At 38.2% G+C, this 72,089-nt stretch overlaps 1 long non-coding RNA gene across 1 annotated transcript; it reads right to left on the bottom strand.

The window, feature by feature from the left end:
• Positions 1-39,117: 39,117 nt before the first annotated feature.
• Positions 39,118-42,892, bottom strand: LOC119509102. The gene is made up of 3 exons (XR_005211625.1): positions 42,708-42,892; positions 42,074-42,263; positions 39,118-39,515 (listed from the first exon to the last, which is right to left on the bottom strand). It is a non-coding gene; the product is annotated as an uncharacterized LOC119509102 (long non-coding RNA).
• Between the last annotated feature and the right edge of the window lie 29,197 nt (positions 42,893-72,089).

Here is a 72,089-nt window from a genome sequence, read left to right as displayed (position 1 = left end):
ATACGACACTGTATAAGCTTAGACAGGAATTGCTGGGAACATCTTTATGGAGTTCTTGGAAGAAGGGTAGGATCTGGGTAAGTGTGGAGCAGTGTGTTCTAAAGTGTCACTTCTTTTAAAGAGTTGCTTGTTTAAAATGCTGCTTCCTGCCACTCTCCCTCACCTTGCTGCTTCTCTACTGAATTAGACTCTTTAGAGTGGGCCCTAGGAAAAATGCATTTTTAACAAACTCGCCAGGAAACGTTTCTAAACTAAATTTAAGAATCACTGATGCAAATGAAAAGGGAATGTAGTCAAGACAGGGAAAGTGTGCATTTCGAAGCCCTCACCAGGGGAGCTTGCTATGTTGTTTCCCAGAGCCCTGTCCTTGTTTAAGTTCTCATCATTTCTCACCAGTCTCCATTCTAATTTATCCTTCTTACTGTTGCCAACGAGAACTCCATATAAAACAAATCCGATCGTATCTCTTACCAATTTTAAAGCTTTACTGTTGCCAAAGATAGCCTCTTAATGAGTATATGAGGCCCTTTATATGCTTTATATGCTGGCCCTGCCTTGCTCTTGAAACTCATCTCCCACCATTTCACCCCTATGAATATCAAATCCAGACAAACTAAACTTCTCACCATACCTGGAACCCAGCGGGCCTTTTCAGGCTGAGAACGTTTCCTTGTAATGCCCTTCTAGTCTTTCTCTGTCTAGCAAACTCCTCATCCTGCATCCTCAATAGCACTTCTGGCAGAGATGAAAATAAACTCTCTCTTTGCAGAGCTGTTTGCTCTCCATATTCTAAGGTTGGCAAGTAAATTCAGCTTTGGGGAATGTGGTGCTTCTCTTTGGGGGGAGCAATTTAATGGGCTTTTTGATTGTGCAAAGCCCAGGCATAATCTGAATGGGAGAATTGGAACAAACAGGAGTGAAAGTGATCTTTATAACAAAGTATAAGGGATTCTTCTTTGAGAGAAGAGATTGTTATAATGTTACCTTTTTGTTTGTTTACATGCTAATTTGTCAGTTTCCTCTCTGGGGAAGGAGAAGCCAGTGAAATGGGTCATGAGGAGATGGGAGTGGAGAATATCCTGACCTCCCAGGGTGGCAAGCTAGGGATAAAAACAGAACCAGCTGGGATTCCCTGTGACAGGCCCGGATGGCGTCTTCAGTGATAATCCAATAGCTAGTTTTAAGTTTGTTTTTTTCTGAATTGCAGTTCATGTGTACTATCATCAAGTATTCAGTTAAATTGTTCACTATTACTGCCCCCACTTGGTCTTATGTTAGCACCACCTTGGGGAATAAAAAGACCAGCTGTCTCCATATTTTGGAACTGCAGCAACATAAAGAGAGAGGGTGAGAATTGGCAGCCTTAATAGAGGAAAAACTCCGAGCATTGGTCCAGAGGCAGAGAAGATAAAGGGAGTAACAGAGCAGATATACACTTGGAAAGAAACTTCAAAATCATTCATTCATTCATTCATTCATTCTTTATTTACTTAGCACTTACTATGTGTCTGGAACGGATCACCTGTCTTCTTTACTTCACTGAGGTCTGTGGAGAAAATAACATAACTCTTCCAGTTGTTGTCCTACCTGGGAATTGATACTCAGATAATCTTATAGTCATTTCTGAGTGGCTTGATATCTCAGTCCCACAAAGCAGTGAAAAATATTTCATTCTCATTAAGCTACCTATCCCCTCAATCCTTGCCTTGTATTTCCCCCCAAAATAGAGATAAATTTCCTCAAATTCCTATCCTTCTGCACCATTTTTTTTTTTTAATTTTATTTCTTTTACCTCCTTTAGTCCTTCTTTCTCAGGGGAAAGGTGTCTGAGGTCTTTTGAGTTAATATTGCTACAATCGATGAGAAAGGACAAACAGCCCAACAGGAAAGTGGGCAAAAAGATGAGCAAGCATTTCTCCTAAGGGGAAACAAACATGACCAACAAATATATGAAGAGTTGTGCAAAGCTCACACCCTCACTTTGCCTGGAATCTCAGCCCCCTCTGTCTCTTCGGGGTCCTTGTTCCCATCTCCTGTTATTTCTGCATTTGCAATCTCTCCCACTCCGGTGCCTCCTTCAACTCAAGTCTTTATTATCCCCCAAATCAGCAGATGTCCACTGTTTCCCTGGAAGCTGTTAATTTTTCTCTTTCCCTTCACTACCACAACTCTTGAAAGCCCAGATGCATTCATTATCTATTTCCTTACCATGTTTATTATCCCCATGCCCTTGCAACCTGGCTTCTATCTCTACCACTTCACTGAATCTTCCCTGTCCAAGGTTACTTCCAAATCCAAAATCCTTTTTAAATCCCCATACAACTGGATCTTGACCTTTAGCAACTGTTGATCATCTGGTCCCCCCTTCTTGAAGTTTTCTCCTCTTGGTTTTCTGACTACCGCTCTGATTTATTTTTTTTTTCCTCAACCTTTTTCATTACCTTCTAACTCTCCATGCTGCTGTGCCTCAAGAACCATCCTTGGTCCTCTGCTTTTTACCTCTCTTTATCCCCTGCCAAATACTTTCCTTGAGCAAGTTTATCTACCCTCCAGGCTTTGACTACCACTGTATATATTTGGTTCTTGAAACTCTAGCTTTGCAACTGTTGTTCCATCTAGGTTGTATTTTTAGCTGCAACTAAAAGAGTTGTAGATAGCAATAATAAAAATACCTGCAACTTAGGGCTATTGTTGGGATAAACTGGGATAGTGACTGTAAAAAGCTTAGCACAGTGACTGGCATATTGTAAGCCCTTCATATTGTTAGCTGTTTTATCCTACAAAAAAATAGAAGGATGACAAAAGTCAATATCAACACTGATGGCTACAAAAGGAAGGCATAGCACTGTAAGGCCAGTTTCAGGTAGGTGAAAACTGGGTGCATTGTGGCTTAGAAACAAAATGTGAAGAACCATCAGGAAGGTCTTTTTAGTACTAATACAATAAATTCCCTTTACTGAATATGTCCAAAACTCTGCCTTCTGGGCATATGGTAGGATTGTATTTCCTGCTTCATGGGGTTGGCAGAGCTCTGCGACCAGCCCTGGCCAATGATTTCTGAGTAGAAGTGATGGCATCACTTCCAGGACAAGCTTTAATTGCTGGTGCAAGACTCTAGAGCACTCCCTGTGAAAAAATTCCAGATAATGGTTGCTCGGTCCATCTGGGTCCTTGACTCTTAGGGACAAATGATACGCAGGCTCACAGCCTTTCACTTTTATGACAAGGTGAGTTATAAAGAGTTGCTAGATTGGGTATACAAGGATTAATACAAACACCTCCCAAGGGTTGAGAGGGGCAATTCACTCTTCCAATGGAAAAGTGTTCCCACTATGCAAGCTCATATCCAGCTAATCGGAATGCTGGAAATTTAGAAAGAATCCTCTATCATCAGTGTTGACTGAATTGGTTGTTGCTTTCAGTTGTTGTGATTCTCATTTTTTTTTTACTGATCAGTTATTATTAACTTGGTTTCTTCATTTTAATTTAATTTACATAACAATTTAAAACAATCTGATTGCTTTATCATAGAGTGTGTAGGATGCATGTTTGTTTCAGCAGTGTTTCTGGTCTATAATTTTCAAATCACATTAAGACATATTGGTGTTATAGTTCAAATGCAAATAATCTATACGTTTTTCCTTAAGAAAATACATACATGCTCCATCCAAAATTTGCTTGCTCAGTAACACTTCACTGGTGATATGCTCCCTATAAATTTGTGCTACTTTGAAAGCTTAAAATATAAGTTAAATAATTACAAGGGAAAGAAGATGACTGGGCTACTTTTAATTTATAAAGCATTTAAAATATACTTAACCTTATTTAATTTTCATAATGATTTTGAAAGTTAAGAATTCCCATTTTACAGAAATGAAATTAACACTCAGAAACAGAGGTGGTGGAAAATTTTTGAATGAGATCATATTTTCCTCTACGGAATGAACAATGAGCAGTTAAATTATGCTACTAGTGATAAGTTTATTGCAACTTTTAAATTTTATTTTATGTCATTATTTTTTATTATTAAGCTCTGGAAAGTGGAAAGGGGTTGGTTACATGGGTCACATGCTCTTTAGTCCTGAGCTAGGGGGCTGGAATAAAAACATTTGAGAGTCACTGTCAAAAGACCTCTTTAGCAGCCTGGAGAAGGGCTAAATCTTTGGCTCAATCTTATTCAAAATGCCATCAGGTTTTCCGAGTTTGAAGGGCTACAAAAGGAGAAGAATTAGATTGAACTTATGTGACCCCAGAGAAAGGTTGTAAACTCGTGTGTATGATCAAATAGTAGCGTCAAAGATAGTGTGGGGTTCTGGGGATTGTGGGAGTGTATGACTCATTTAGAAACATTAAAAAACAAACACACAACCCTAAACACAACAAAGCAGAACTGCAGGCTGAATTCATTGCATGGCTTCCAGCTAACACTCTCTTCTCTAGAGGCAGGAGCAGCTCCATGATAGGGAGAGAACATTACAGAGAGGGAGACTTGGGTTCAACATTAAGACTCACTTTCTAGTACCTGGTACTGCATGAAATTGAAAAAGGCTGCATGTTACCTTGCTGGAGATGGATGCCAAGATTTACTCAACCTTTTCCCCTAGTCTCTAGAATCTACGTTTAATATTTCTGGTGAGGCAGGACTCACCGTTGTACACTTATTTGGAATTTGGGGAAAACAATTGCCTTACTCTGCCTTTTTTCTAATTCTGATTTCTCATGAATTACTGGCAGTGATTCTACAATTCCATCATCAAGTTATTGGGGATGAAATATATCCAGAATTAGGGGTTTTATTTTAAAGTAGCTATATATATATAGATATAGATTCTCTTAATTTATACTTGCTATGGGCTCCATAATACTTTGCAGTTTGAAGATTTTTTTTGGAGGGAAAAATACATAAGCAAAATGGGAGATGAGTAATTCTATCTTTTCTCTGTCATCATGTCAACATTATGTCACCTACTCTAAGCAGTGAGTCAATCTTTTCCATGTATTTCTTGCTCCCATAGACATTTAAAAATGTTTTTGTTGTTCTTGGCATGTTCCTTAAGGCTCAGCTTGTTCCACTCTAAGCCAAGCAGACACTAATCCTTCCAGTTTGTGCTGTCCCTTCACATTTGATGACTTATACATTTTTTTTTTTTTTTTTTAATACGCTAGGGGATCAGCATCTCAAAGTTTAGAGATAGGCCTTACAATTCAGGGATAGAGTTAACTGCTGTAAGAGCTTACTATCTAGGGACTATTACAATTATTGTGTCCACGTTAGGCTATGTTCTAAGATTCAATTCTGAGTTTACACATTGTAGTTAGTCCATATTGGTGAGGCATCATCCCTCTCACCATGTTTTCTCCAACACTTTTACTCCTATATATATATTTTCCTACAGTTTTATAGAGTTATATTCACATACCATACATTTATCCACAGTGTACAATCAGTTGTTCATGGTATCATCATAAAGTTGTACATTTATCACCACAATCAGCACTTGAACATACTGATTACTACAAGAAAAATTGTTTTTTTTTTTAGCAGTAAGAAAAAATGATAAAAAGAAAAATAACATGTCATACAATACAATATACTACTAAGGACAGCAAATAACACCACTACCAAGAATCCCATATTACTCCCCTATATCCCCTTCTCATATACATTTAGCATTGGCGTATTGCCTTTGTTACATTTAATGGAGGTATATTACAATGTTACTGTTGACCATAGACTCCAGTTTGCTTTGATTATGTTTTTTCCTGAATACCATCCCTTTTTCAAATTTCTACATGGTTGACATTCATTTGCTTTCCCACATGCAAAAACATTTTTATATTTGTATATTTAGTAACAGTCATTGGCCACTCCAGTTTTTGCCACGTTATACAGTCCCAGTCTTTATCATCTATCTTTACCTCTGGTGTCATACATTCTCCTATCCCACCTCTTTCAGCTTTACTCACAGACATCTTTGTTCAGTGTACTTACAATACCGTGCTACCATCACACAGTATTATGCTATCTATTTCTGGATCTATGCAATCAATCCTAAACATTCTGTAGTCCTTCAGCATCAAATGGCTGATCTCTGCCCTCTTTCTATCTCCTGGTCGCCTGTGTTGTCAGCTTTTAACTCCCAAAGTTTGTCCATTAATGTCTGTTCATATTAGTGAGACCATACAGAATCTGTCCTTTTGTTTCTGGCTAACTTCACTCAACATAACATCCTCAAGGTTCATCCACATTATTACATGATCCATGTCTTTGTTCTGTCTTACAGCTGCATAATATTCCATCATGTGTATATACCACAGTTTGTTTATCTACTCGTCCTTTGATGGACATTTGGGCTGTTTCCATCTCTTGGCAATTGTGAATAATGCTTCAATAAACATTGGTTTACAAATGTCTGTTTGTGTCTTAAGTTTCAGTTCCTCTGAGTATATACCCATCAATGGAATAGCTGGGTCATATGGCAAATCTATATTTAGCTTCTTGAGGAACCTCCATACTGTCTTCCAGAGTGGTTGCACCATTCTACATTCCCACCAACAATGAATAGGTGTGCAATGACTTATACATTTTGATCAAGATCTTTTAGAATCCTACTTTGGCAAGGAACTCTCTTTTTAGCTACATCTGCTTCTTTGGTTACCTTTCTTCTTCTGTTTCCCCCATGACCTTATTTATCTTGACAGAAATTTGTTGATAGCTTCCTATCCATTGAGTCTAATGTCTGTGGTCACATCCCACCAGTCCCCCTGGAACATTTTGAAATCTGCTCACCTAAAATCAAAAATGCCTTTATGATTATGCCTTTAGTTCTTTTTATTACAGTTCAAACTAATTGTTGACACAGTGACTTTCAGTGTTATTGATGCTTCCATATTACCAACAAGTTCTCCAGAATTATGTCCATACCCAGTGGGAGAAATGGTGGAAATAGCAATGCCCTGCCTCTAACGAGCTTATTAACCACTCTAAGCCTCAGTGATGTTTCTCCTCTGCAAAATATAGACAATATCTACCTTGCAGGTTTACTATAACAATATATAACATAGTATATAACTATGATATATATACTGTAAAAAGGCAACCAGTATCTTTTTTTAAGATGTAAAATTTTCAGCAAAGTCCAGAATTTACCAGGTGTTTCACTTTTAGCAGGAGAAGCAACTTCCATTATCTAATTATGAAGATAATGACGGTGATGATGATGATGACTCTAGCTACTATTTTTTGGAGCACTTACTATGTGCCAGACTTAACATGCATTATCCTACTTAACCATTATGGCAGCCCTGTAAAACTAGCATCATTATAATTCCCATTTTACAGTTGGGGAAAATGAGGCTTAGAGAGCAACATGCTCAAAGTTATAGACCTGGAATAGGCAGAGCCCAGATCTCAAATAATATGTCCTTGACTTTGACATTTGTGCCCTAGGTGTTTGATGACCCCTCACCTGTCTGCATGGACCACCTGGAAGGTGTGTGTTACAGACCACAGTGACCCTTCTTCCCTGCCTCCCTCTCTTAGCCCGACCTAGTTTTCCCCATGGGGTTCTTACTGTCTCTTCTTTCTATATGCACACAACTGGATGCCTCTGAAATCTCAGAATCTGACAAGGGAAATGATTTTGTTTGTTTCAATGGGGTTACCATTTTGCTGTGTTGAACTCCTCTTCCCTGTTTTGTTCTTGTCTCAATGACATCTTGGTCCAATTCCACAAATTTCTAGTCCCCTTTGATGATTAACACAGTTTCATTTTAGTAGTTAAGATTCTGTCATGCTGATTTCAAAGCTTCAATCTTTGATTTGATTCAAAGCTCTTCTCTCTCAGGGCTGGGAGGAGTTCCCAGCATGGGTCTAGAGCACTGTTGTGGGGGTTGTCTTCTCTCTTGTTCTCCCTTTCCTCTTCTCTGCACTGAGGCTTTTGAGGTTGGGATAGGAAGGAGGAAGAGGAAAGCAGACTGTCAGTGGTGAGGAACCTCTCCCCTATTTATGTGTCAGGTAATTATCGATTACAGTAGATAATAATAATCCCCCAAATGGGGTGCATACACCTAGAGGAGGAGCCTGATGATCCACGGGTGCTGCAATAAATATTAGAACTTCCACCAACAGTTTGTTTTTTTTTTTTTTTTTAATCCAACAGAAAAGTAAAAACAAAAATATCTTTTGGGTGCACTAATATTTAATATGCAGCCCCCTCCCTGGATCCATATATCAGGTGGTCACAGATGATGTGCAGGACTTAAACATTCTGGGGCAAAAGTGGGAGGAGGTTGTTTCACAAAGCAAAGGGTTTGTCAGTGGTGCTTTCTCACATTCACCCACTTTAGTGTATTCAGACACTTTGCAATTTACCTGTGGAGGGTTAAATGTATCGATGGATAATATTATCTAATTTTAGCCAAGCTAACCTCCTCACAATGGAAAATGGTTTTAGAAGATCTTTGCAAAGAATGCACAGGTTGAAATGAATGCTAATAATGCAAACACAAATGAACAAAGAAAGTGGTAGAGCAGATGTTTCTCATTCCCCCAGTATAAGTGCTGCTTCACCTCTATTTCAAGGGAAAGACTAATAATTTGAGACACTCCAATCAGATGTGACAGAAAGCCAAAATTCTTTCTAATTATCAAGAAGACTATTAGAAATATGGATTCTCATTCATATCTTACCTCAAATTTGATTTACTGCATGGTCCCATTCTGTATGCTCTGAGACAAGTAGTTGAAACATAGCATCTCTCCTGACTGAATTCTGTTCCCTGCTTCCTTTATTCTTTGATATAATATAAACATGAAAAAGGGGAAGACTCCAAGACAACTGCAAAATTTCAATGCTGAGTGACTGGGTGAATTGGTGAGTTGTGCTGTGGGAACTTGGAAGCTAAAGTGTAGATGGTGTTGGTTTTGCATAAGTAAGTGTGAGGTCAGAAGAAGACATTTAAGAAAAGCCTAAATGATACACATACACATGCAAGTACCTATATACAATAGTGTATATTGAGATACATACTTAAAGAAAAAGTTCTATATCAAAGAACTTGAAACAATGGCTTTGTAAATTCACATTTCTATAAATGGAAGTGTATTGCCATAGTGGGCAGAAGCAATCACTATATTGTGCTTTTTAAAAATAAGATAATAAATGTTTGAGTACAATTATAAATAATACATTTTGAGGGGACAGTATCAGTTTCAAAGTGGAGATGCGTAAAAAAAGTATAAGCACCATTCCCTTTTGAATTGTACAGTTTGCAAATAGAATATAGCATTTTTGGGGGAAATGTTTCTTGCTTTATTATGAATTTTACAAATTTGAATGTTTAGAGTGTTTCCTTATTAGAGGTACTTGGACTAGTGAGAATATAAAATTATAATGTCACCATCTTTAAGTGTTGCATTTCATGACCCTGCAAGATCTGAGCATACCCCAAAACAACACCTGGATGCTACGATCAAGGCTTCTTTTCCTTTATCCTTTGGCCTTTCCATGCTCCTTGCCTTTCCCCTGCCAAGACCGCCTTCCTCCAAACGCATACTCCTATTGTCTGGTGCAGTGAGACACCAAGGAAATAAAAATGTGTTTGTGTCCATTTGAGTTGAGGGCTTTTGGCACCGTGAAAGCTAACTCACTTGAGTTCATCTTACTCATTTACATTGGTAAAAATTTTGCAAAGGTCATATAGGTGCAATAGGAGTCCAGTGTCCTGTGTAGCATATGTGTATACCCTGAAAGCATTGATTGTGCAGCTCTAGTTCTTTAAAAGAAAAAAAAGAAAAAAGAATCCCGAAATCACAGTTATATGAGACAAAATATCTGATTCCAGAGTCTAAAACTGCTTTGTGTATGTAGTTTTTGAAAAGAAAAAAAATTACAAGCCAGCAGCAATGAAGTGCTTAGTGCAAGATTTCAGTTTTCAACCTTGCAGCTATTACATTTCAATCTGAGGCAGCAGGAAGATTCTGCTGATCCTAAGCTAACGAATGTCAAGAAGAAAATGGCTTTCTTTCTTCTGTTAGCAGGTGGTTATTGTTTTAAAAATGAAGAGCCTAAAACCTGGCTAGAATCCAAGGCATGTCACATAATCCTGATCTAGAGATATGGAGTGAGAATCCCCAGCCCCCAAATATTTGATTAGAGCGTATGTAAATCGTCCTGTGTTCTTGGCATGGCTGAATCAGGAATGACAATGTGGATTATGATGTTCTTATACAATCAAAGGTTATTATTTTTTTTCCCCAAAGGAAGTAAAACTTGTTTAGTCAGGAGAGCTGATGCTTCTTGGTATGGCAGATGATTTCTGCTGATATTGAATGAGGAAATAAACAATGAATGGAACAGTTCATGACATTGTATAAACATAGAGTTCTTAAAAATGTATCTCACACTGTGTCATTCAAAGAGCTATAAGCATTTTATATTGACCCTAATTTCTGAGGGCTATAGTAACTGACCTAAGCCCCAAATCAGAAAATTAGATTTCAGACCCTCAATTACGTATCAAAACCATTTAGAATCTGTATAGCAGCTAAAACATCAAGGAGACCCATTGTCTTGCTGTACAATTAGTTGGCAAGGAATTTCAATGTTTTGCCTACTTTGTGTATGGAACAGCTTCTGGAGAAATAAAAATCATAGTGTTATTAAGGTTCAAGGCTTTGCAGAAAACAGCTCCATCCTGTTTCTAGTGTACCTTGTTTGATGCCATGGATCTGAGTATACAGAGTGGGTACCCGAATCTCATTCCAAATATAGTCAAAATAATGCTAAGAAATGCTTCTCTTATCATAGTGAGAAAGACACACAGAAGACACAAATTTACCAAGAAAATGATGGCACTGTGATTTAATACAACTGATAAATGGAATTTATATGTATTTACTACAACTTCCCAGCTACAGAGAATTACTGTGTGGCTAGAAAGCAAAACCTGAGGGTGTGGGCATTTCATGTATATCTCATGCCAGAGTCCAATAACCAGAAAATGCTCAGATCCCAAAGTTGCCTGTTTTTTAATTTTTTTAAAAAAATGCAGGTGAATTAAAGTATTTTTTACTCAGTAAGGATGAAGAGGGGGAAGAGACAGAAACGGAATGCAGACAAGAAACAGTCTTGCCTGGAGACAGAAATGTATGAGATGCCTCAGAAAGACAATAGAAAACTAATGAGGTAAAAAGTCTGGCATGATTGTAATCTGATTTTCACAGATTAAACTAATGTCAATGAAGAGAAAAGAAGAGTGAATGAGCCTAAATGGCTTTTAGACACCTGCAAATAATCTCATTTCCAGCAATAGATTGTTTGAGCATTGTTTTATATAGCATTTTACAATAGAAAGGAGGGAATGGGGATTTGGAAAGAGGTGGCATTATTTTCTTTAAGCCCCATCCACACCAAATATGATTTCCCCTAAAAGCTCCCATCTCAATGGATGTCTGAGATAGACTCTGCCCACTGATCACTCTGCCTGACTTTTAAAATTCTATGGTTCTGTTGATTAGAAAATAAAATTATTGAAGCTGGAAGCTGTTTCCCAACAGCTTTCTAGTACTAACATTTAACAGCATGTTATCTGTACAGTATATAGGTCGCGATTCTTGGCAGAATTCTAGGGGCTGCTTATGATTTATTCATTTTATTTTCTCTTTGGGCTCTTGATCAGTTATTTCAGGGTGTATATTTTATTCAAAATTCAAGGGAGGTCCTCTTGACTGACAATCCCATGTAGGGTGTGCATTCCCATTCCTTTGGACAAAACCTGTAAAAGTCAAAAACGAATACTCTAAGAGCTAGATTAGAATGGGGGACAGGAAAATCTATATTAATATTCTCAAGACTTGATATCTTTTGCTACCATTTGGAAACAATACAAATGAAATGGTGATCATTGTAAGACAATTACAATATTTGGGTTTTTTGGTAATTAATCACCGATATGGTAGATATATACTGAAAACAGATTAGTTTAATATGCTTCATCTTACCAGAGGATAGTTTGAATTGCCATGGAAATGCAATTGAAGGAAGAATCACAATCTAAGCAGAGTAACAAACTCATGTTGACATTTCTGATTCCACTTTCTTTTGGGGGTGGGCAGCTTTATTGAGCTATAATTTGCTTACAGTAAAATCCCCCCCTTTTGAGTGTATGGTTTGACAGACACATGCAGTCATGGAACCACTACCGTAATCAAGATATAGCACAGTGGCCTCATCTGCAAAATTTTTTTATCCAGTTGTAGTTAATCCCTTCCCACCACCCTCAGTCCCTGGCAATTGCTGGTCTATTTTCTGTCCTATATGCTTGCCTTTACCAGAATGTCATATTAATGCAATCATGCAAGGTATAGCCTTTTGAGTCTGGCTGGCTTCTTTTATTTAATAAAATGTATTTCAGATTCATCTATATTGTTCTGTGAATCATAGTTTTTTCTTCTGTTGCTAAGTATTATTCCATATGACTTCACTTTTTAGGTATGAATAAATCTGTTAGTTGGTCTTTCCATTTGGTTACAGTGGAGTCAGGGGCATGCAGAGCCTCTCTTTCTGGAGGCATTTGGACCTGCCCTGCAAATTCTCCAGTGACATACCCCTGAACAACACCTGTCAGCCTAGGATAATCCAAATCAGAGGGGTAAGATGGTGATATACATGGGCTGTCCTCTATATGTTGGTGCTCAAGCAGAGAATTTAGGGATAATTCTGATGACAGAAGAAGGGCCGGAACTTATGTATATACCATACTAAATTTCCAATGATGATTGGGATAGATGTTTTAATAGCTTTATTTCTGCAGATAACAATTCAACTTTTTTGTTCTTTTTGGAAAAAAAATGAACCATTTTGAGGGTAGGAGAATGTCTTAAAAATTATTAAAATTCTACTTTTCAAAATAATAGTGCCATATATTTATCTAACACTTTCTAATATTTAAAACACTTACCATTCCTGCTATTTCATTTAATTCTCACAGCAGCCCCATCAGGTCAGCAGGGCAGATGTTGTCCATAATTTACTGATGAAGAAATTAAGAGTCAAAGGACACAGTGGTTTGCCCAAGATCAAGCAGTCGGCAGCTGTCAGTGATGGTTCAAAAGCCTGAGACTCCTGACTCCCAAACTAGTGGAAACTGATGGGGCTAAATTCTAGTGAGTTTAAGTATCAGTGAGTATTGTCTGAGTTCAGTATTTAGGACTGTAGTGGCTGAACTCATATGAAAATTCAACCACAAGTCCCTTGTTAATTCATAAAAAAATGGAATTTTTAAAAGAATACAATCTTACCATGTTATTAGGTTAAGCACCTTCTAAAACAAGCAAGCCAACAACAACGTGCTGTAAATTAGACCATTTTGGAATTTGTGCAATTTAAATGGTTGAGTTATTTTATGTTAGGGAAGTGACTGCATAATATTCATTAGCTAATTTTCATGATGTTTTGTTGTTGTTTTTTTTTTTAAACACATTGGGCCAAATTACACTTTCAGAGATGCCTGCAGAATTTTAATTAATGTAGTAGGTTTCATTTCGGTTCTTTATATAGTGTCTTCCTTTTGATTCAGGGAGGTGTTGAGCATTATAATTCTCCCTTTGTAAGGGAAGAAAACCAGCCTTTGTAGGCTAATTTATATACCCACTGCCTGACAATGACGTGACCCATAGGTGTGGGTTTTATGAAAGTGAAGTTTCTGGTGGTAGAATCCATGGCATCCACACTAGTTCCACTGAATAATTTAATTAGGCTATCTTCCCCAGGTTCTGCCCCCAAACCCCCTCCCGTTCTCATTTTGTTTTGTAGAGGTTATAAGGATCATAGAAAAGACAATACAAAGATCTGAATATGTCAAGTGAGGGTAAAATATTCTCTGGGAAACATCATAATAAAAATGAAATGCCATTGTTTATATTTACATGGCAGCAGGTCCCACCAAAGCTTTGCAAAGACCCCTTGTCACCATTCTCCAGGAGGTAAGTAGTAGTAGTATCTCTAAGCCAATGGGTTTACTTAAATTTAGTTTTTCATCTGCATATGATTTTTACTCAGAAAAACTGGGTGATAAAAGCAATACTTCATTAAAAGTAACCAATGTCATTTTCATGTCTGCAAGTTTCAAGGTTTGAGTGTAATGTATGGTATCTCACAAACTGCATTCTAGGGTGAGAAACTCCCAGGGAAATGGAGTTACCTTTAGCATCTTAGAACTATTATCACTTGTCTTGTGGCTCTATGGCTTAAGAAAAAATATATTAGCAGGTGCCAGGGAGCCTTTAGTGCTTAACACAAACAGCTGTTAATTATAAAATGGCAGCCATTTGTACTTTACTAAAAATGTTGATATGGTTCTCAAAGAGTTTTTAGGAAGACATTAAACCCTTTCATCTCTGCATCTGATTTCTGCATTTGCTACCTTTTCCCCACTAAAGAATGCCTATTCCCCCCTCAGAGCCCTATCAAGGCCCATAAACCCAATAAAATATCTTTTTGGAGGAAGCCAAAATGTATTTGAAGGAATTAGGGTTGATTTGGGAGATGCAGTTCTGGCATACAGCAAATTAGTTCTGTTAAATGTGAGTAAGATGAATGTTCTGCAATAAAATATATAGCCATGTGTATGAATATATAGATTCAGTACACTTGTGTAGAAAGCTGCTTACAAGTATCTGCTTGCAGCAAAGCTGCTACAAAAATAAAAGATTGGTCAAGGACAATAGATTTTTCTGTAGAAGCTGCAGTTAGTACAGTATAAGATATATTTCTTGTGTTCAAGCCTGTATTTTATTTTGTTTACACAACAGAATTATTATGCTAATTACATAGTAATATGTTGCCCCTGAGGACTTTCTTCGTTGATAGCATCTACTTGGGGATGCAGATTTGGAGCCAATGTGTGATTATTACTGTTTCAAAATGTTTTTATCAGAATAACAGTTTCGCCTTCCAAGGGAGTCCTCTCTGGGCTCTTTACGCTGGGTGGGGAGTTTAACAATGAATAGTAGTAAAAATTCAGGAGGGATTGGTTTTTCTTTTTGGGGGGTGGGGGGCGGGGGAGCGCACCTTGTTTTAAAGGAATGTTGGGCAGGCAATATTTTGGACTAAAAGTCTAACCTGCCGCGTGTGTGCGTGCGCGCGTGTGTGTGCGTGCGCGCAGTCGGGAGCTCACACTAACGCGCGCTCAACGTCGCTAGGGGGAGCTCTTGGCTGGCTGTTCAGTGACCGACCATTGTCTGTGGGAGACAATTTTTCTTTGTTTGAAAATTCACGAATCATCAATGAAAAATGCCACAGATATGGCAGAAGTTTTGGGGCAAGTCACTGGCTCCCAGTTCGCCTGCCTTCAGGTGGTGTAATGTGATGTGTTCTCCCCCTTAGTCCCCTTGCCCTGCCATTGTTTTTTCCTGTATCCCCCATAATTTAACAGATTTCGGAGCTACTGTAAATATTTTTTTTTTCACCCAGAGATAGGGCTTATCTTTAGTCTGTTCCTTCTGAAAGATTCTCCACTGAAGCTTGATGTTAACAATGAAAAAGTATGCATTTTCAAAAATGCTTTCTTTCACCCTGAACTCAGATTAATTAGTTCAATAATGATAGGGACTTGATTGCTGTCAAAGATATTGCAACGCTGGTTTAAAAACTGGAAACTTTGTCATTATAGATGCACCTGATATGAAGAGTTATTAGGGGGGAAACGATCAGCTGAAGGGACAGAAAAAAATTTGAAAGTCTTTGTAATATAATCGCTTTGGGAAAGACAAGAGACTAGCCCTAAGAGAGGTGACAATGGCTTGGACAATTTTAGGTTTTATTAATCTTATTCTCCAAATGTCTTCTCTTATCCCTCACCAGTATTTTTTTTTGCTTTTTGTTTTTGTTTTTATTTTGTTTTGTTTTGTCTTGTCTTTTTAAATTGGAGGACAAAAAAAAAATAAAGCAAAGTGCTCCTTTCCCTACCATGTTCCTTTCCTTTTTTCTCCACTCTAATGACATTTGGCAGGCTCGGCTGTGTAATGCTTGACTGGTTTTATTGTTGTCTGTTCCCAGTGGGGAATAGTTGACACTGCTCTCTGTTTTCAATTGATATCCATTTTCAACAATATTGCTTTCTATTAGATTCCTGCACAGTTTGTGCCAAGCAAACTGAATATTTACTGGGCTGACCTCAAAGCCTTCAAATCAACAAACACTAGAATAAGCAAAGTATGCATTTTTAAGATCAAATGTTTTCAAATGCTCCTTTCAAGATTATTATTTTTAAATGCAGTGCGAACTGCAGATTGAAGGATATTATATTGCCACTTCTATAGGCCCATTTTTATTTATTTATTTTCACACATTAAATAATAGGATTACACATTGAAAGAATAGTTTAATACACTACCTGGCAAGGTTAAAAGCAATTCAATTTTTCCCTATTTAGCAATCCTTCCTTCTAAGCAATAAAGCATGTTTGCTCATAACTTTTTAATGTAGCTACAGTTAATAATATCACCCTGAGCAGAGCAACTGAGTCTGACAAACCTGATGACAGCCAGCCATTTCAAGACCTTCTCAGTGATCAGGGAGCTCTGAGTTAGAAATGAGGGGTGGCAGATTGAATTTAGCCATAAATAAAAGCCAAACAGCCAGTGAATCACATGAACTTTTCTAACATCTTTCCCTCAAATTGCTAAGCAAAGTTTGCAGAATCTTAATAATACACCCTACCTACATCACAATATATTTGGCTGCAGCTGGCATATAAGAAAGAAAGATGTTTTATTTTTGGAGATAATCAAAGGAAAGAAAAGGAATGATTTTATGATGAGTACCGCATGAACTATTGCAATATAGTCAAATATGTTTAGCTACTTTTAAAAAGGCTTATAATTTTTCCACACAGTTTGAAACAAATCATAATAGAATGCGTCTGCATAAAATTTATTAGTTAGGCTGCGATACCTATTGGTAATTCAAGCAAAGAAGTCTGTGCACTGAGGTTGTTGCTTAAACTAAGGGTAGTGTTAACTGTTATGGCCAAAATATATATTTTCAAAAAAAAAATCTAGAAAACCAAATCCATCAAATTATAGAAGATAAAAACATATTTCAAGACTCCAGTGGATCAGGAAAAGGATAGTGAGCCAAATTTTCCATTTAAAGCATTTTCTCTCTCCCTCACTTCTTTTCTCCTTCCTTCCTTCCTTCCTTATTTCCTTCCTTCCTTCCTTCCTTCATTCCATAAATATTTATTGAGTATCTAGATCTGCAGTTTCATTTCTCTGTTACCCTTGACAGAGCCCCTGCTACCAGCTAGCCACTTGGTGCCAAGCACTTCCCATGCATGCCATTTACCTTTCAGAGCAACCCCATCACCATCTCCAGTGATGGGGCTCAAACCAGGTCTGCCCATTCTTTGAGCCCTTTGTTCTGCTACCTCTCACATTATGTGTGTGTCACAGTTGAAATACACAAGAACCTTTAAGAAAGGTCTACCATTTGAAGCATCTAACTTAGAAAATGTGGTCAAGAAGAGATTGTACAGGCCTGGCAAGCAGTGGCCTGGGTCTGATATGCTGGCTGTTTCTGGGAAAATGCCTTACTCAGCCTCATTTTCACCATCTGTGTCTCAGTTTTTCTATTTGTAAACCAGGCATAATTAAAACTGCCCACTGGACCTTTCACAGGCATATTGGGAGGATTAACAAGAGGCTGCAAACTTTCCTTTGCTCTCTGAAAGAGAGGTGGCTGCAAGAAATTCAAGGCAGGGGCCTTTCATGAGAGGGGTTGGCTGCATTCACATTTAAGCCCCATTTTTCTAAATTAAATATGACATTCTTTGGCTCAGACATGGAACACAATTAATCAAAAATGCAGTTTTCATGGATTCCAGAAATGCCTGGAAGCTCATGGCCAGAAAGGAACAAGCATAATAAGATGATGTGGTAGAGGGTGTTCTAAAAGTCGGTTTCTAATCCAACACCCTCACTAACTGCTGTGTCAACCTTGCCAAGCAACTTGGCCTCCCCCAGTTTCTTCACCTGCAAAAACAATGTATTTCCCTCTTCTTCCAAGGACTGTTGAGGGAATAAAACTAAGGAATGTGTGGAAGTATTTGGAATAATATAAAGCATTATTTATATGTAATTTTTGAAAATGAGATGAGATGGCCCCAAATTATCCTCTTTGACTAATTGTGGATGCATTAAAATATATTACAAATTATTTAAAGAGTAAAGATACCCTGTTCTCCCCATTGTTTCTTATCCGGCATTTTAGAAAATCATTACATCTGAATTGTTATCCTGGTTGAGTATTGAGGCAGCTATACGGCAGCCAATTCTCCTAACACTTTGTTCCTGAAAAGTAGCCTCAGATGGAAGATGCTTTTGACTCTTAAGGAGAAAGTGCTTGACTTGTGATCAGAGTGTTTTCTCTCATGAACCTTGTCTAGGCATCTGCAGAAAAAATATGCAGTGTGCTAGCTGCACAAATGATTTTCTTAGTGTCCCTGGCACCATCTTGACATTCTCACATTTAAGACCAAATTTCCTTAGTGCTATCAGAATTCAGCTTTTCTTTACTTGATTCTTCCCCTTTCCAGATGCAAAAGATTATTTATCAAAGCAGTGGACAGGTGACAAAAAAGAGATTAATTTCATTGATATCTGTTCCTTCGGTGAATATCTCATTTAAATTATATCAGTAAGATGAGACTCCCATTTTCTCTCCATGAATTGCAGACCACCCTTGAAAAGTAGACTTGAATCACAGCTACCTGGAAAGATTGATGTCCCAAGGTATCTGGGATCATCTTGATGATGAATATTGTAGATGCATGACTCTAAGTTATTGTAGGGATGCAAAGGTGAAAGAAAGTTATTAGGCAAGGAAATAAAGGGTAGAATAAATCATACTGTGTTTTTTATTTTAGCAATTTCACTGAGGTATATTCACATACAAGATTATATTAGTCAGGGTCCTCTAGGGAAACAGAACCAATAGGAGATATCTGTAAATATGATATTTTATAGTAGTGTCTCATGCAATTGTGGGGATGCATGAGTCCAAATTCCATAAGGCAGGCTGCATGAGTCCAAATTCTGCAGGGTGGGCCACAAGTTGGCAACTCTGTTGAAGATCCTTGACAAACTCCCCAGGAAAAGTTGGCTGGCTGAAGAAATGAAAGTCCTCTCTTCTCCCTTAAAAGTCTTCAACTGATTGGATTCTCTCGTTGCAGAAGACACTCCTTTAGTTCATCATAGTTGTAATCAGCCACTGATGCGGTCATTGACAGATGATTTAATAAACCAGCCTTCTGGTTTATTAACCAGCAATGAAATGTCCTTTCAGTAACGGTTAGGCCAGTGCTTGCTTGACCAGACAACTGGGCACCATCACCTGGCCAAGTTGACATATGAACCCAACCATCATACAGATAATCATCCAAAGTGTACAATCAGTGGTTCACAGTATCATCATACAGTTGTGTATTCGTCACTCCAATCAATTTTTGAACATTTTCATTTAAATTCTATGCTGCAGTCTTGGCCCTTTCACCCATTCCAGACTGGTGAACGATGTGTGTCCAGTTATGGATGTCCCCCAAACAGTTGTTCCAGATTATTTACTAGTTGTTCATGGCTATTTACTAGCTACTGTAGAGGACTAAGTAAATTCCACACTTCCCTATGCCACAATCTTGCCCCACCTCCCTCACAGTGTGTTCTCTTAATACCATTTATTTAAAATCAGTTTTAAATGACTTCCTCTGTGTTAGAAGGGAGAAAAGAGAAGAAGAAAAAAATGACTCAGATGAACTCATATGCCATGAGCCTCTGTCATTCTTGGTTGTTAACACATAGGGATTAATCCAAGGCATTGAGGCTTATTTGTGTGTCATGCGTTGATGGGGTTTGATGTCCCTAGATCTCCCTTGAAAGTATTCAGGGCAGAAGATCTGGGAAGCTTCCATGGCTGGAGTATGCAAGGATGTAATAGGGGGCTCTGTAATCCAGAGAGGACAGAGTCCAGAGGTGTGAGTATCAAGAAATGGAGGCAGTGGGTGTGGAGTTGGCATTTGGTGGCTCAGGATGAAGACCTGGGCTTTGGTAGTATCAGGGGCTAGAGGACAAGTCAGAAAGTTGTGGAAATTGGCAAAAAAGAGAGTAGCATGAGGCTGGCCTGACCTCATGACTCACTTGGTGGTCATGCTAACTAACCAAATTGAGTAACTAACTCAGCAGGATCTTCATCTCTAAAAGGGGAGCTTAAGAGAAAAAAGGAAGATCTTCAAGAAAATTGAAAGTAACAAATGGGATAGTGTTTGTAAAAGCATTTTGTTTAAATCACCAAACAATGTGCAAACATAAAGCCCACTTAGGATTGAATGTGAAGTTGGTACATTCACAGAAATAGGCAGGGCAGCCTGAAAGGGTCTTCTTAGGTTCAAGTCATGGAAAGCACCTCGCCCCCCTCTCCCCCATCCTTGGTCATCAGGACCATCTGTGGGCAGCTTGCAGTGGGTGGACGGGCTGCTGTGCCCATCCCAGCATCCCCTTAGTAGGCACTGACCCTGCCCTAAGCCCTCGTTTAGTAAGGAGATAGGAACAGTGAGGACCTAACTCATGCAGAAATGACTGCTTGCCATTAGACCTCGAGATTTAACCTTAGAACCTTGGCCTCAGGAAAGTGACCTGGTGGAGGATACCACCATGAAGAGATTTGAGGAGGAAGAGGAGGACTTTAAAATATCTTCATAAAGGGAGAAAATATTACAAGCCCAGAGGAAGATTCTGTAAAGGCATAGTTTATTGTTGGCTGGATTTCATGAAATGAAGAAAATCAGACCGGAGGCCTGTTTGTGGAGTGGAGGTATGATTGTACTTTTAGTTTTCTTAACTAAATAAATCCATTGTCTGACAAAGAGAAGAGTGTAGTGGATTAGACAGAGAAGGTATGATTGAAGACATGAAGGCAGGGTAAACTTGGGAGACACTGATCACAGTCTCATTAGGACTGGAACAGAAACAAAAATGAATTTAAAATGTGGTGATGGGGAGCGGTAGGATAGAAAGGGGACTAAAGGGAAATATCTGTACATTTTCCAACAGTGTGATTCATAACACACGGATGAACTCAGACATTGAGATTCAATTCATCAGTTAAATTCCTGACAGATACAGAGCCAGGGTAAAATGTTTCTATCATCCCATCATCCCATCTCTCTGTCTCTCACAGTAAAGCACCCTGAAATAATTTTCATAGTGTAGAAAAAGGATTCTACTCTTGATAAGTATTTTTATTGTTATAATACTGAAAAATATATTCCAAGTAAAGCCAAATAAAGAAAGGGTGCTTGCAGAGTCAGAATAAAAGAGAAAATGAAACCATTATTACTATTGATAGGTCTTTTCTGACTTAGATTGTAAGAGCATATCTTAGCAATAAAAGGGGTCTATAAAAGAGCTGATTGCATATTTCTTCAAATTGGAAGTGAAACTGATCATAAAATTTAATATTAGGAGGAAGAGAATAATTGGAGAAAAATTAAAGGAACTATTTTTAAACATTTAAATTTAGTCTTCAAGGCCCTTTTTCAGCTGCCCCACTATCCTGTCCCTCTTCAAACTCCATCTCATTATTTTTCACTCACTTGAAAAACTTATTGAACTTACCTTCTTCACACTAATCTTCCCACAGCATCCTTTTCTTTGCTTATGCTATTTCCTTTGCTTGCTTTCTCATTTCTATATCATTCCATTCCCATTACATCATTCAAGAACTGGTGGAAAGCTTTCCTAGGCAGTTCTCCTTGAATAGTCAAACTTCTCTTCTCTACCTGTATTCTTAACCAATTGAAAAATAGACAGAAATAGGATAAATGAAGGCCAAAAATGTCATCTTTTTTTCTGATAAAGGCTGATATTGGAGAATATGGCAAGTGAACTTCATAATCCAGAATTGGAAAGACATCCCTACCTAGTCACAGGCAGAGCTGGCCCACTGCAGGGGTCTGTGCCTATTAAACTTACAGCAAAATATGTGATTCCTATGGGCAGGCTCTCCCCAGCAGGAGGAGGGAGGGACGGAGCTATGCTGAACCACTTCCTCACCCCAAACCATCAACTGATGAGTAAAACTGGGAGTGGAGAGAGACCTGGAAGGTCTCACTAGTGGACTCCCCTATACATGGAAGGAAAGAGCAGGAATAGGGGAAAGTATTACTTCCTCAATATCAACCTCATTGAAAAAATTTCTTTAGGGGCTTGTTCTGTGATGTCATATTTTTGTAGACCTTGATTCAGTTGGGGTTCATTAGGGAAGCAGAGCCACTATGAGTATTATAGGCTCAGGGGTTTACTCTAGGAATCAGATCTTACACAACTGTGGGAGGAGTTGGGGAAATGAATTCTCAACAGGGGAGTGGGAGGATGGGAGAAGAATCACTAGAATCAACCAGACAAAATAATGCCTAAAGATGTTCAAGTATTAACCTATAGCATCCTGATACAGTGCCCAAAGACAGGATCCTGCCTGGAAAATAAATGAGTGTGTATCTAATGAAATGGACTATAACATGATACATGGGAAACCCACAGTTTTAAAGGAAGTTGAATAAGCTTGCACTAAAAAGTACTCAGGTAGTTCTAAATGAAAAGATGACTTTGTGCTGCCTACTTACTTAGAGCTGGAAGCAGGATTTGAAGAGCTATTCAGCTGTAAACAAGAAGTCTTTCTTATGGTAAAGGAGGGAAGCCTTAGAAGGTGGAGTCAACAGTTAGAAGTTGAAGTTAATGATTAGAAGGTGGAGTCAGTGGTCAGAGGGCAGAGCCAAAAGGCATAGAAAACTCCAACTCCCGTGAAAAGAACTGATCCCTATCAATAATTATTCCTTCCCCGCTACTGTGGGAGCACCTGGTAACATGTACATGACTAAATTCCAGAATTGCTATCAACCAAAGATTTCTATGTGTTTCCCATTTCTCTTTATTTTGAATAGAAATGTCCATTATGCTTATGCTGTTGCTATCTCAGCATTGCGTGTTGGGTATGTGGGTGTGGGTAAGATAAACTTTTCTGTTTAGTTTAAAGATTTCTGGATCAAGAAGAGCCACATGCAAGGAGCTACTCCCAAGGAGCCTCATCCACACTTAAACCAGATGCAGTTCATGAGATGCTAGAATTTGAGCTTGATGAAATAATTGCATCCGACTTTTGGGCAGCCTTGGAAGGAGATTGATGTGTTTTGCATGTGGGAGGAATGTAAATAATTCTGGCCAGAGGCATCCTGTGGTAGATTAAAAATGGTCACAAATTCTTTGCAGTTTGTCCCATAAAGAGATGGAATCTGTTTCTCTACCCCCTTGAATCACGGCTATGTGATGACTTGATATGACCAGCAGAATGTGACAGAATTGACAGTGTGCAAGTTCTGAACCTAGGAGAGGCCTTTCAGCTTCTTCAGTTACACTCTTGGAGCTCTGCTACCCTTGTTAACAAGACTGTACTCTTTTTTTTCTGTGGGGAGAATGATCTGGCCATCTCAGACTTGCAAGCTTTTACATTGAAGGCCCCAGATTTAGGAGTGATCTCAACACACTCTGTGTAGGGCAGAGATAAGCTGTCTCAACTGATCTCAAACCAAATTGCCAACCCACAGGATTGTGAGCAAATAAATGATTTTAAGCTATGAAGTTTCAGAGTGGTTTGTTACCTAGCAAACTGCAGTTGAAACACCTGCATTTGCAGTTTCACATATAACTCTTTCTATCTTTCTACTGATATAAAAACCTTGAGAGGAGTGACTATATTTTACAACTCTTGTGACTTCTACAAAACAGCACAGGGCTGGGTATGAAGTGGTACTTTATGAATGCTTTTTAATGTTCTTGAAGCTCTTACTCTTGCATTTGAAAATAGAGTTTGAAAAGTGAAATATTATCAGAAGAAAGAGTTCCAGCTAGCACGGGCATATCAAAGGGTCTACTTCTCCCCAACCCTCTCTTTTCTTCAACTTGTTGGAACATGTGGAAGAGGTGAGGTCTTCGACCACTTGTTCTCAGGATCAGAGGGAATCAGATTTTTCACCTATGTTACTGTTAGACTCTCAACAGTTAGTAAAGCTTAAAGAAGTAAAACTTAAAAAATAAATAAATAAATAAAGACAAGAACCAAAAGTGTTTGGAAGAAAGAGGAGAGTGTTGGTCCCAACTCTGAACCTTTCAGCTGGTGTCTATACCCATTGCTGGGCCTAATAACCAAAGCAGATGAGTCAAGAGCAGGCCTGTGATAGTCAGAACAATTGCCGGAAATCATTTTACTTCCTTTCTGACCTGATTTTGCTTTGCTTCTGTTTCCTCCTGGATCTTGACCTCTGGCCTCACCTCCCATTTGCCACATATTCCTTCCCTTTGAATTTGGCATCGCTATTATGTTTTCTTGGCTTGGCCATTAGCAATCCCTATGAATGTTGGCTTAGACTCACCCTCTAGATCTTTACATTCACAGTTAGCTTAGATAGGATACCCTAATGTAAATTCAGTTCCTCATGGACCACCTGTCCTGGATTTTCCTCAGAGAAGAGGGATTCAGGCTGCCAGTAGTTTTTACAGACCAAACAAAGGACTAATGGTGGTGCTGTGAAGAGGAAATGAGACAGAGCAGGGAAGGATTAGGAAGGCACTCCTCACATCAGTGGCCTCTGACAGGCCATCACCGTACTGACCTGGGACCAGAGCAGTCACCTCATGGGAAAATTCTTAAAGCTGAAATGGTCTATACCAGAAGAGGACCCTTCTTTTTAAATCCACCTTTCAACTCCTTCCCAAGAGCTGTTCTGGTCCTGAAGGAAGGGCCGTCCCCTCCAGGTCTGTCTTATTTATTTTGTGAGGGGACCATCAAGAGATGCTGCAAGAGTGAGCTGAGGGGTTGATGAGTTTGTCACAGGAATTGATTCATGGCTGCTGCTGTATTTCTCATGCTGTCAGAGTCTCGGAGATAGTTAGCACAAGTCAAGCCTGGCTAACCGAATGAAGAGAAATGCTAGCATTTAAAAAATAGTGGCATAATATTTTGCTCATCAAATTATTTACATATATAAGGTATTTTCTCTTGCTGGACTTTGAGAGGTGGTTCTCAGGCAACAGGTGTTTGTAGAGCTGCTGGTGGGTACCTGCCCTATGTCCACCAGATAGCTCTGCTCCAATCTGCTTTAAATGTGGGGTGATGCATAAGATGACCCTGGCATAAGGATTCCTCTAGCCTGGAGTATCCAGTGTCAATCTTAGACATAACTTCATATCATCTTCATTCTTTAATAAGCCTAGCACAAGAGTTCCCTATAAAAACTTGTGCAGTAAATATTTGTTGACCAACTGACTGAACGTCTTCTCACTGTAATAACGATAGAGTTTCTTTAAAGGACACTATATGACTTTTAATTTTGGAATAAAGTCAGAATGTGGTTTGTTCCTTTTATATTTCCTTCAAGAGTCACACATGAATTTCTAAAGTGAAAATTACTACTAATGTGGGTAGGGAGAAGTGAGCAAATGACAACACTGACATTCTGTGTATGAGGCCTCATTAATACTTTAACATTCATCTAAAGAGAGAAGGGTATATGTCCCCTCAATCCACGTGCCTCCCATTATATTTTTGCTTGATTACTGCAGGTGTGCAAAAGTCTTTTCCAGGTGGAACTACACATTTCTGCATAGGAGCTTGGGGTTTGGAAATGCATTTATTAAATGCGTGCCAGCTCCTGCAAAACTTCCCTGAGAAAATTGTAGAACACCTGCATACTAATGGTTTTATTGTTGGAATTATTTTATTGCACAATCAAAAACCTACAGTTGTATCACAGAAACATGTTACATGACTCCAAGTTTAGAAACTGGCTGTGAACTTCACTGCTGACACTTTATTTCTTGCAATTAAACTTTTACTTTTATTTCACCTATTTTATCCCATAAACAGGGAAAGAAAATAAAACATATGGGGGAAACTGCAGGATGATGTGGTTTATTCCATGTTTTGGTATTTTTAACTCTTCCCAATGAACCCACAGTCCTGAAATTTGTACCCGAAATGTATTAAAAAAATTAATTCATTAGTTAAGGAATATTGAAGAACTGGCTCTATGTTTAGTTTGGAATGGAATCTTCTTTATTTCCTTGCCTTGTGGAAAGCAATAGCCCACAATTGCCTGGATTTTCTTTCCTCTTTGAAACTACTTCTGCTTCAAAGACCGTGAACCTGAACTGAAGAAACAACTCTTTCCTGCTGGCATCAGGTAATTCAGTCTCCATGATGTCTTAATCCTGGGCCTCCCTTAATTGACTTCTAACTGTGCTGAACTGTGGCTGCTAGTAGTTGCAATGTGGATCACAATTTACAAGGCACTAGAATTGTTTCTTGTCCTCAAATTAGTCCTGAGCTATATTCCAGGGGGAAGAAAAATCTTCGCTCTCTTAACTATCCTGCCACCTCAAGTGAGACTTTCTTGCCATTTCAAAATGGATGGTTGCCTTTTAAGAATTTACTTAGGGACAGATAGGAAAAAGCATTAGCACCATTATAGCTCGTCAATTTTGTTTTAATAAAGTTGCTTCATGTGGTCTATCTTGTCAAGGGGAATTGGAGACCTCCTGATGCTTTTAGGCTTTCGAGAGGGGGTAATCATTATTTTGAGACCCTGTTCTGTAGGGAATCCAAGGTAGAGCAAGGATCACCTTCTTTTCCTTCTCCATGATATGTATGGTGTATTTTTATTAAGTATTCTAGATCTAAGGAGCAGGGGAAAAATGAAAGAAAGTTTATTTCTTCTATGGCCCCTTATGGCCAATTTCTATTTATATTACCTTAATTTCTTCCTTTCCATCTTGGTACTACAACTTAGAGGGCCATAGTATACACACTCGTACACACCAGTGGTGTAGCACACTGTTAGACTCTTGGGATATATAAGATACAGTTAGAGTCCTTAAGGAATTCATAGTCCAGAAGGGAGACCGACTCATAAATGACAATGATGATACAATTTAGGAAGATCTTTCCTCCATGACTTGCCATTTAATGCTTCACAGGCCTTTGCAAATGTCATTCCTACTTCTAAAATTTTCTGCTACTGTCTTTCATCTGAATACCTTTTACTCACCTTCAAAGGCATCTCATCCTTTGGAAACCTTTCCAAAGTTACCAGACTAATTTATTGCCCTATTTCCATGTTGAGTTTGTATGTACGCTGTTCTTGCAGTTACCACATCAGGAATGTATTTTCTGTTTTTAGGGTCTATTGGCCAATTTGACAGCTTGACCTTTAAGAAACGGAAAGAATTGTGTATGTGTGTGTGTGTATTTATTTCAATGGCTAACATAGTATGTGGCACATATCTTTTTTTTTAATTATTGTGTTAACTGTACACAATGCAAAACTTCCCATTTTAACTACTATCACGTGTACAATTCAGTGATATTAATTATATTCACAAAATTGTGCTACCAACAGTACCATCCATTACCAAAATTTTTCATCATCCCAAACAGAAATTTGTGCCCATTAAGCAATAATCCCATTTGCTTTCCCACCCGTTGCTCTCAGCCCCTGGTAATTTGTAACCCACTCTCTGTCTCTATGTATTTGCTTATTTTAGGTATTTCATATAAGTGAGATCTTATAGTATTTTTCCTTTTGTGCCTGGCTTATTTCCCTTAACCTGATGTCTTCAAGGTTCATCCACATTGCAGCAGGTCTCAGAACTTCATTCCTTTTTTGGAAAATAGCTTTGAATGAATGTTTGTAGATATTTCCCTTGTCCAATGTCAGGCTCAAACTTGTCAGGGATTTATAAATCTCAAGAATAACTCAAAACACCCAGCAATAAAGACCCCTTGAACAAACAAAATATGAGACAATGCTTTAAAAAAAGTAAAAACCATTTACTGCAATATATTTTTATAATGACCACTATTTTCATCTACTTATTTCTTAATTCATTTAGCTAATACTTATCTAGCAAAAAACTATGAGCAAAGCACAGGTAGAATACACAGGGCATATTTAGGAGACTTACCTGGTTAAAGTCCAGATCTTTGGAGGACTAGAAGTTCAGGTATAGTTTTGAGTGTTTTGCTGTCCTCTACATGTTGAGGTTGGAGTGGTGGAAAGCACTAGGCTTCTTAGTAGGAGATCTGGGCTCTGAGATCTGACTTTGAGTACAACACCTCTCTGGGTTTCAGGGTCCCCATCTGTAAAATCCAGGTAGTGATACAAACCTCTGATGTTGTGCAATTAATTCACTGAGAGTACAGGAGCTGATGTTGGTGTAGATGTACCTGGTACGAGGGTTGGCTTCAGGGCATGTGAGCTGTGCAGTTGCACAGGGCCCTGAGATAGAAGGGTTTATCCTTGATTTAATGCTCTGCTGTTGTCATCTTGAAATTCTTAATAATTGTTTAACAAGGGGACTCGTGTTTTCATTTTGCTCTGGTCTTTCTGGGACACGATGCATAATAGTACTCTCAAAAGAATACTAAACTCTCATTAAACAAGAATGAAGTTCTGGTTCATGTGACAACATGGATGAACATTGAAGACATTATGCTGAGTGAAATAAGCCAGACACAAAAGGACAAATATTACATGATCTCACTGATATGAAATAACTAGAATAAGCAAACTCATACAGTTAGAATTTAGAATATAGGTTACCTGGGGATGGATTGGGAGTACAGAATGGGGAGCTAATGCTTAATTTGTACAGAATTTCTATTTGGGTTGATTGTAAAGTTTTGGAAATGGATGGTGGTGATGGTAGTACAATATCACAGTGTAAATAAAAGCACTGAATTATATAGGTGAATATGGGTAACAGAGGGAAATTTTAGGTCATGTATATGTTACTAGAATAAAATTAAAAGATAAAACATATAGGACTGTACAACGTAGTGAACCATAATGTAAGTGATGGACTACAGTTAATAGTACAATTATAAAAATGTTCTTTCATGAATTATAATGAATATCCCACACTAATGCAAGGCATTAATAATAGGGTGGTATATTGGAAAAAATACATTCTATTGGAAACCATGGACTATAGTTAACACTACAATTATAATATTCTTTCACTGATTATAGCAAAGGTACCACATTAATGCACAGTATTAGTAATGGAGGGGTATATGGGAATGCTGTGTTTTGTACATGATTTTTTCTGTAAACCTATAATTTCTCTGATTAAAAAAATTAAAAAAACACTAAACCAAAAAAAAAAAAGACAGAAAACAAACACACCCACAAAAAGAAATATTGCTAAACTCTAAACCTGAGATTAGAAGGGCAGCTTTGGGGTCACCTTAAATGAGTGTCAGGCTCTGATGATGTCTTCATTTTGCTTATCCACAGAAGGTAAGCCGCTGTTCCTTCTTCTATTCCCCAACCTGCTTCCTGTGGAGCGTATAGATTTTCAATTCACCATCCACTTTCTCTCATTTATATCAAAATTCCATACTGTGATCATTCTTTTATCTTAACCACTTTTTATCCCCCACCTGCCCCCTCTCTCTACCTAGATAAACACATTGGCCACCAGCTGTACATAAAATCAAAACACAAATTCTTTTGGATTCCAGTTTTTTAGTGGTGTTAAGATACTTTAAAAAAATTTTTTTTAAAAAAGAAAGAAAACTAAGTCACTGAGACAATTTGATTTGGGTGCCTATTATTTAACTTTAAGATTTTAGTATCTTTTGGCAGTCGTAAATTGACCATGCATTTTGCTCCGATGAAAATTACTTGTGCCAGAAATTTGTACTGGGTTGAAACATTCTGCCACAGTAATCCCTGTGGATTAGAGCATATTGAAGCACAACCAGGGGAAACAGAATGCTTCTTTTAAACCACTGAGCCAACAAATGAGGCCATTTGATGCTGAGAGACTGTGAACATCCGCTAAGGGGCTAGTTTGCCAGCAACATTAAACTGGTTTGGGCCTGACCCATCCCTTAGTTGATGAAGGGAATACCAGGGTTTATTTTTCTGTCAATCTCCTTTGCTTTTTTTTAATCCTTCCAAGTTATAAGACAACAAAATAAAAGGTGGTTGAATACATACATAGCTAAACCTAAGTCAACTTTTTGTACAGACTATTTCCTTTTGAATTTTCTATGCCTCAATGACATATGAATGCTAATGTGTTAGGCATTTTAAATGGGGAAGATTTCAGGTGTCATCTCTAAATGACAATTTGGAAGCATTTACTTTGCATCTCCCTTATGCTTTGAGATGGAAAATTGAATGAAAAGAAAAATGGGACAACAAAACAAGTTGGAATCGTGCCTGACTTGTTTACTTTAGGAAACCTCTTAACACTCATTTTAATCAATTGAAAAGAGATGGTTCATCAGATCATAGAATTTTAGGGCCGAGAGGAGCCTCAGATATGGTCTCATCTGACTCTCTCATTTTATGGATGAGGTAATTGGGACCCAGTGAGGGAAAGAGGTTTTCCTAGTGTTCCATGGCTAATTAGCAGTTGGGCAGAGAATTCAGAACTTCAAATGCCCAGCGTAACTTACATTTCCCTAATGGCTAATGATGGGCATCTTTTCATGTGCTTATTGGCCAATTGTTTGTCTTCTTTGGAGAAAAGTCTACTCAAGTTCTTTCCCCATTTTTAAATTGGGTTGCTTGTCTTTTTATTGTTGATATGGAAAACAGATTGGTGGTTCTTCAGAAAGTTAAGTATAGAATTACCATGTGATCCGGCTATCCCACTTCTAGGAAAAAACACATATGTCTAATATCAAAGAAAGAAAAGATAAAAGCTCAAATAACATGCAATTTCAGATGGCTTTTCCAAAAATAAAAGGAAACCTAAGTGGTGGGGTATTTTCAAATGTTTCCTAATAGGACAGTCATATAATTTATTGTCAAAACTGCAATACATTTGAGAGTAAAAGGGGGCACTATCAATATTTTTTTGAGGTAACAATTTGTATACCTATGGTGATAACAGCATTATTCACAATAATCAAAGGATGGAAGCAACCCAAGTATCCATCAAAAGATGAATGGATAAATAAAAGGTGGTACATACACACAATGGAATATTATTCAGCTCTAACAGTGAATGAGGTTTTGATATATGCTACAGTATAGATGAACTTTGAAGACATCATGCTGTATGAAATAAGACAGACACAAAAGGACAAACATGCATGATTTTACTTATGTGAATTAACTAGAATATGCAGATTCATAGTGACACAAAGTAGATTTCAAGTTACCAGGGACGGTGGGGTAGGTAAACCTTTCAATGAGTTTTATTACAAGAGGTTCAAATGTTATATTAAATGGCAGGAGTGTGGGATCTCACAATTTTTATTTCCTACAATGAAAGGTCCAGAAATCTTTTCTTTTTACATAGGTAGAGAGCAATGAAGGCTTTCTGTGTGTGTCTCCCCTACACCTCTCCCTCCCTTCTGCACACTGCAATTTCTTACACAAGTTCCTCTTTCTAAGACTTCTATGAATGGCCAAATTCAAACTGGATTATTCTGTGTTGAATATTTGTCTGAAAACAGCTTCCTGTTGAAGGTTTCTTTGTTCTGACAAGACAGGTTGCTGCTGAATTTGATTTTCTCACTTTTAGTTGGTTTTATAATGGGGTTGTTGAAAGCAATGAACAGTCTAGAAAAATACCCTTGGTGCTATGAAATAGAGACTATTTCCAAAGCTTGTTCAAAATCTGATTACATTAGCAATTTCTCAAATCCATTGTATTAGCTATGTAATTTTCTTCTGTGACCCATGGAGTCTATTGACCCAGCCAGTGACTTTTTTTTTTTAAGGAAGAGAAAAAAGCTGTCTGTGTTAGGAAATTACAAACTTGGAAGAACTTGGAAACAATGGGTTTTTAGGGGCCCAAAAAGTAAGATTCAAGTCTACCCAATTTCCTTGTCATTGTTTACAAGGTGTCTGTAGGGAGCTGAGAAGTGTGCCTCAGTAGCTCCTTCATTTTCAGACAGTGCTGCAGGTAATTCCCACAAGGCTGTGCTCTGAGAAATTCTTTCTTTCTTGAGGAATGGAGAAACCAAGACATTTGAAAATAGCTAATATATTTATTGAACCTAGAACATGTGCCCAGAGCTTAATACCCAATGCTTTATTTATATATTCCCCTTTCAATCTTCACAAAAATCCTATGTTCATGTAAACCAGAATTCACCACAGTTTACAGGTGAGGAAGCTGAGGTTCAGAAACGTGGCCTCACCAGGAGCTGGCAGAGTTGTGATTTGCAGCCAGTTTTGTCTGGCTCCAGTGCACCCACACTTTGCTCTTAACTGACCATTCTGCTATGCTCTTTTTGAAGACCTTCCTAGATTTATCTCAATATTGAAGGGATTTTCTCCATGGAAAGCCAACCATCCAATTATCAGAACTAGAACATTTCTATGTACTCCTCCATTTCAGCAGGTAGACACTTGCTCCCGGGTAGCCAGCTATACCTTCGGATTCCTTCCCTGATTGTGGATGATGCCAGGTATGGGGCTTGCAGAGACTATGATGAGGCTTGAAGTTCCTGAGACAGAGCAACCAACTGCCCCGTTGCCCAAGCTTCAAGACCCGGTTGGACCCCTGCTACTCTACCATGGACATTGGAGGAGGGGAAGGAAGGTGGCTTGTGGTGGTCTTTATCTACTCTCAAATTCAGACAGCAGTGGTTCCAAGGAGACTCCTTTTAGCCCCTCTCCCACCCCCAGTGCCTTCCAATACTCACACTTGTCACTTTAATTGATGGAAGAATGATCTGTCACAGCTGCTGAATAATGCACACGTTGATGATTTCTTAATAACTTAAAAGCCCTTTGAGGGGGTGAGGAGAAGGAAGTAAAACATGTGCCCTCCCTCCTGTAAAAGGAACAAAAGCCTTCATTGAAATCATCCACCAAAGGAACCCTTGAACTGCCAGAAGAGACCTGACCATCAACTTCTGGGGAAAGTAACCTGATTTTATCAAATTCACCACTGCCTCAAGCACAAGCAGAAGCACAGCACTCCTATGGCTAAGGATAATAAAATGCTCAATAAACCAAAAATTATGATGGCCCAGTCTGGAAACCCTCAAACACCCATGTTTATGGCATATCTGGCAAGTATTTTTACAGTAAAGTATAAAATATGACCTTTTAAATGGCACTGCACACTTAAACCCTTTAAGCTGTAAGCCAGAGTTGGAAGAGTTTATAAACTCCTTATAAACCTTTGCTATCATGTAAAAGTTTAGAATAAAAAAAACTAGTTTGACAAGCTGCAGAGGTCGAAATGAAGCATTTCTATTTCTTTTCTGAAGAAAAGAAAGCTGAAGGATGACCAAGCATTGGTGCTATGAAATTGCTTTGGCCCAGGGGATAAAAGGACTGTAAGGAGAATTTCAGTCAGAGAAATTCCGTCTTCTTTTTGATTTCTGTTTTAGAGTTGAGGACAAACATCGAAAGAAGAACACTTTTGTTAAATCAGTGTTAGATTAGAGGCGATTCCTGTCAGGCTGGCATTTCATCACACCAGTAGGGCTGCGCCATGCAGAGGGCAGCCCGTGGCCTCTGTCTCGGATTGTTTCCTCTTGAATATTTTGTGGGCCTTCCCTGATTCTGGTCTGTCTCACATTCATGCCAACCCACACTGCATTCCATCTTCTGCTGCTCTTTTCCACACCCACCTCCAATTTCTTCATGATATTTCCTGTCAGAATTGGTGACTCCGCTGCGGCATACTGGGCACCGAGCACCTCCCCAAACTCTTCTCTCTGTTCCCTCTGGAATCCTGGTTTTCTCTCTCCAATGGCAAAGTTTATTTTCCTGAAACCCTCTGTCTCAGGCTGGATCCTAGGAAACAGACTCTGAGATGGAGATCAGCAGGCAGGGGGTCCTACTGGGAAGTATGCTCAGGGTGGGGGAGTAAAGGAAGCAGGATTGGGCAGAGGGAAAGGTGACTGTGGTGCAGTCACGACAAAGCCCCCAGCTTCCCACGTGGAACCCTTCAGAATTGTCCCAAATGGAGGCCAGGGGGCTGGTCTTTGTACTCCCACATCAAACGATCAGTAGAGGCGGGCTGCCCTGGGAAGGGTATGAGCTTGCGCAAGGCCACTTCCTTTAGCTAAGGGAGCTTCCCTCCTGGGGAGGAGCTCGTCTGGGACCCTCAGCTACCAGCTACCCCTGCAGGGGAGTGAACGTGTTTGTCCTAAAATGAGGCACCCCTGCATTCTCTACACCTTCATTTTAGGAGAATCCACATTTGAGGAAAGCAAGACCTCAGAGAGAAATGAAGATTGCAAGTGAAGTTGAGAAACCTCATAACTACTTTTTACATTTACTGAAATATAACAACATCAAGTATATCAATGGTATTTTACATACCGTAAATTAGAATTAATTCGTACGCCATTTATTTATCATTTATCTCTTTCAGGATTTCCTTCCTCTAAGTTTTAATAAAACACTTATAAATGTGTTTTTCTTTGTTAGAAATAAGATAGTAAAAGCTACCATTAATTGAGGACCTACTTTATTCTGAATATTTTGCGTATATTTATTATATTCGATCTTCATAAGACTCTATAAGAAGGAATCCATTATCAAGAGAAGGAATGACTTGCCCAATTCACACACAAATAGAAAAAATAGGGTCAAAATCCAGTGACTCTGGAAACTCTGCTTTTTCAAGTCAATGTGTTGCACTTCATCCTAATAAGCATTGTTTTCCTTTTGAGTCTTCTTTTTAAATAGCCATTGCCTCTCTGATTTTTGTTTTCACTGCAAGTTATGGAAATCCATTCCCTAAGTCTGACTATGGTCCCCAAATGAGAGACCTCAGGAAATTGTACTTAAGCTCCTCAGAGTAGCAAGGTGGGTGGTCCTCAGAGAGCCCCTCCTCCATTCGCAGCAGGAGCACCATCCGTGTGCCCTGAGGGTGTCTCCCCTGACTCCTTCCTCCATCCATCGATGCAGGAGAGTCTTGGTTGGCACTCAATGCTTCACGGCAACAACCTCAATCTATATTCAATTTTTCTCTTTGCCTCTCAATCCCCAGGTTCTTTTTTGCTAAAACAGTTTTTTTGAGACGTAATTCACATACCACGTAATTCATCTATTTTAAAGGATACATTTAAATGGTTTTCAGTATAATCAGAGTTTTGCATCCATCACCACAATCGATTTTGGAACATTTTCATTTTCCTAAAAATAAACCCAGCTCCCCTTAGGTGTCACCCAACTCCCATTTTCCCATCTGTACCCCCACCCCATCCACCCTCAACTCCTGGTAACTACTAAGCTACTTTCTGTCTCAATAGATTTGCCTATTCTATACATTTCATATAATGGAAGCATCCAATATGTGGACTTTTGTGTGTCTTCTTTCACTTAACATAATATTTTCAAGGTTCATCCATGTTGTAGCATGTATCGGTACTTCATTCCTTTTTATGGCCAAATAAAATTCCACTGTATGGATAGAATGTTTCAGGGGATGGATGGCATTTGGGTTGCTTCTGCTCTCTTATTTCAGCTATTATGAATAATGCCGCTATGAGCATTTGTGTACCAGTTTTTGCGTGGACATATGTTTCCATTTGTCTTGAGTATATGTCTCAGAGTGGAATTGCCCAGGTTATTTTTTTTCTAATTCTTCTCAACAGAAATGACTAGTGATTTCTACAAATTCAAATCTAAAATTCTCATGGCTATAGAAAGTGAATATATAAATTCCCACATCATGGAATTTCAGGCACAGGAAAGAATGATTTTGAAGGAACATTTATAGTTATTAGAAGAGCCATCTTTTTGAGTTCCTTTACCAGCATGTTTCATCATCTAAAATATGATATAGTCAAGATTAAAAATTCCTAGAGTTTGATGCTTCAGGCAAAAAATTCCCTATTTAATCATTTCAGAAAGGTCAAATTTAAATAGAGCTACTCCCCTCCCCTACCTCTCTGTCACTCTCTCTCAGCTGACTCTATCTCTACTTAAAGTCCAGCAAGTGGGCTTTAGAGAAAAACTCATGATGGAGTTCTTTTTTACATGGGAATGATGAAATTATAATCTGAATTCTTTGGAAATAAAAGGAGAAAAGATTTTCATCTGTCTGAAATAATTTAATATGACTTACCTGGAGGCAGAGGAAGATGGAGCAAATGATTCTTCTAGTCATTTCTAGCTCTGTGATTATATTTTCTGAGGGAGAGAATAAAGATTCCTGCTGCTCTACAGATTATTATACATTTTGAAGAAGATTCAAAGTTTAATATTTGTCATTCAAGTACTTTCCTAATTTTATGTCTAATTAGTCAAGAAATTGAGATTTCAAAAGCATTCATGATTTGCCAAATTCCCAAATGAATTTCCATTCAACAAACATTTATTATATTCCTTCTAGGTGTGTGGCACTTCCTTAGGGACCAAGAGAGTGGGTCTGACTGAGGAGAGGGTGGGCCTTTCTTAACAGGGTTTATAATCCAGTGAGAAAGAAAGAGAATTTCACAAACAACTAGAATGAATTGCTAAGCTACAGGTATGAACATCATTTAATGGAAAGACAGAGGTGGGATCACTGCATTCGGTTGGAAGGTAAAAGGAAGATCAGAAAAACTTTGCAAGGAGCTCATGTTAGAAATAGGTCAAGGATGAGCAAAATCTCACTTGGGGCAGAGGAATGAAGGAAGGAAAGTTCCTCTGAGCTACTTCTACACAGACCTTCACTAGACCTGTCGTGATTTACCTTCATTCATTGCCTCTCCTATGGGGAACCTGAGGGATCAAGTATAAAAGGCATGTGGCTCTGCCAAGATTCCAGTGTCCATCCATTTGCAGCTGTTCATCATTGCTCTCCACCCTGCCCTCTCCTCTCCACACTTCAGATTAGGAGGCATTGGGCCATTCCACACTCCCTAGCGACCTACGTGTTGGGGGGCCAGAGATGGGGGTGCCTGCATATCACAGCTTCATCACACTAGAGTGGTTTCCCAATGAGAATGTTATCTTTCTCCCAAGACTGCCGAAAGAATAGCAATTTCTCTCAAAAAGACTATTCCCATAGAGCTGAATCCATTCTCCCAAATTTGTATTATTTTTCAGAATATTTTTAAAGTATCTGTCCATAAATAACAAACAGAAAAGTGCGGGCATATTTATTTCTCCCTTGCACAAACTTGCATTTCATGGGCATGATAAAGTTGAAAAAGAATAACCCATTGGTGGGGTTTATTGTAAACAGCCTCATGACCACATCCCTGTTCCCAAGGCCACCACAGGACTACATGTGAAGGAAGTGAAGGTGGACTCAGTGCAGTTCACTTTTCTTTGGCTTCCTACCCATCCCCACACTCTCCTGGTGTTCAACCATCCCTCTTGCCCTTGTCATCTAATCCCTTTGAACTGTGAATCCTTGGCCTGAAGATGTTGCCTACTCCACAGAAACAAGTAGTAATGGTGGAATCATAAGGCCTAAAACTGGCCTGAGTCGAAACATTGCAGTGAGGGACTTGCCTGCCACGCAACAAAGGGTCACTGTGACTGTTCTTTCTAATACTTCTAATGGTCGTTTTCAGTCATTCAGTTGATTTCCCTGCAATATTTAACACTGCTGTTCTCACCATTCTTCTTACATTTTCTTTCCCCATTTGGTTTCTTCCTTGGACTCCTTATACCTCTCCTTGATCTCTTTCCAGGTGTCTTGTCTTCTGTAACATCCTTAAATATAGATATTTCCATTAATTTGTCATCAGCCTATTTCTCTTTTTTAGTTCTCCCTGGGCTGTCCCATTTACTCCCATGGCTTAAAATTCGCTTTTATGTTGTTGACACTGAGCCCACGTTTCCCACCTGGACTTCTCTTTTGGGCTCCAGGCAAGAAGATCCAAATGCTAATGAGAATCCATACCACCCAGATGAATCCAAAGACTCCTCAAACTTGCCGCATCCCAAAGTGCATGTCTTCCTCCTACACCACCTCTCTCTCTACTGTATTCCTAGAGAAGGTTCCCAGTTAAACTATTCATTATGGATACTTTTTATTCTCCTGTATTTATTCCCCTCCTTCATCTCACACAGACAATTGAATGACAAATCTCATCAATTGTACCAACCCAAGAACTTCCCTACCCATTTCTTCTTCTACTTCCTTACTATCACTGCCTCCATTCAGGTGCTTAGATTATCTCTGCTGCTTCCTGTTCCCTAATCGTGCCCTTCACTATCCATCCATCATGAACTTTTTAACTTGTGAAGTTGATCATGTCAGTGCTCAATCAGAATTCTTCAAGGCCTCTCATTGCTTAGAGCAGGGAGAATCATGGCCCATGGACCAAATCTGGCCTACCACCTGTTTTTGTAAATAAAGTTTTATTGGATCATAGCCACACTTATTAATTTGTATATTATTTATAGCTGCTTTCATGTGATGGCAGAGTTGAGTGATTACAAAAGATATCATAGGGCCTACATAGCATAAAATATTTACTACCTGGCCCTTTCTAGAAAAAGTTTGCTGGCCCCTGGCTTGGAGAATTAATCATACCTTCTCAGTATGGCCCAAATTTCCTCTAACATGTATCTTCTACCTGTCTGCCCAGATTCATGTCCTTTAATTCTCTAATAGAAAATGACATTGGATTTTTTTTTTTTTGTACAGAGGCTGTATACTATGGTGGTTAAGAGTCAGATGTATACCCAGGATGCTTGAGTTCAATTCCTGGCTCTGCCACTTATTATTTGTGTGATTTCACAAGTGTTTTTTAACCTCTCTGTGGTTCAGTTTCTCCATCTGTAAAATGGAGCACATCAGTGTTCCATTTTGGGGTGCAGTTGTGGGTGATGGAGAAAGTACTGGATAAGGTTTTAGAAGGTCCTAATGCAAATGTTTACTAGTGCAGATAACTCTGGAAACATATTTATTGTCTCAGAGTCTTAATTATTATTTGCCTCTAATGTAGAGCTCTCATAAAAATGCTTATTTGGTGATAGTTCATGATGGTGAAGTAGACCCAAATCCATTCTTCAGAGCAATGTTAAACATATCAAAACAGGTCCACTTAAATCAACTTAAATATGCCCACTTAAAACAAATGATTTATTTGACATTTGGTATGAACAAAAATTCACACACCGTATTTTCTGCATGATCTTTCTGTAAGCCCACAACTTCTCTAATTAAAAAAAATAACTAACAGACAAAAAATCCAAAAACAAAATTTGCACACCAATACAAATAACAAAAAAGTGAGAAAAGGTACATAAAGGTATTTCTGGTGGATTGAATTGTGTACCCCAGTTTGGACATATTCTTGGTCTTGCTTGTGGGTGTGGACTCACTATAAATAAGATCTCTTCAAGATGTTACTTCAGTTAAGGTGTGGCCCAACTGAATCAGAATCGTTCTTAATCCTATTACTTATAGAGAAAACCATGGATAAAGATGCCACAGGGAGCAGCCAGAAACTGGAAGTCAACAGAACCTGGAAGAGAAGGGAGAAGACATCACCATATCTATTGCCATGTGACAGAGCAACCAGGAACCCCAAAGATTGCCAGCCACCAGAAGATACCCACACCCAGAGGAAACAAGCTTTTTTAGCCTCTGAAACTGTGAGTCAATAAATTCCTGCTGTTAAGCTAACCCACTGTATCTATTTTAGCCAATAGGAAACTAAAACAGTATTTGAGAGGAATTTTTAAATTTATTGAAAAAGAGAAATGATACTTCTTTAAAAAACAATCATCCCACACTGGATGTGTTATATGAACTTGAAAGGTCCATGTATATGTAAGTTATTGAGTACAGACTTTTAATGCTCACTCTTATCTGGTTCTCCTCATCTAAATCCATGGGAGAATTATGCCTTCTGGCCCTCTTACTGTTATGTAGGGTCATGTGACATGTTCTGGCCAGTGAGCTTTGTGATATGTTACTTCCTGGTTGAAGCATTAAGTTACTGGTGTGAGACTGGCTAGCACTGTCTCCCCCTGCTGGATGGAACAAGGAGGCCCTCTATTTCAGATGCTGCAACTACAAAATGGTGGCATGTCTTTCAGCCTGGATTTTTGAGTCTCCATGTGGGGCAATGGTACTGTGGAGTTTTCCTGGACCCACCATGGATTCTGTGACTGTGGGCAGTGAGCTTTTGTTGGATTAAATCAGAGATTGGGGTTATTTGTTTTTGCAGCCTAACCCATCCTATCTTGGATTATTATTATGTAAGAGTACAGTGCCATTTCTTCCCCTCATGTTCTTAAGACATTAGAATTAAGTTGATGCACCTGGATGGGCAGAGCAGGCTTCCTAGTCTCAAGCCTGGTGTGGAGCACGGTAAGGACCCTGTACTGCTGTTCTAGGCTGATGAGGAAGGGGTGGTCTTTTGTGCTTGACTCCTGGTTGTTTTTTCCTCTTTTAATTATCAGTTTTTGTTATTGTACTTGTGAGGCAAGGCTTTAGGAGCAAAGGCCACGGCTTTAATGATAAATGCCTCCTCAAACATTTCTAACCTGAAAATAAAATAACATAAAGCCTCACAAATGAAGGTGGTAGCAAGTTGCAAATGTCAATTCTGCCATTGTATGGACTTAAAATCAAATGTAAACAATGTTTGAGGGAACATTGACCTGAATCAAGTGTTTTTTTTTTTTTTTTCACACTTATAATTAGTTCTCCAGCAGCACGCTCTGGCTGAAAGCTCAGTTGGCGCCCCTCTCTCTTAAGAAGCTGAAAAAATTCACACCACAGCCAGTCCAAGAGACAAAGCCCCTGAAGATGGTGTCTGCTGAGGGTGCCACTTTGCCCCCTACTTGTTATGGGCAGCTCTCTTGGCAAATGCTTCCCTACCTTGATTTGCAGGCTGTGGGTAGAAATTCTTTCTCTCTCCAGTCTGGGCAGTAACTAGGGTGCAGAATGTGGATCAAGTAGGAATAATGGAGGCATGACAATGATATGGCTAAAATTTTAGAAATCAGATAGCAGTCTTAACCCATGTTGAGAATATTAGAGCTGGAAGGTTATTTTAAGAAAAATAAAAAACTAAGTGGCCACGCATATACACCTTTTATTTTTTCTCATGTTCTTTGGCAGTGTTGACTATGAAGTTAAGTTTTCTGAGGGTTTCTTATTTTGATTTTTATTCTGCAGCTTCTTCAATAATCAGAACTTTTGATAACTTATTTTCCTGATTGATAAAACAATAGGTAAGAATGGATGGTTTTTAAACTTTGAAATAGAATGTTTATTCCCATGATGAGTCTTGTCGCTTTAGCCCCATAGACAGATATCAAATTGTGTGTGAAAAGTAAAACCCAGTTAATAAATGAGAACTTGAGTCTCTGGAGCTGTTACTTAGAAACTATCTACAAATCCTGAGTTGTCCTTATCAACATCCATGCCACTTCAAAGTTTATTTGAGAGTCTTTGGTCACGAAAACATTCTCAGAACACTGAGATCATCTTCTCTGTTTCTAACTCAAAGAATTAAAAGAAAATAAGACTCTACTCAATGAGGTAGAAAAAGTCATTTAAAAATCAGATAAATATCCAAGACTTTAGTATTAACAATTTATTATTATAGTATTCACAAACCATAGGCAAGCTGGATAGAAATGTTCTCTTAAGTGCTAAGTAGAAAGAATTTAATGATTTCAGTTTAATTCCCTATTGCACTGCAGTCCATTCTGGAAAGAAAAAATAAAAACCATCAACGTACATTATATTAAAGGTCTGAGTCTCAAAAGCACCTCTGATCTTTAACTGGAAAAACAAAGTATGGGAAAATGGGTCCTGAGTCTACTGAAAGAAACTTCATCATGATTGATCAAGGCTACTGTTATCAATAGCCAGTTGCACTGCTATGATAGTAAATTAAAATACTATTCATTGCCTTAACAAGAAAAATGAATAGGAAGAATAAGAAATTTAAATTACTTGGCTGAATCAATTCTTTGGCTTGCTTTTTCATATTTCCTTCCTTTGCTGAGGTGTTAAATCTGATACCTTTAGATAGGCAGGGCAGAGAGGAAAATGGCTTCTTACCTGTCTGCTTCCTTTTTCTTTCTTCTAATCCTTCTGGTCTTTGCTCATCATTTTTTTTTCAGGTCATTACATCCCTTCTGGATTAATTTCTTTAATATCCCATTGGCTGGGCTGCCAAAACTCATTTCTTCATTACTGGTTTTTGCTTAAGGGTGGCAGTTGCTGAATCCTCTGCCACATCCGCTTTGATCTGCCGAGTATTTTATTTTTTATAAGATCTATTTCTTTTTGCCTTCTTTGTTTATCCCAGTGGCAAAAAAGAGGATTAAATATTTCTGTGAATCCAGCACTTCTCTTTCTCTCAAAGTGCTGGCAAACAGCACATTTACCTTAAGAAACTTCATTTCTCTTTTAATTACAATTTTGGACCCTATAAACTTGGCCTTCAGAATCACTGAAAACAGGGTCTCCTTAAGCAGATTCTCTGGGCAGAGCCAGTTTAACAGTTTGTATGTCTAAGTCGAACTCCTAAATCAATCTTCTTGTCTCTAGCCCTGTATGCCTAGACACCCACCCCAAAATACTCTTTCTGAGACACAAATAAGTTCATATCATTCCTTGGTCCAGAATATTTTGTGGGCTCTCAACTGCATTTTGGAAAAGCCCAAACTCTTTAGAAGAACATAAAACTCACCCTGTTTTTTTTTCCTGCTTACTTGTCCAACTTCATCTCTTACCCATTCTTTCCTCATCCATTATCCTGAGGTTTAGTCACACAGAAAGACATGGGGTCCCCAGATTGGGAGCATCTTCTCCCTGTCTGGTCTTTTAAATCTGCTATTCTTTCTCAGGAATGCTATTCCCTCCTTTGTCTCCTTGGCAAACTCCTCACACTTTTCAAGATTCAGCCCGGGTCAACCAATCTGTAAACATTTCCCCATTTGTTGAAGGCTCACAGCTTCACTGTGCCAATAGCATTTTATGCACAAATCTAGTGCTGTGGTCATCACAAGCAATGTCAAGCTTTACTTACCTAGATCATCCACTAGGTTTGAGCTGCTTGAGGACAAAGGCTCTGTCTTTGGGATCTCTACACCCTATTAAAGAAACTAATATATCACACTGGCTTGAAAACACTGAGTGCTTGGGTGAATGAATGAATGGGTAGTAAAGTAATTCAATATTTCTCATTGGTTGTGTGACATTAATTATGAATCACTTTATATATTTTTCCTTTTTGGTAGGCAATAAGAGTATTCCCTGATACAGATACTTAATAGTTGTTACTACCATTATTCTAACTAATTAATTAGTATGCTTTGAATAATGTGAATTATGTATACAGTCTGAATTTAACAGGAATTTGTGATTTTAAAAAAATAATTTTGTAGAACTTCTCATCTTTTCCTTTGATAAGCTGCGTTTCTGTTGGTTTTGTGGAGAGCATTAGGATTTGGACCCTGTTCACTTTAAGAATGTCCTTTTTCATCCTGAGTCCCAAAGAAAAATGCATTAATGATCTCAACTTGTTAAGGAAGTGTTGGATTAAAAATTGGTGTCATACATATACACAATTGTTTTCTTATATTTTTCTGTATTTCATTATATTGTTTTATTATAAGCATTGTACCATGTTATTAAATAGTCTAGGTAAATATGATTATTGGCTGCATAATAATACATCATTTTGCGGTTGTACCCATCATTCATTTCTTCATTCCTCAGTCAACACTTATTGAGGTATTTTTTCATTAAGCTTATGTATGTGCACAAGTATACTTTTATACTATGTCACAATGTAAAATGTGTTTCTTATTATAGATCAGGGTTAATAAAGTTTGAAGGCCACTGACTTACTTATAGGGTAGTTCTGAGACTGCCTATTCCTTACTTAACCCTGTAATTTTTTTTTTTGCAAAAGCAAAATCAGGTTAAGATGAATCTCAAGGAGAGAAACTTTGAAAGGTTTAACAAGTTTAAGGCTTGTAGTGTAGAAGTTAGGATAGTCCTATCACAGAAAAATATATGATAGATAAATGTGCTATAAGATGACTGATTCCTTGTGTGACTTACGTGAAACCATGCTTATTATTTTTTAACTCATGGTCCCAGCTGCATGAAGCCTCCTGAAGTATTCTACATCCCCGAGTCCCTGGGTCATGGAATGTTGTGTTCCTTTCTCTGGGATCTTGATCATGCTTAAAAACTGTCAGTATATGGAAATTCGCATATGTCCAGATGACGATTCCTAAGAGTTAAATGTATCAGCTGAACAAACCCATGAACTTCAGATGTGCTCAGTGTGAAATATGTTGGGCTCTATTTGTATCCAAAGTTTGGTGGTCCCAGCATAAACAAACCCACGAACATGATTCCCTCATGTCATTATTTATCTAGCAAACTTCAATTCTCTGATCTCACATGAAAGCAATTTTTAGACAACATGTGTGGATATGAGCCAAAAACAATATTGTTTTAAGGAGTTATAATACTGCAACTGCCCTTTCAAACTGTGTTGATGGTGTACATAAAATGGAAAGACTGCAGACTTCCCTGGAATTGTTTTGCCAAAAGATTTGAGTGGTCCTAGGGTCTATCTTAAAATGTAAGAGCTTCATGAAAAGTTAGTAACCATCAGGGCCAAATCCTTCATTTTCCAGCTAAGGTCTAGAGTGATGAAATGGATATCCTAATTTTTAGATGTTTGCATGAAAATATAATGCAATTTGGCTAGACTATAATGTACTTCTGGTCTTTTCTATCTTATCTTCTTTCTCTTTGGTTTCTCCCTCATCAATTTCACATGGTTGAGCTTTCTTAATTCATTCTTTCATGCATTCATTTATTACTCAGAGTGAATTGGAAACCTACTTGCACTGTCATAACTAAAATTTCTTTCTTGGAATATGTCCAAGTGGGATAAATGAAGTACTTATCCTGATGTATAGTATTTTCTGGTATTTTCATTATTATATGCCTACTAAATTCTAGCAAATTCATTCCCTCTTATTAATGGTTTCAGGCATTTTCTCCCAGTCTGCAAAATGCAAAAAAAAAGTCTAGCTAAAGTAAGGTTGGGCTTTCTGTACTAATATCTGTTAAATTTAAGGTAACTTCCCTGGCTTCTGGTAGTATAGCAAGGAGATAAAGTACATATGCTCTGAAGTCAGATTGCTTGTGTCCAAATTCTGGCCTTACCACTTTCTGTCTGTATAAGCTTAGGAAAGTCATTTCACTTTTCTATGCCTTGATTTTATGATCTGTAAAGTGGGAATGATGATATCTACTTCATAAGGCTCTTCTGGGTATTCAATGAAAGGCCCCGTAAAGCACTTAGTGCAGCACCTGTAAACCATATTAAGTACTTGATAGAAGTCAATTGTTATTGTTTGTGTTCTATAATGGAAGCAGGTTTTTTATTCCTGGATTGGTTTGCTAGAACATTGGATATTCTTTGCCAGAAATTTTATGTCTCCATTAATATGGTACATGATGCTTGTTTGGATAATCTAGGGCCTCACTAGTTAATTATTCTTAGAGCCCTTAATGCCAGGCTGGGGCCATAGAATTGATGAGGCCATAGAATTTATGGGCCCTACCTCTCACCGGTAAGGACTGGGAGGGGTACATTTTTGTAGCTGTATTTCTAGGAATAGATGTGGTAAAATTTACAGAATAAATCTGGTGAAAATTGCCCTCATATTTTAGTATCAAGGAATATGTTAGTGTTTTTTGCAAACTTAGCTTTGCAGCAGAATCTCCTGGGAGAGTTTTAACAATATAGATTTCTTATTTCCAATTAGAATGCAATGAATTAGGTTTTCATGGGATATCTATTTTTTAAAAATACATTACTTCTAACTTTTATGCAGCTAGCTTGACACCAGCATTTGAGAAGCATTGTCATACACTGTATTTGGTGATTAATGTCTAGATGCCATTATTAGGTAGGTATTTTGGACTGGGTCGAAAGGTTTTTTACCCACTGAATTTGATCTTTGTTGTAGCCATCCTGAGGCTCATATGCACTCACTTTTGGACTGGTGACATTACGGACTGAGAGGAGATGAAAAGTGAGGGGCTTCTGTAATTCTTGTTTTGATCTTTTGTTCTCTGTGGATTTCTTGGAACTTCATCTTTAGAGCTTAGAAGGAGGGGTCTGATCTCTCACCCTTGAGCCATAGTTCCTGGTTTGATATAAAAGAACACCAGCAAATTTGTAGCATATGTTTACGATATGACCACTGGATGGTTAAAAAACTGAAATAAAAGTGGAAAACACCAAGACAAACCACCGTTTTCTCAAGGAAACAGTTTGCCTGAGCATTTTAGACACTACATTTTATATTTCAGAATGGGGCCCTTTTTGTTTTGACTACTAGGTATTACAAAGCCAAGTTTATGGCTCACTTTTCAGAAATACAGTGTAAGATGTTTTGCCATGTATTTTATTTACTTGTCTTGCATTTGGATTTTTAACTGTCCTTTCTCCTGCTCTTTTTTATCCTTTGCCATGATTTTATCATTTATCAGTTATCAATTTTTTATCCTCTTTTACTGTATGTATCATATAAATTACATAAAATCATTCTTGGCACAAGTTGAGATTTGAACATTCAGATAAATAAATGCTAGGCAATTGCCACATAAGATATTATTCTTGTCCTAAAGAGTTCACAATTCAGTAGGCAGAGAGTCATATAAACACATAAAACAAATTGCAGTGCAGTTTGGTAAGTGCTATGGGAGGTGATGTGGACATAGTGCTACAGGGGCACAAAGGAAGAAATATCACCAATTTGTTCAGTAGCACTTATTCTGTGTGTTATGTGCCAACAATTCTTTTATGCCCTAAAGATACACACTCCACTGGCCCAGAGAAACTTAAGTCTGTTGAGAAGACAAATATGTAAGCAAGTAACTCTCCTAATTGTGATTAATTCAAACACTGAGGTATATATAAAATGCCGTGAAATCACAGATGAGGGGCAATTAATTATATTTGGGAAAGGAAGTCTCAAGAAGAGAGAGTTACAGAGAGGTGATGACATTTCAGCTTGATCTTGTGCATAACAAATGACTTCCTATAAAGTATTTTCCACCTGTTTTGAATTAACTAAAATGATTAGGTCTTAGAATTTATAAAGGTCATCTTTACTAGAATGGGAAAAGTGGATATCTCTTGTAAAATAACCATTTAAAAGGCATCAGCCTGATTTTGGATGGCTACCAGAATGAATTAATGCTGATGTTCATAAGAAAGATTTTTGAAACTGAGATAAGGACAAAATTATTAGGGATTTAACAGAAAATAGTGCTAATTATTTTACCAGTTATTATCACACTCTACTAGATAGATAGAACTTCATACTGTGTGTCACCTCAAGTAGTTGGAGAGCTTGGACATCCCTAAGCATGTAACGTTTGTTACTGAACATAACAGCAAAATGTTAAAAGAGAAAGCAATCACAGCTTCTTCCTATCCCACATTGCCTCTTCACTTGCACTTATTTGATTTAGACCTAAGTATAGTGAAAAAATCACTGACTAATGAGATTAACAAAAACGTTGCTAACACTTTGTTGCAGAAATAATGCTTCCTGTTCTTCAAACCCACTTCATTTTTCTTCTGGGTCCACAGCAAAACTCCATTTCCCTTTGAACTTGCTGATGTCTGCCGCTTCCAGAACTGGCCTATAAAAATCTACTGTGCTTGATCTTTTTACTCTTTTGTTTTCCTTTCCATGGGGGCCTTGGAAGCCACCTGTTGAAGATAACAGTGGCAGGAGATGGAAGGAGTTTGGATTCCTGAGGCACAGTTAGAGGAAAGCTCCCTAGGAAAGCTGCCTGACAAGGAACATCTGCATTGGATTTTGTATGAGCATGATATTATCTTATATTGTGCAAAATGAATGAAATTTGGGGTTATTTGTTATAGCAGTTAGTCTACCCTAATACATGCCCCATGAAATAATGTAAACACATATGTTTTTTATATTCTACCTTCTTCAGATCTCCTCCATCCATCCTCATAATCATATAAAACACCCTGGTTGACTCAATAAATGTTTACAGAACCCACAGATTAAGGTAGTCTCTTCAGACATTGAGCAAGGTTGATATTGCAACTTCAGTCTATTGAATATGCATGAAACAGGCCATGAAAACAAGCAGAACACCATTCAAGTTTCGGAGGAGCTACATTACATTGGCCATGGTCATTCATTCTTATAAACAAAATGTAACATGAAGGGAACTTTCTCTGCTGTTGGGGTGAGAAAAGTTTTGGAATAGGGCCTGCGGCATTTAAGGAATGAGTCAGGTCACTTGGTCTTAGTCCTCAGAGGCCTGAATTCATTTGGTAGAGCAATAGGGTTTAAAAAATAGTTGTTTCCATTTGAGTCCTGAAATTATTTCTATGTCATTCCAATGGACCCAAACAATTTATTCAACTGAGAATATATTATATGCACTCCCTATATATCAGGCACTGCTCTAGTTGCTGGGCCTAAAACAGTGAACAAGATAGATTTGATTTCTTGAGACTCTTATTATCTAGTAAGGGAAACAGATATTTAAAATACAGTAATGTTATCATGGACCCATCATAGAGTATGTTGCATTTAGTTGTAGCATTTCCCCCTCTTTCCAAAACAAAAAGATAACGTTATATTTCTTCTGTTCCATAGAGCCAAAGAAACACCAAAAAAGAATTTCTATGTGAAAAGATTAAATTTAATTGTTAAGTTTCTTAAATTTGTTTTTTCTCCTTGGTGATAATGGCACTGGTTTGGGCAGAGGGTAAAGAATTGAGAGTAAGATTTGGGAGTGGAGGGGTTATTTTTGTGTTAAACGTGATGATTTATTTGAAGGCTCTGATGGGACCAGGTATATGCATTTATCTATGAATAGGTAGCCATATATCTTTGTACTGGCAGACATAGATATTGTGAGAATTTTCTTTTTATCGCTATCACTAAGTTGCTTGGTGGCTAAGACCTTATTAATACTTTAGTTAATTCCTTAATAAGGAGTCAAAAATAGTGAATTATTGAACCTACATACATGTCTGATTTTCTTTGCCCTCAAATTCCCATACGTCCAGTACATCACTTGCATTGCTATGAGATTAGTTTCCCTAAGCTCAGCTCATTCTATATATTTATGCTGTTCAGAACACCTTCAGGGGCTCCTATTTCTGATTGAATTACATCCAACTCCATAATAGCATATTCAACCCCCCTTGCCTGCCACCACATAGATTCCTAATCTCTTCAATAGCACTTCCCCCACCCCAGTCCTCCCAACCCACGCTACATGCCAAGAGTCCTGAATGTTCTCTCAGTCCTACCTCAACCTTCAATGCCCTTCCTTACTTGACTTCTTCACAGTATCCCTCAAGGCTCTCCCACAACTCCTCCCTCCATATGCTTCCTGCACTCCAAGACACCCTGCAGAAATGCCCTGTTGTCAGGGGCCGGAAGTGGAAGGTTAGGGTAGCTGAGCTCAGCACCTGTGGACTGGGTCCTGGAGCAGATTGCTGCAGTGAAGCTGTCAGAGGGCTTCTGTGGGAACCTCTTCAACTCCGCCCTGCCTGACCTCTTTCTAGGTGGTCCCTGGTCTGTTACCTTACAGCCACCATCTTTGTTCCACTTTCTTCAGAAGAGTGGGTGTGGAGGGACACAGACTAGCCCAAGGATGCCTAAGGATTCTGGATCTGGTAGTCTAGACTCTTTCCTTATAGCTGCTGTCAGTCACCTGCATTAGCACCATCTGGATATTTATAAAACGCAGGTTTCCAGCCCCACAGCAGACCAACTAAAGCAGAACTTCTGGGAATAGAGGTAGGGCTTAGACATGCACTTTTAACAATTATTCTGTGTAAATGATTCAGATTTATGTCTGATAAATACTGCTCCACAGATGGGCAGAGAGCCTGGGAAAAAAATCCTGGTATCAGTCCTGTTCCTGCTACATATGGTATGTATCTGTAAGGGTTAGTTTTCTCCATTTCTTTGTCTAGTTTGAATTAGTGTTTGGCCTGTCAGTTGCCATGTGAATGGTGGGAAAGCAGAGGCTAAAGCCTGGAGGAGTGAGGGCAAATGAGGAAGACACATCCCTGTGGGTGTAAGTCCTTGACAAGAAAAGGAATACAATATTTTTTTAGAGGGCTAGGCAATTAACTGATATGCTGAATATTCATTCACTATTTTCTTGAGCATTAGGTAGAGCATCTGCAGTCCCTGATGCTTCCCACTTTCTGGTCCCGTTTCTAGCACCTTCATCCTTGACAACATCGCAGTAACCAGTAGTGGGATAGCAGAAGAACACAACAGAACATCCAATAATATTTATCATCTTAATAAATTTAATTTTTGTCTGTTTTATAATGTGTATGATATATAGAACATATGCATTTATAAATGATTTATATATATATACACATACATACATATATATATATTCAGGGTGAATGCTTACTTTTCTTTAGCTTATGGTGTACACATTCAAAAGACTTTAAAGCGCAGCAACCTGAGCCTCTAAGCCTTAGCCAGCTACTAGCTCCTCTTTCCCAATGACTCTTTAAGGCCTGGGAACTATGTTCTTTGGCCTCTCCCAGGGCTTTAATGACATTCCTTTTGATGCTCGTCCAATGGAGCCAGCATTGCTATTTGACATTTTGAATTTCTTATTTCAGTATGTGACCTTGTAGGGTGTTGTTTTGAAGTAACCAAAACACAGATCCCAATCTAGTGAGCTTAACCCATCCTTGTTTCTCTGCCAAGGTCATGGCCAATTAGACACTTTGGTATTCATAAAAAGCACCAGAAAATTAAAGCTCGTCCTCAACTAAAAGTTCATTCTCTTCTACCTATGCCTTGACTCAAATTATTTTCTATGATCTTATGAATCTGAAATGCAAAATGTTTACAATTAAACATATCAGAATACCTAGTAATCATTAAATGTTGAATGGCTATCTATACATAAAAAGTGTATATGTCTATGTACAACCCAGAGTCATTTAATTTTTTTTTTAAGTTGGACTCTTTTTGGCCCAAGAATGATTTTTTTAAAAATAATAGATCTAAATTTATACCAGTTGGTTACTATTTTTCCAGAACAGCCTTGTCACCGACATAAATCATCTCATTTCAGCAGCTACAGTAAATAATTGGGCCCCTGAGACATTGTTTTCCATCTTCTCTGCAGAGAGCTCCCTACAACCTCTGGGTTCTCCCCTGGGTGTGCAGGGTGATGGTGTTATTGCCTCTGGCCTTTTCATTTATTATTTATTTCATTTATTGCAGAACTCAGAACAAATTGGAACTGGCAAAAAATTGGAGAGAGAGGCTGTGAGATGGTAACATCCAAGATTCTCATGCTTATCAGAAACTAAGGGGAGAGCAGAAAGGGAAAAGAGAACAAGAAAATACCGAAATGAAACATTCAAATCAAGACACTTTAAGAAAAAAATTCTTGTAACCTAGTGAATTTTAAGCTCTCAATAACAAAATCTAGTGTAATAAAGTTTTCTGTTTTGTTTTGTGCTTGTAAGGCAACATGGTCAGCCTCCATTGCTAGAAGGCAGAGGGGAGCTCTGGGTGTCTGCCAGGAGCTCTATCAGGAAGTTGATGCAGACTTGCAGTATTGCCTCCCGGGGACAAAGTGTCTCCCCTCTAAGCCTTAGTTTTTTCGGCAGTAAGCACCCACCCGCTGATTGTTCCCAGTCCCGAGGTTGGAAGGGTCAGCTGGCTACTAGGCTATAATAAAGCTTCCCTCTTGGTTTCTGATTGGTGAAATACTTTCCAATTTTTTGAGCAAAGATTAATTTGTCACAATAGAACTTGATTTTAATTCAGTAGCTTTTATTCTACAACTTTCATCTTGGACCAATTCTTCTAAAAGCAGGAGCTTTTAAATTATATGAGCCCAAATGATATCAAGTAAGACATTTTACTCAAAGGCAGCCTAAAATATAGGAAGTACTATCTAGTCCAGTACCCAGCACAGAGAAAGTGCTTAATAAGCAATGTCTCTCCTGTCTTTCATTATATGTATGTATATTCTGTCTTCCAGAATTTTAGAGTTTGAATGGATTCTAGAGGTTTATCTAGTGACTTTATAATGTGACTTTGGGTACAATAATAGGTAGGTATTACTATTATCCATATTCTATGAATGAGAAAACTAAATCTAGAAGGATGGAATAACTTGCCCAGAATCACTCAGCTCAGATTCAAACATAGACCTAACTCCAATAACTCCACTAACCCCATTAAAACTCCATTCCTAACCACTTATGTATACATCCTTTAAGTCTCATTTAAATCTCATGCCATCCATTTGAAATCAATTATATTATTATCTGTGCTGTGTAACAAGTACCCCAAAATTAGTGACTTAAAAGAACAATAATGACCTCTTATCTCTCATGGTGTCTGTGGGTCATCAATTCAGGAGCATCTTGACTGGTCAGTTCCAACTCAGAATTTCTCATGAAATTTCACTCAGATGTTGACTGAGGCTCCTGTCATCTGAAGGCTTGGCTAGTACTGGAAGATGACTTCCAAGGTGGCTTATTTGCATGGTTGGCAAATTGGTGCTGGCTGCAGGTCGGGGCTTCTGCTCCTTCCACACGGATTTCTCCACAGGAATGTTATAGTATCTTTACAGTATGTTTGTTGGCTTCCCCCAGAATGAGCAAGCCAAAGATCAAGGCTGAGACAGCAAAGTGTTTTATGTCCTAGCTTCAGAAATAACCCACCATTACTCCCACAATGTTCTTCAGGTCCCACAGCTGGCTCTGATTCAATGTGTGATGATTATATAAGAGCATGATGACCAGGAAGACACAGATCATTGGGGGCCATCTTGGTGACTGGCTACCATAGCAAACCACTACTTATTCTCTTTCCTCACAATCTTCTTCTAGCCCTAACTTCAAATATCACTTTGGTGTATATTGGCCCATCATAGACCCTCAATAAATATTAACCTAGCCAATGAACTCAACAAATATTTCAATTCAGGAAAGTGAAGAGACCCTTCCAGTTTTTTTGAACTTTTGCTAGAGGAATTACATGATTTGGGTAGTAATCAGTGGCTCACTTTCTCCTTTTGCTTTTTCTTTTCAGCAACCTTCCCCACAAGCCTGTTGTCCAGTGATTGTATGGGAACCCTCACAACCGAGGCTGCTCTATATGGATCCATTGAGAGGCACTGTAGTAGGTTAGGCAGATCAGTGTTTCTCAACTGGTCAGCGTCTTCTCTCCCTGATGACTCCCTTGCAGAGAGCTTCTACTTACCTGTAGTTTTAGAGATGGCTATGAAATAAGTATCTTAGATACTCCATTTCAGAGCCAACAGTGATTCAATTCTGTAACATATAATATCCCCATGCATTGAGGTGGTTGTATATAAAGAAATATAGCATATTGAAAAATGTCTCTTTGGGAAGAAGGCAATTTTATATTCTACCTCTAATTTACTAATATTCTTCGTTATATATATGTATATATAACTTGATCCTATATATTACTCATTGAAGGCAAGCCAGTAAAGCATTAGTTAAGACAGGAACTGTGTCTTTCCAAAAGCAATGTCTGGTGGGATTTTAAAATATGCAATGAGTTTTCAGTCCCTGATCCTTTCTTGTTCCAAGGATGTCATTATCAATATTAATATAAATTTTTCATTGCTTGGGCCATTACAATAGATTTTTCCATTTTTCAAGTTCCACTGAGTATATTAGCAAAATTGTCTGTCAGCAGTCACGTGGAGATGCCAGAAGCATCTCTGATTTTGATTCTAAATCGTTTTATTTTTGCTAGTAGAAAAAAGGCAAACTCTCTTCTCCATTCCTTCCTTCTGCTGATTTCTTCTTACATCTCTGATTCTTGTGTCTGAGTCTTTAAGTAAATAAATACTAAAAGCAATCTAAGAATATCATTTGGGCTTTTAAAAATAATGCTTTGAAGTGCTTTATTTCAGTAGTTGGCTTTATACCCTTATTAGTTAAGGTAGACAATTTTATTGACTCATGCAGAATTTACCACACCTTGGGGGTTACACTCATGAGTAGAACCATATTCTGGCATCCAGTGTAGTGATGATTCTGGACTCATATATAAATGACCTATGGCAATTTGAACTCTAAGTGTCTTTGGTAATCTTCATGAACTGCAAATGGTGCACATGCCACGAGATTGAATTTATATTTCCATATGAGGCAATATGCAAAGAAAATCTTGCATGGTGGGAGGGGCAGATTAGAATATAGCTAGTATTCTTAATTGGAAAGTTGAAGTTTCTCAACCAAGTAATAATATGATAAGGATTCATAAATGGTGGGTTTGGGACATGGCTTAAGGATGTTTTTCTCAAGTTCTCTCATGTTAGAATGGGGAAAGAGAGGGTAAGTGTACATCCTGAGGTCATGCAGCTAAAAGATGGTGGGCAGTCCTCAAGTCAACATCCCTTGGCTTTTGGTCAGGGATTTTTTCCAACAGAATGCATTACCTCAGGACAAAAAGATGAGATTAGTTTTCCATAGAATTTTGATTCTTTTAACTTAGATTACTGAGGCGGAGAGATTCCAGAATAAATTTTGTTGTTGTTTGTTTTATCAGGTTCAAGTAATTAATTGCATAGATTGAGTACAACAAATGGTCCTTTATTGTTGTGTGTTGGTTATAGCGATAGAGCTTGATCTTGCAGCATAATGTCAATAGCACTTCATTAGCATATCCTCAGGTAGACAATTTTACCAAAGGACCTGAGGTCATTAACGTCTGTATTAGTTTCCTAATACTGTTGTAACAAGTTACCACAAACTTAGTGGCCCAAAACACAAGTTTATTATCTTAAAGTTCTGGAGGTCAGAAGTCCAAAATAGGTCTTACAGGGCTAAAGTCAAGGTTTCAGCAGGGCTGCTTCCTTCTGGAGGCTCTAGGGGAGAATCCATTCCTTGCTTTTTCCATCTTGTGGAGGCTGCCTGCGTTCCCTGGCTCGAGGTCCCCTTCCAGCAATAGCATCATTCCGACCTCTGCTTCCATTTTCATGTCTCCTTCTGTGATCCCCTCTCATAAGGACGCTTGTGAGTACATTGGACTCCCTTAGATAATCCAGGGTAATCTCCTCATCTCAAGATTTTACTTGATCATAGCTGCAAAGTCCTTTTTGCCATCTAAGGTAATGTATTCACAGGTTTTGAGAATTGGAATGTGAACATCTTTCAGGGACTGTTATTCTGCCAATCACATGTAAATTCGAAATTCAGTTCCCAAAAATTCAAATATGATGATAAGAGACTGAAGAGGCTGAAGTCTTTGGTTTGTGTCTGAATTACAGCATACCAGCTGGGTGGTCTTGGGAAGCTTACTTCACCTTGCTGAGCCTTAATTTCTGCATCTGCAAACTGGAGAAGATAGAAATAAGTGCCAAAATGTATTACACAGTTAGTATATTCACTCATTCACAATTCTTTATAAATATTATTCTGCTCATCCCTTATTCCAGAAAGGGTGCTGGGTGCCAAGGATACAATGGTGAGCAAACACTGAGACAGGCTATCTTTCAGATGGAGAAGGCTGTCTTTTGTTGCAGTCATAATCCTACAAAGAAGTGTAAGATTTCAAATTGGACAGCCATCTACTGTGGAGGTACTTGTGCTATCAAGGCGTGTGAGGATGGATTTGGCCTACATGGAAGCTTGTGGAAGACTCTCCTGAGGAAGGGGCTACTGAATTGAGATCTGGAGGATATGTAGGAATTAAAGAGGCAGAGGGGTAGGGGGAGCACATTGGCAGGAAGAGGGACCTGTAGGTGCAAAAGTGTCGTGGAGACAGGAAGAGAGTGCAACCAAAGGACCTGAGTAAGGCCATTATTATAATCGGAGCAGAAAGAGTAAAATATGTGCCAAGAGCTTAAAGTCCTGCTACCTGAAGCACATGATGGCAGGAAGTCATTTTCTGTCTCAGTTCCCTCATTGATAAGATGGGACTAACAACAATAGTATCTCTTAGGAAGAGTGCCAATTAAATAAGAAAATGCTTGTAATCACCATGTACTCTAACTGGATCCCAGTGAGTGTTTGATGAGTCTTCTCCATCGTTCTAATCATTCTCTCATTTATCCTTGCAGCAATCTTATGATGTAAGTGTTATCAACCCTATTTCACAGATGAAGAAACTGAGGCAAGGATGTTAAATAACTTGCCCAGGGTCACACTGCACAGAAACAGTGGAGCAAGGATTTGAAATGAATGTTGTTCTCAGTTACTGTGTCATTCTACCCCAGAGGGTTGTTTCAAGAAATAAATGGGATAACACAGCGAGTGTTTTGTAAAGTAAACTTCAATCCATAAATAAAATGTTTAGGATTATTAGTTTTACCCTCTGCACCATTATTTTTTTTTCTAATGTTCGTATCATAACAAAAGGAATGTAAGCTGAAGGTAACCCATTTTATTTCTTCCTTTAATTCATTTTCTCTCTAAATAAATTCTGGAAGGAGCTTATTCATTGACTCTGATGCCTCATTCCTTTTGGCCTGGGTGCCAGAGCTAATTTCTGAGGTAACAGTAAATGAAAGACTAGGGCAGCTTACCTCTGTTACACCCTAATATTCTGAAAATTGAGAGTTTGGGACAACTGATCTGGTAAATTGAGATGACCAAACAGACCATTTGGTGACTACCTAATTTCAAAAGAATAAAAAAAATAATGAACATTCAAACTATGTAAGTATAATTAATCTTCCTTTAATAATTTTGTAGGTGCTTCAGAAACATGCAGTTTCTCAGGATTCCCACCACTATATCAATTACATTTCCCTGACAAAATGCAGAAGTGCTGGCTTAATAAAAAGTTTTAGTTGGTAGAATGCCAGATGATCATCTCTTGCTGGAAGTTGTCATAGATTGAAATTTAAATTCTATTAATTAGTTCTGTAAATTTGAAATAATGCAATAAGGATTTTGTTATAGTCCCCTTTTAATTGCATCATTAATGTGGAACAATGAAAAGGATTAGATCTTAAGTGGATGATGCATGACCCCAAAATGCCTCTCCAACCAAATCAAACAGAGAACAGAAAGAAGAGAGAAAGGGTTTCCATTTTTCAAATGATAGATTGTTTTTATCTTTCATACAGATGTCTGACAGTATCTTTAGCAATTATGATACTGGAAAGGTATTCAAGGACAGACCTGTTTTCACAGACACACATAAAAAGTTTTTTTTTTTTTTTTAAATATTGCTTTGCCTTTAGGAAGAGTCCAACATCAATGGACACTTCTTAATTTGTATGATCCTAGATCTCTAATCCCTCCTACAAATCTAGGGCAAGAATCCAACTAATGAGAAAGTATGACCTGTATCACTATGATAAGGCATATCCTATCATAAATGTATGGGTTTAAGAATCTCTGGTCATTGAATAGCTTGGGTTAAGGACTCAGAGAAGGCACATTTAACTGCTTGGAGTTCAGCTCTCAAAAACTGGAGCCCACAGAGCATCTTATGATATAATGCAGTGAAGCTCCTTTCTCTCTTAACAAGCTCCCTCCAGTTAACAAAATTCCCCTTGCTCTGCTGCAATCCCAATGTAAAAGGAGAACATGTTCAAATATTGAAAAACCATAGGCCATTACCTACTTTATCACTCATATCAAAGACATTGAAAAGATTGCACATGTACAATTGATGGATTATTCTCATCATGAAAGTCTGATGACCCCACTTGGGTTTTCAAACAAGGCATTTAATAACTGCTGCCTTGTTAAAAGGTGGAAAATGATCTGGCTGGTGGCCTGATAGGACGAGGTTTTATTGATTTTACTGAGGCCCTTGACTTCAGAGATCACAGGCTTCTTAAGGGCAAACTTAAAAGGAAGCATTAAGATGGATGAGTAATTACCTACGTGATAGATGCCATTCTGTAAACATCAGGATTGGGTAGCTTTTCCTTTGGGTATCAATTGGTGGAAGAGGGAGAGAACATAGGCAAGTAAGTCTCATTTCAACTACTTTTAGTCCTTTTGCATATTTATGAATTAGCTTAGCTCAGCTAGAAGTATTGGGCATAGATGATTAAAAAGAGAAACCTTTTTTTCATTTAAATGTTAGTATACAAGGAGGAATAGATAGGAATTGTTACAGGTGCTAGGATAGCAAAAATGATATTTCAAATATTACTTTAAAAAAAGGAAACAAAGAAAGAACTTAGTAAATGCCTTTAGCACTCATATTTCTGAATCGACCTGGGAGTGAGGCTCTCTGAAGCCAGGGGCCAGTCTGAGCTTGAGGCAACATCAGAAAAGAGACCATTTGAAGGCCGACTGAAGCAGGAAGTACCAAGTAGGAATCTAAGGAGATTGGAGGCATCATAGGATGCTGGAGAGTGGAGACAATATGTGGTACTCTGAGCAATGAACAGGCATGAGGGACCATACGGAGTCAAGCTCTGGGTGTGTGATATTCTGTGGATTGGAAGATGGCTATCTGAGAGATTGGACAGTAGGGTTGTCAGATACTGGAGTTTATGTGCAAATTAAATAAGAAAATGCCTGTAATCACTGTACGCAGAAGCCACTCACACAGCACTCCAAGAACCTCAGCAATTGTTCCAATCCTTATCTCACTGTGCAGCAACCTTATGATGAGAGCATTATTTAGTCCATTTTATTTAAATGTTGAGCCGTAGCTCTCTTTGATTTGTTGTCACTCCCTCTGACTCAACAGGGATATCTTGAGGGTGGAGAGAGAGTTGAGTTTATGGAAAACCACTGGGCTATTGAACCTGGTAATGCTTAAAATTCCTTCGAGATTATACTATTGAACTGAACAATCCTTTCAATGTAGGGAAAATAATAATTTTTTATTTTCTCTGTGGGATGTAGTGGAAAGGATGGGAGTTTTGTAGTCAGACCAATGGGGTCACCTGATTTCATATCTGTGAGACCTTGGGCTAGTTTTCTTAATTTCTCTAACCTCAATTTTCTCTCATTTATCTCTGTTCACTCACTTATCAAACAAGTGTTGAGCAAATACTATGTATGAAGTGCTAGAGTCATTATGCTATATAATAGAGAAGCAAAGATGATTAAACCATGATTATTCTTCTCAAAGATATTTTGGTTAATGGGGGCAAACATGTACATACATAAATACACTATTATTATATTATAAATTTTCATAGATTGAATTATGTATCTCCCCACCGCCAAACACCTGTTCTTAGTTTTAATCTGTGTTACTGTGGGTGTGAACTCATTGCAAATGGGATCTCTTAAAATGTTGTTTTGGTCAAGGTGTGGCCCAACTGAATGAGGATGGGCCTTAATCTGATTACTGGAGTCCTTAATAAGCAGAAGAATTCAGACAGAGAGAGAGAAAGCAACAAGGAGGAGCCAGAAGTCAGAAGTTAAGGGGATTCCAGAAGAAAGGAGAGGACATCATCATGTGATGGGAAAGCCAGGGAACCCTAGGTATTGTCAGCCTGCCAGAACACCACAGACCCTGGGAGAAAGCAAACCTGAAACTGAGTTTAAGCCAACCCAATAGGTGTATTTGTCATAGCAGCCAGGAAACTAAGACATAGGTGCTGTCATGTACTGGACAGAAAATGTACTGGATTGAGTGGGATCATTAAAAATGGGAGCAACTAGATTTTCTGATCAGGGAGTAGGACTGGAGATGATTCATAGAGGGGGGAATTTTTATGGAGTCCTGGGAGATAACTGGCAGGAAGTGTGGTTGAAGAGGTGGGCAAGTGCCAAGTCATGGAGGGGGCTGGAATCATCAAGGTAGAAAAGGGATACCTAATCTGGGAGTCTATGACTGTGTGGAAGATGAGGGGTCCAAATATAGTTGGTTTCTGGGGAGGGAGAGGGCAGGTACCTGCAAAAAAATTTACCCTGTGTAAAAAGTTATATGAACTTGTTGCAGAGAGTCCTCCTAAGATTTCCAAATTCTATTGGGGAAGAAAATAATGTAGCATTATTTTTAACTTCTTTTCTATTTTATTGATCTGCAGCATCTAAATTTTTGCCTTTTGTGGGGATCATAAACTGATATTTCCCTGGGGTATTTAAATAATGTACTGGGCCTTCTCTGCTAGGAGGAATTACTTGGTTATAGGTAGCACACCCTCCAAAGCCATGAATGAGAGATTATCCTCCATGGTTATGTCTACTGTAGGAGACGCTGAATCCTACTCATTCATACAGACAGAGAGTTTTGTTCTACATGCAGTAGTGATTTTGCTGGCCTCCACTCTATGGGTTAAAGAACCAAGTTTGTACATTATCATATAGCAGGACAAGTCAGCCACCAAAGTGTTCAATGTGATTGTGAATTATTTGTAAAATGTTTTATCGGTTTAGCTGATTTATACTATAGGAAAGCATTACCATAGCACATGTGGGCTTTCGAAGAGAAGAGGAAATCCCTTCTTTATTTCCTACTTGCAGTTTTTTAAAGGTCATATCCAAGAGTGGAATCATGGAGATGAGGTGCTAAAAAATATACTATCATTAAATTCTGTCACTAAGTGAGCTAATCATTTTCATACAAAGAAGAAAAATAAATGGGGCAGTAGTTGGAAGAATAGCCTGGTAAGTGTTATAATGAATATATTCCATTGTATTCCAGGGACATGATATTGTACATTAGAGAAATATATGGGAGATTATATTTCTATGTGAGAAAGTACTCAATGACAAGAATATATTTTTCATTATATGGATTTTTATACTTTTTTGTAAACTGGCTTTTTTCAAGAGGAAAAAAATTAATACCATAAGGTTATTTCGCTGTGTTAGGCCAATCTATAGTGAAGTATTGTTATAAATAATGAATATGTGTGAAGGGTATTTGGATTGTTTTTTTTTTCCCCTCCTTCTCTCTTATAAATGTTATAAATTCTACCACAGGGTAACCTATCTTGGAATAGTAAACCACTAGAAATTTCTTGATATCACACAGAAAAGAACATATCGAAGACCAACTTAGTGTTTTTTTCTTATTTTCGTTATTCCTCTGTATTTTAAGCTCTTTCCTCTTTCCTTGGCTTAAGTTGTTGATTCCAGCATACTCATGGGCTCTTTCCTAACGGGTAATATCTGTGGGTTTGGAGCTGGCCAAAACGTGTACTCTTATGGCTATGACTTAACCAGGAAAATATTCCTCTACAATGGGGTTATTTCATGTTTTGCTGATATAGAAATAGTGCATTCTGTTGAAAGGTAAATTCTAATTTACAAATGTGTTCACAAGTACAAGAGCATTTTGGAGGACATCTGTTTAATGAAGATGTCTTTTGGCACAATTTTTATGAACAATATTTAAATTTAGGCACATGCAATATTTTTATTAATTAAATTATATATATGTAAATCTATATTTTCCCCAAAACATATACAAGAAATGTTTGGGTATTTTAGGTGATGAAAAACAGTGTTTCCTGAGATGGTCGGGGGTTATGAAATAAAGGAATATTATTCAGCATTAAAGAGGAATGAAGTTCTGGTTCATGCAACAACGTGGTTCAACAACAACATGAACCTTGAAGACATCATGTTGAGTGAAATAAGCCAGACACAAAAGGACAAGTATTTTATGAGCAAACTCATAGAGGTAGAATCTAGAATATAGGCTACCTGGGGATGTGTTAGGGGTAGGGAATGGTTGTTAATGCTTAATTTGTACAGAATTTCTATTTGAGTTGATTGTACAGTTTTGGAAATAGATGGTGGTTATGGTAGCACGATATTGTGGATATAATTAACAGCACCAAATTATGTAAGTGAATGTGATTAACGGGAAATTTTAGGTTTTATATATGTTACTAGAATAAAAATTAAAAGATAAAACATAGGACTGTACAACACAGTGAACCCTGTTGTAATGATGGACTATAGTTAATAGTACAATTATGAAATCTTCATTCATGAATTATAACAAATATAGCACACTAATGCAAGGTGTTAATAACAGGGTGGTATATTGGAAAAAAATACACCTAATGTAAACTATGGACTATAGTTAATAGCACAATTTTAGTATTTTTACATCAGTTGTAGCAAAGGTACCACGCTAATGCAAAGTGTCAACAGTAGAGTGGTATATGGGAATGCTGAATTTTTTACATTATTTTTCTGTAAACCTACAACTTATCTAATTCAAAAAAAATTTTTAAAAGAAACTCATTCCCGATTTTGAGAGTGCAGAAGGGACAGCTACCACTACCCTCATTTGCCAGTAGTTCCAATAACACCAGTTCCAATCTGCTCTTTCTCATAGATTGTTCTTTTGATCTAAACATTCTTTCTGTCTCCAATGCCCCCAAACTTACCTGGCTCCAGCTAACTCCTGTTCTTCCTCAAGGTCTTAACTTAAATATCTCCTCTTCAGGATTATTCTCTGCCTCACCTTTCTTGGTCTTCTGCCTGGGTCCTGTGAAAAGAAATCTGCAATAAAACAGAATAAAATTAATAAGTAAATAGATACATACATACATTGATACACATACACGTACATGTGTTCATTCATTCAACAAGTATTTATTAAGAGTTATCTGTTTATGAGGCTCTCAAGTCCAGGTTGGGTATTTCTCTTTTAAACTTTGATAGCATTCTCAGCTTATTGTTTCATAGCAAGTTTCATGCTATATTGTATTTCCCTGTTTATCTGTCCATATCCACACAGGACTGTGAACTCCTTGAAGCAAAGGGCACTGTCATTCTTATTTATCCGTATAAGTCCTCAGCACCTGAATTTCAGACTTCTGCATCTCTATGTAGATATTATAATAAACATCTCAAATATTACATGTGTGAAACTGGGTTCCTGGAACTCCCCCTTCAAACCTGCACCTCTCACATATTACTTCTGTTAGAAAATGACAATCTCTTTTTGCCAATTTCTCAGCCAAAAAACTTGGAGTCTTCTTGGTCTCCTCTTTTTCATTCACACTCTACAGCATCAGCAAATTATATCAGCTCTACTTTCTGTCTTCCTCTGTCACCACCCTTTCCAACAGGGCCAGGATTAGGGTGAGGCAAGAGAGGCACCCAGGGCACATAGTGCTGACCCCATTGGCCCTACACTTGTACAACACTTACACTGAGGGCTTCTTTAACTTTTGTGTCCTGGGTGTCTCTTCTGACCAAGCCTAGTCTTCATCTGCTTTCTATGGTCTCCTGATTTTGGATATGGCAGGAGCCTCTTAATAAGCTTCTTTGCTTTTATTCACACCCCCACCACCACCCCCACTGTGCTTATTCCCTACACAATTGAGGATTGATCTTTTTAAATTGTGAGATCATGTCACTTATCTGCTCAAACCCACAAGTGGCTTCCGATTAAGTAAAACTGGAAGCAGTTACAATGGCTGTTGGGCTCTTCCTGACTGGCCTGTCTTTACCATTATGTTATGACCTTACCTTCTACTAGCTCCACCTACTCACTCTACTGCTTCTTAAGCACACCAGAAATGGTCCAGACTCAGGGCCTTTGCACTTACTGTTGCTTCTGCCTGGAAAGCTCTTGCCTTAGGTATCCCTCATTTCCTCCAGCTTTTTACTCAAGTGTCATCTTCTCTAGCCATTCTATCTAAACTTTCATCTAAAATTTAAATCTAAATCTAAAATTCAACACATATCCATAGTTTCATATTCCCCTTACCTGATTTATTTTTATTCTCCTTTAGCACTTAACATCTTATAAACATATTCTATATTTTATATATATTCTCGTCCCATCCCTCACCACCCTTGAAAGATTTTAAACTCTGTGGGCAAGGATTTCTGCATCTTTCATTGACGTAACTGCTGTATTCTCAGTGCCAGGAACTCAATAAATATGTGTTGAATGATTGAATACCACATCTGTGTATGTATGTATGTGTGTATTTTGTGTGTGTTTATCCATCATTTATTAATTTTACTGTTTTACTGCACTCTGAATTGCTGTCTACCCTTCTCCAACTCCTAATACCATTCAAACAAGCTATAAACTCTCTCTCTCTCTCTGTCTGAATTCTCTACCAATGAGGCTATTTGCTTGCTTGAGCAAATATATTCCATATACTTGTTCCCACAATCCTTCAGAAATGTTGAGAGCACCCAAACTCTGGGGTACTCAGCAACTGAGTCCTCTAGTTTATTAAATTAATAAAAATTAGTGAACTCTCATGCATGGTAGAAATAAACTTCTATTGCAACAAGATTTTGACATAGGATAGCAATTAATTCTGACAGTCTCGTCATACTTGTTAAAAGTAGATATGTCTGGATATATGTATGAAGGAAAAAAACCTCTTTTTTTTGTATAAATGGTTAAAAATTCCTTTTATAGAGAAAAATCACTACACTAGATCTTTTATTCCATTAAAGGAAAAAATTATTCAGGAGTAAAAAAATCTAATGGGCTAAAATTTATAATCGTTTTTTAAAGGTTTGAACCATGGATATTTGATGAGCACTGGGCAGGTTGTGTCTTTCAAACAGAATTATTTTTTTAAAATTCCTGTGATGTTAGTGGAAATTGCTCACTACTTTGCTCTTCAAATGGCATCCTTGGCTCTCAAAAAAGATTTTTGAAAGCCTTTATTTGGTTCTTGACAGCTGTGCATTCTTCTAGGCTGCCAGATGAGATTCAATCTTGTCTAAATGTAAATATCTGGTTACTGGACTCCCTGCCATAGAGGGCAGTTTATTCTTCTTGTAGGAAGCCTTGATTTTCAAGAAAGAAGAGACCAAGGGCCTTCATTAGTAGGCAGGCTTCAAACTCTGTTTCCATACCCTTTGTTTACTCCCATAGAGCAGACTTTGTTTTTAGGTCCTAATAAGTTTGGCAAAGCAGTAAAATCAATTCAGTAAATGGGTCATTGACACACGTGGAGAGCCTACTATCATCTTGCAAAGTACAAAGCAGCTGCTGGCCGAGGAATATGGACCCGAATGGGTCAGTTGGGAAGCACTCAAGCTTCCCTATGCCCAGGGCAATCAGCATCACGGAGTGCTTTTTTCAGAAGGTGGGGAGGGGTAGGAATAAGAGGGTGAGTAGCTTTGACTTTGTCTTGTGCAGTCTTAAAGGCCTGTAATGAGGGAACTTTAGAAACACCTCTAATTAAATACACATGACCATGTCACATACCTACTCATAAGGCCATTAATGCTTATGGGGTTTTTTTTTGGGGGGGGTGCAGCATGGCTGGGGATCACACAATTTATGCTGTCATGTCGGCAACACTTCTAGGGAAGTATCTAGGTGTTTCTCCTAATATCTCCACTGCAACTTTCAAATCATAGTTTTCCTGTGTTAGCTGAAAGCATTAAAACCAGAAATTACCATAATAGTGCTATTTACCCTTCATTTATGGAGCTACTAGTGTTATTTTTCCACTGACTTTACAGAATGCATTTCAACCAGCAGTATTTTTGGTCTGGTTGATGAAACTCAATTGTACTTTAAAAACACAGTTGGGCATTTTATCAGAAAACTAAATCAGCAGGCTTGTCATTTCACAAAAGGGACTTTCAGAGGTTGCAATCCCTGTAATTGGAGAGTATTTCATTTGGTGTTTGAGGCTGTAGACTTATGCCTTATTTCATAGCTAATCTTCTCCATGTGCTTATGTAACTGGACCAGTGTTTGAATGAAGACTGCATGTTTCAACAGCAGTATAAGCTAGATGTAAGAAATTCTATTTTACTCCATATAAAAACAGACCTGAGAGTGGGGAGTAGGTTGGATATAAGCCCTGGAAAAGTTGCTTAGTCTGAATCAAAAGAATGAAAGAATAAAGCCTGTGTGTGTGTGTGTTCATGCACATGTTTGTGTGTGTGTGTGTGTGTATGTGTTTGTGAGCTAACCCTGAGGTTTTTAGCAGAGCTGTACTTCACTGATGTTTTATTCTCAGACACAGCACTTGGAGACTCTCTCCGAACACACAAACAGCCCTGATTATGGTGTTTGTGACACTGCTACAGGGTCTTTGCATTATTTATCCCAGTCTGCTTTACCCATCTAGCTTTCTGGGAATATTTTCAGATGGAATGTCTAATTAGCACATATGTGGAAATTTCTCAAAGCAGTTGGGACGCCTCCTCATTACTTTTTAATTTTTTTTTTCTTATTTGCCTAATTTCAAAGATGAAATTTAAAATGATAGGTTGGGGGAAATTTTCAGACTGAAATGTACACATTTCATGGAAAAAATGGTTACTCAAGGGACTTTTAATGTGATCAGAAAGAAAGTCATTCAAATGTATACTAATGGAGGATGGAGGTGGTTTGGCCCATAAGGCATTCTATGGATTATTTTATTAGTGAATCTCTAGGAGAGCTTTCTAAAATTGCCTCACAAATATTTTTAACAATCCTGTAAACATGTCTTTATTTACCACTGTACATTCTGACTTTCTTAGACTATAGTCAGCCACCTGCTCTCACCTTCCCATGCTTTGAATTCTCTACATTTTCAGCACAATATTTTTCCAACTAGCTCATAGCACACATATGTAAGAACTTGTCTTGCTTTTATTTCCCTTTTGAAATACTAAGGAAAACAAGGTCTCTGAATCTTTGCATCACCTTTCCTAGATTTCTTCTTATCTCTTTAATGTCAAAAATGAAATTATTTCCCATGTTATATAGCAAATTCATGGCATGAAATGTGAATTCCTGAGCAATGGTATTTTTAAGATGACAGGAAAATCTAGGTTCAGCCAGAACAGAAAATACTTGTACTGGGGGAAAAATCCCCACAGGGATATTTAAAAATAGATAATCAGAGTAAAACAGATTTCTTACCACAAAAATTTAGACTTGGCAAAACTACTTTGAATTTGGTAGCATGTTCTTTTCTGAGTAACACAGGCCTACTGAATATATACTTCAAAAGCAAAGCAATGTTGTGTGTGTTTGTTTGTGAATCATTGGATTTTTGTCTGTGAGGTATTAGCTACTCAGCTTATTTATTATAGTTGCGTTTACTTTCTGGAGACCACAGTGTAAATATGTGTGAACAACTGTCAGGGTGTTCTCTGCAGAAGTCCAAAACAAAAAGGCCTTTTAGATGTTAGAGTTTACCTTCGGGTATAAAACGTGTAGTACATTTGGTCAAGCAGCCAAATTACAGTTGCCATGTAGCCTAATAAATGATATTGATTGAAAAGTTTTGTTTTCCATTTTTTAACCTACTCCCAAAAGCTTATTTTTGCATTATGTTTCTAGTGTCCTAAGAGCTAATATTTCAAGTTGGTCTGAAAGGGAGACTTAATATTTGTTTACCCCTCATAGTCTGAAATCAGTACCTGTATATCTAGAAAAGGGAAGGCATATGGGCTCATCTTAGATGCCAGTTCTAAAACTTTGAGTGGCTTCCTGCAGACTTAGTGGGAAAGTGTTTTGGGATCTAGCAGTAATAGGAACAATAAACAGGTTAGGCATTTTCCATCTCTCACCAAAAAATTTGCACTCAATTGTAAAAGCTTGCTATTTTAACAACTGGTTTACAGAAGAATAAACTCTGTAGACTTTTGTTCCAAATTTAACCAAATTCAAGATGCTCTAAATCTGTGCTGTCCCATAGGGGGTCCATCACCTAACTGTGGCTATCAAGCACGTGATCTGTGTGGCTAGTCCAGATTGAGGTATGCTGAAATTGTAAAAACATGTATTGGATTTTCAAAGACTTGGTATGGTGGATTGAACTGTGAACCCCCGTTTGGACGGTTCTTGGTTTTGGTTCGCATTCTTGTGGCTCTATTGCAAATAAGAACTCTTCAAGATGTTGATGCAGTTAGGGTGGGGTGCAACTGAATCAGGCTGGGCTATAATCTGGATTACTGGAGTCCTTTATAAGCAGAATCAAAGTCAGATGAGAGAAGCCACTGGGAGCAGCTAGAAGCCAAAAGACAATGGAGCCCGGAGGAGAAAGGAGACAACATTGCCATGTTCATTGCTATGTGACAGAAAAGCCAAGGAACCCCAAAGATTGTGGGCAAGTCCAGAAGATGCTGACTTTCAGAGGAAGCAAGTCTTCTAGCCTCTGAAATCGAAGCCAATAAATTACTGTTGTTAAGCCAACCCATTGTATGTTATTTGTTTTAGTAGATAGAAAACGAAAATATTTAATGTGAAAAAAAAATGTAAATGTCTCATTAATACTTTTTATATTGTTACATGTCAAAATGGTAATATTTGGGATATATTAGGTTAAATACAGTATATCATTAAAATTAATTTCATGTATTTATTTTTGTTTTTAACGTGGCTACTTGGAAACTTAAAATATAGGTGGCTCACATTTCTGGCTAACATTATATTTCTTTTGGACAATGCTGCTCTAAATTAACATGCCTCCTTTTCTTTCATTTGTTCTAATGTTTAAGTATTTTAAACTTTAAAGACAGATTATGGTTTTCTTTCTAAAAACATGTGCAAAGAAACTCTTATCTTTCCAAAATAGGTAACTAATGTTTTCAGACTGCTTTATGCCTTTGGGCCTTTGCTCTTGTTCTTTTTGGAATACCAATCTGCCCATGCCTGGCCATCTAGTGAAAACCCATTCACTTATTTTTCAAGACTTGCCTCACGTGTTATCTTCTCTCATAAGCCTTCCCTCAATTCTTCCTTTTCTCTTCCAAGGTAGAATTGAAAATCCCCCCCCCCTTTGTCACACTTACTGTATACCATATATCCTTCTATCTTAGTAACCAGATCACTCAATTGCAGTAATTTTCTTATACATCTATGTCCTTATATTAGAAACTGAACACTGCTTGAAGTTAGCAAGAATTTCTTCTGTACTTTTGTATCACTGGTCCCTAGGACAGTGCCTGGTATACAGTAGGCTTTCAGTGAATGTTTGAGGAGTGAATGAATTTGGAAAACTACTAAGTAGTTTATGTTGGTGTTAAGAAATTCCTACTTTTTATATAAAGAACTAATTTGAATTTCCCTTAGTCTAATAATTGCCAGTGGAGCGGTAGGGGGACATATGTGCTTATGGTGCAAGTTGCTGAGGAAGAGAGGGGTCATTTAAGGGTAATGAGAGGAAAACAAGTAGCTTATGCCTCTTCTCCTCTGGAAAAGTCTGTGCATGGTAGAAAGCAGAAGAGGACCTTGGGAATAAATCCAGAGAGCCACCATATAAATAAAATTGATCAACCACATATTTGCCTATTAGAGAAACATAGTTTGAGTAAAGAGATTTTTTTTTTTTAAATTTAGGAGCAAGGAATATGCTCGGTATGATTATAGATAACAGATTTGTTTGGAAGACGAAGAAGTACATGTCAGTGAAGGGGAAAGTTCTGGAGTGGATGAGCATTTGGTGGAGAGAATGATGAAATGAATCTAATCTCATAGAAAGAACTAGGCCGAACCCAGTGCAGTTGGCAAGCCAGGGCTTGTCATTGATAAAGCTTTTACAAGACAGGTTTTTCTCTCAAGCCACTATGGAGCCTGCACTGTGGAGACATTAGGACTTGCAGAGTGCTGGGTAGAGAAAGCCAGGCAGGAACCAGCCTTTGGCCTTCCTGTAGGCCCCTTCCAATGCTAGACATCTGGTCTCCCACTGCTCTACCGTGGACCTTGCTAGAAAAATAGGAAAAGCATCCAAGGCCAAGAGGGCTATAGCTATGCAAACTCTCAGTTCTCCCAAATGTTCTCATTTGAGAGAAATAGTGATGGCATGTTGTCTCTTTGCAATCTGGTTTCCTACAATCACTTATCTGAATTAGTTAGACCTCTCAAATTGATAAATCAGTATTAACAATTGAAGATAGCGGAAAATTGTAAAATAAAATGTTATGTCTTGTTTCCCTGCATTAGACTTTGTTATTAATATAGCTTATTTTTTTAAAAATGTCAGAATATATTTGCTTACTTCTCTAGTTAGGAAGGACTTTCTTTTGTTCCACATTTTTATCTTTACAAATATTTGATGGTAAATTGTCCTTTCCATGAAAATTACTGAAATAGTAGATAGCAGGTTGTTCTAATGTCCTCACTTAACAATAGCTTTATTATCAGTCTCTAATTGGCTTTGAAATTTGACTGGTCTCTGGCTACCCTAAATCTAGACTTGCTGTTTTGCAGTAGAACTTATTCTTTCTTGTCACTAGGGTAGTAGAGGAGTGAGGACGTGGCAAACCAGTACACATATCCCAATAGCCTGAAAGAGTTTGACAGCCAGGTTCGGCCCTGGCAAAGTTGCAGTTACCAAAATAGTCGGCTTCACTTATGCCTGTGGCCTCTGGCCTCTAAGAACCTGCAGGGTTCAGAAGAGAGACTTTGTGCTTTACTACATATCTCAGCTTCAGTTTATATCTCAGTCTGTAGACTGTCCTCCATTTAGAATTAAATAACTTAAAAAGAGAGTGCAAGTACCTTGTTTGAAAATCTGTTCAGTTTGCCAGGCAATTTAATTTTCAGCACAGATACGATTTGGTCTCCCTTTTGGATGGTGTCTGCTTTTCATTTGCTGGGTGTTGTTTCCAAGGTCCTAGGACATAACAGGAGGCTGCCAGTGGAACATTAGCAGACCCTGGAAGGCCAGGCCCCATGCATATTTTTTAACTTCAGAGCCACGGAATTGGCCTCTCAGTCAGCTGCAACTGCTCTAGCTCAAAGAAGGAAGGCGTGCTTTATGTTCTGCAAAGTGTCTTACACTATTTTTTAAACATTTTGCCTTTGATACAGACCCAAGCACCACACAATTTTCCCCCTTAATTTTTAAACCCACATACACTTCAAGGGAAATTGGATCCATATGTTTCTGATTCATTTACACACAACTCATCAAAATGTTGTTTTAAAAGAGCTAAACTGAAATCCCACAGGGGCTGAGTGGGATTCAGACTTGGCTGAATGCTCTCCCTTCCCTGATCATTACTTGATGTGGGCAAATCAGCCCCAGTGAAACAGAAACCCTCACACCTCCCAGAATTTGAAATGAATATGAATAGCACCTTTCTTTGAGGCTCAGATAGAATGTGGTAACTTCTTACCCTACAGTCAACTTTCATTTGCACTGCTGCCACAGCCTGGGCTTGGTTTGGTCCAGACAGTGTGGGGAAAACCAACAGGAAAAGGAGATCTTTACATTGTTCTAGCCAAATTGGAATGAACAGAAACCTTCTAGGGAGGCTATTTATGCATGTTTTTCTGCTTGATTGTGAGCTCATAAAATCCTGGAGCTGGCAGGTACCCTGCAAAATCATTCTCCTACTTTTAAACACGCATCAAAAACTCCTAAACAAACCGTAAAGCTAATCTAGTTACTACCACAAGTAATGTTACATAGCAAAGGCCAGTTCTTATTGCCTTACAGGTAATTCTGACCAAAGATCAACAACTCTTAACGTCAGTTTAACTTTGTAAAATTTAGATACATATACAAGGTTTGTATTCTTTACCACAAATACATTCTTGAGGTTCCAGTAGTTCTTAGATAATGAACTGTGAAATTGGTCCATTGTGCTATTTGGTTCCCAATAACTATTGACACCAGCGCTCAGACTGGCAGGGCAGCCCGCAATGAGAGGCTTATTCTGTGGTTAAGAACAGTTCCCTTTTGCCTGAGTTGATAGGCAGCTCAGTGGGAATGGTTGGGATGAATATCAGCATACAGGCTTCTCTGCTGTGAATATTTCCAAGGCAATCGTAGCATTAAAAAAAAAAAAAAAAAAAGCATCTTGGGTTCCATTCTTCTCTTGCTAATACATAAAATAGGTATACCAGATGTTTCATGCAACATTGAGGGGTTAGCTAAGTGGCTGAGATGCACAAAGGTGAGAAGTAATACTCAATATCCAACAGAGCCAAACTTGCTAATTGGCAGAGGGGCCACCAAACACAGCAGTATCTGACTGGCACCCTGAAAGAACAGATGAACTTTCCAATAGACTTTTGGATTAATGTCAATTAATAAAACTGCTCTGAAATGGTGGGGTTTCATTAATATCAAGAAAGTTCTGTTAGTTGGCACTAAAATGGCATCAAGCATTCAGCTAAATTCCTACTTTCCCCAGGGACAACCAGCCTAGCTCAATTTGCCT

The sequence above is a fragment of the Choloepus didactylus genome, chromosome 14, assembly GCF_015220235.1.
Source record: "Choloepus didactylus isolate mChoDid1 chromosome 14, mChoDid1.pri, whole genome shotgun sequence".
Lineage (NCBI taxonomy): Eukaryota > Metazoa > Chordata > Mammalia > Pilosa > Megalonychidae > Choloepus > Choloepus didactylus.
Note: the sequence above shows the minus strand (reverse complement) of the source record. Positions and strands in the feature narration are given on the sequence as shown.